This window comes from Arachis ipaensis, chromosome B5 (genome assembly GCF_059453495.1).
Source record: "Arachis ipaensis isolate K30076 ecotype BB chromosome B5, ASM5945349v1, whole genome shotgun sequence".
NCBI classification, from domain to species: Eukaryota; Viridiplantae; Streptophyta; class Magnoliopsida; order Fabales; family Fabaceae; genus Arachis; species Arachis ipaensis.
The window spans coordinates 142,578,368-142,650,456 of record NC_142440.1 but is presented as its reverse complement, the minus strand read 5'-3'; the positions used below and the strand labels follow the sequence as shown (position 1 = coordinate 142,650,456).

Below are 72,089 nucleotides of genomic sequence, written 5' to 3'. Positions count from 1 at the left end.
GTAGCCATTGACAACGGTGATCCACCAATACACAGCTTGCCATAGGAGGAACCTTGCGTGCGTGAAGAAGAAGACAGGGGGAAAGCAGAGATTCAGAAGACAAAGCATCTCCAAAACTCCAACATATTCTCTATTACTGCAGAATAAGTATTTATTTCATGCTCTTTTATTCTTCGCAATTCAAACTGATAATTATAATTGATATTCTGACTAAGAGTTACAAGATAACCATAGATTGCTTCAAGCCAACAATCTCTGTGGGATTCGACCCTTACTCACGTAAGGTATTACTTGGACGACCCAGTGTACTTGCTGGTTAGTGGTACGAGTTGTGAAAAGTGTGATTCACAATTCGTGCACCACTAGCCACTGCTTTCACCCAGGGAAACTCGTATCTCAGATAGTGGAAGTGCAACAATTCACATTTCATTCAATAAGCATATATGCAATCATACTCAGCCATAAATCAATAATGGCTCCGCCGTAATTCGGCAATAACTCAGCCATCCAACTCATAATTCAATCCATAGCCAGCCAATTCATTAACAAATACAGCCCTTCGGCTCATGGCACATAAAGCACTTCCACCGCCATCCTCCGTATCTCATACAATCATCTTTGATCATCATTGATCATTAGTTCTCCCTTTTCTTCATTCACAAGTTACCACATTTCCTAACTCATTTTCCATTGCTAGGCATATCACAATGATTTAAGACATAAGGGGTGAGATCGGAGGCTTAGAAGTCTGAAATTTGGCTTTGAAAACTCAAAATCAACATTTGGGGTGAAAATAGGGTCACGCGTGCACGTCGCCCATGCGCACGCGTGGAAAAATCAATCAAAACATACCAAAAATCAACCTAAAGCCTCCTCAACTCATACAATGACACTTTTACCAAAACCACAAACCACTATCCCATCATCTTAACCCATCTCAATCAAATAACCCAATTTCAAACACATTATCATACCATATACCCTTTCTCATCCCAATTTCCAACAACACCATTTTCAATCAAACATCAACACATACAATCAATATCATCCTCACCATTAATATGGTTTCACCCACAATTCAACCCAACCAATTATTAAGCATATACCAAAACTTGTATATCTCTCATGCATCTTACCATCAAAACATCAATATTCATAATCACATATATGACCACATCATTTATTTCAACCATTTAACAACATCAACAATTCAAATCTTATCTTAGGGCTTTTACCCTAAGTTTTCACACCACATTACATTTTAGATATAGGAAACCGAGACCATACCTTAGCCGATTTCCCCATTCAACCGGAGCACTTCCAAATCACTTCTCCACAAGTTATCAAGGCTTCAACACCTCCAAGAACAGATTTTTGACACACCGAAGCCCTTTTCCAAGCTTTCCAAAAATCTCAATTAAGCTTCAATATTCACGTACATACCACCTAAGCCACCATTGTCATATTCAAACACAACAACTCAATACCCAAACATCATAAACTCACAAATTCACTAGGGTTGAGAATCTTACCAAACCCAAGGATCAAGGAAGAAAGATTAATCTTCTCCTTCAAGAGAGTTGGGTCCTATAACATCAAAGAGCCCAAAATCTCAACATTTTTCACCCAAAAATTTGAAATTAAGGGATGAAGAACTGAGATGAAATCGTGGATTACCTCAAGAATAAAGTAGTGGGTTTTGTAGAGCTCTTCACGGTAAATGCGTGGCCACAAACGGTGCGGCAATCGAAGCTCCAGATTAAAAAGTTTTGGTGGTTTGAAGATCAAACAAGGGTAGAACTTTGGAAGAGTGTTCTTCCCCCTTTTGCTTTCATTTTCAGCGTGTATGAGTGTTTAGAGAGGAGAGAGAGTGCTGTTTTAGGGTTTTTAGGTTTAGTTAGGTTGGGCCAAGGGCCCATTATAGGTCCGGTTAGCCCGGTTTGATCCGTTCGGTCCAATCTTGGGTCGATTTCTATAAAATTGGTATCGAAATTCTCGTCTCAATCTTCTCTATCATATCAAGCCATAAAAATCACATTTTTGGCTTTCTAGGATAAATTCTCATTTATAGGTTAATTAGTCATTAATTAACCAGATTTTACAAAATGACTGCCCAAAACGGGCGTTGAATGCCCAACTTACCCCCCTTTCTCGCGTTCAACGCCCCAGAAGGACCAAGGCCAATGTTGAACGCCCAAAACTGTCATTCAACACCACTAAGGGAGCAAGGAAATAGTGTGGACACCCCCTAGTGGGTGTTCAATGCCCAATCATCCAAGTTGGATGCCAAGCTTAGCCCAAACACTCACCAAGTGGGCCCAGAAGTGGATTTTCGCATCTGTATGCTTAGTTTATCTCACTTTTGTAATTTTTAATTATTAGATTAGTATATATACGGGAAGATCACCCATGTTTAGGATCTTCAGCCTCTCAGAACTTATCACACATTATTTTCTGTAAAATATGAGCGGCTAAACCTCCTAGATTAAGGATAGGAGCTCTGCTCATTCCTATGGATTAATATTATTACTTCTTCAACTTTAATACATGTTTGATTCCATTCTATGATGTATTTTCGTTCTTTATCTTTATGAATCTAGGGTGGAACGAGAGTATGACTCCTTATTCTACATGAGCTCGTGCGAAGCCTTAGCCGGATAGCATTGAGCTACAGCTTGAGAGTGCATCACAGGTTCCAACAGAGTACCTGGGCTAATTGGGATATGTGACATGAAATCTCATTAGTCATGGGTAATTGAGGTCTCTGTGGCGTTAAGGCTAGAATACAGAGCATCATTCTTCGATCTAGAAGATCTAACCTTGTTTGTGGCATTTTGAGTAGGATTACCAGAGATTGAATTGCGTGAGCTTCACCCTCGTTCAGATTGGATGACCATTTGCACCGGCGTGTCATCTGGATTAGAGGAGATTAACGACCACTAGCCCCGGCTTTAATCACTTACAGCCTTGCCATTGAATGAATCACTCATTGTTAAAGTAGCCAGTAAGAAGTGTTAATCCAGAAGAACAAGCATCTCCAAGGCCTTAACTGATTTCCCACTATTGTTTCTGCACCAATTCAGTATTGTTTTCTTTATTGTTTTATTTTATGCGCCTACAACAACAATTACCTTTTCTATTCGCCTGATTAAGATATGCAAGATAACCATAGCTTGCTCAATCCAATAATCCTCATGGGATCGACCCTCACTCACCTGAGGTATTACTTGGACGACCCGGTGCACTTGTCGGTTCAGTTGTGTGAGTTCTAATTTTGCACACCAAATTTTTGGTGCCGTTGCCAGTGATTGCTCGAGATTGACAAACTACCGGTTGTCCTGCTCCTTAGATCAGGTACTTTTTATTGTTTTTTGTGTTTGTGTTTCTTACTAAAAGTTTTTAAAATTTTCTTTGAGTCTTTTTGAAGATCTCTCTTTCAAAAAACTATCTTTAGTCATCTTTTTCTTTTTTGTTTGAGTTTTGTGTCAATTTTTAAATTTGGTGTCCCCTTGGTTTTTGTTTCTTTTCTTGATTTTTCGAAAATTGTTTTTATCTTTCTTTCTTTGTCTTTGAATTTTTTAGAGTCATTTTCTTTTTTATTTCAAAATTTCTAAGTTTGGTATCTTTTAGTATTTTCCTTTTCAAATTTTTGAATTTAGTGTTGTTTAATTCTAAAATTTTTAAGTTTGGTGTCTGTTAAGTATTTTTCTTTCTTTCATATATATAAAACATATTTTTGAAAATTTTTAGATTTGATTTCAAAATTTTAAGTTTAGTGTCACATTGGTAAACTTTTGATTTAATTTAATTTTCTTGTTTATGTTTTTATCTTTAAATCTTTATCTTATCTCTTCCTTTAATTTTAAAATTTTGTTATCTTATCTTTCTTTTAAATTCAAATTTTAAAAGTTTAGTGCCATGATAGTTTTTCTTTCCTTAAAATTTGAATTTCAAAATCTTTCTTTGATTTCCTCTTTGTAATTTAAATTTTTTCAAAATCAAATCTCTTGTCTTAAATTTTAAATCTTATCATATCTTGTTTAACTCTTTCTTTCCAAATTTAATATTTAAATCTTTGATTGACTCTTTCCTTTTAAATTTAAAAAATTTTCAAAATCAAATCTTTTATATTATTTTCAATTCTTATTAGTTAGTTATTTGTTTTATCTTATTTCAATTTTAAAAGTTTGGTTCCTCTTTAATTTTTCTTTTTCTTTCTTTTTGAATTTTGAAAATTTCTAAACCCCTTTCTTCCTAATTTTTTTTATTTTTTTTCGAAATTGTTAATTTTTTATTTTCGAATTTGTATCCTTTTTTTATTTATTTTCAAAATTTGATTAAAAAAATGGGGGATTGATTCTTGCATTCTTGTTTCGAACCTTCTTGTAAACTGTTTTATCTTACTTTATTTCTTTTGGACATCTCACTGGGAGTCCCCTATACTGTGACATAGAGACTCCCATTTCCTTTGTCTCTTATTTGTGTATGCAGGAACACCAAAGTCACTATGGATCCGAAGGAAAATACACAACTCAGAAGAACTTTGGGATCTTATACAGCTCCCACTCCTGACTTCTATGGAAGGAGTATTAGTGTACCTCCTATTGATCCAGATGACTTTAAGGTCAACATAGACCTGATCATGCTGATGCCGCAACATTGCCAATTTCATGGATGCCCACAGGAAGATCCCAATAAATTTATCTCTGACTTCCTGCAGTTCTGTGATACTGTAGAGACCAATGGAATGGAGCCTGAAGTCTCCAGGCGAATACTCTTCCCATTGGCTCTGAATAATCAAGCAAAGCTATGGTGGATTTATGAACCCAGAGGAAGTGTGAACACTTGAGATAAGATGGTTAACAAATTCTTGAACAGGTTTTCTCCCTCGCAGACATTGACTCAGCTAATGACAGACGTTCAGACCTTCAGGCAAGATGAGAGTGAGTCCCTCTATGATACTTGGGAAAGGTACAAGCGGATGATCAAGAAATGCCCCCCTGACATGTTCGCAGATTGGCGTAGGATAAACATCTTCTATGAAGGTCTCTCTGAGATGGCCAAGAGGTTCTTGGATCACTCTACAGGTGGTTCTTTGCATCTTTGGGAAATGACATGGAAAGAGGTAGATGTGCTTATTGAGATAGTTGTCAATAACCAGTACTTATACTCATCTGAGAAGACTCCAGTTTGGATAGAAGACGCTGAGAGCATTCATGTAACGCTCAGAGGTCACAAGAGGAGATCGATGGCAAGAAATTCATCTAGTTCTTGTACAATATCCCTTTTACTGAGTTGTTTGAGGAGGTGCATCCCTATAGGGCCTTCGTAGAAAGCTTGATGCTCTCTGGGAAGGAGACATTAAAAGAAGATGGAAGGGTGATCTTTACCAAGGAGGCCCAATCTATGGAAGCGTATATGGCTGAGAAATGGAAGGACGAAAAGGCTCAAGAAGAGACTAAACAGACATTGCTACACGCCCCATTGGTGGCATAGGAGCCTGACATACCACACCCTCAAAAACCTCAAGAGGAGACCAAGGACGAGCATCACTCACAGTTCTTGGAAGTCCTTAAGAAGAAGGAAATCAATATCTCTTGTGCTCAGGTTTTAGAGCACGGGCTTCTCTCTGCTACAATCATGAAGAGCCTATCCCCTGAACAGGAGACCTTTAAGGGAGATGACACCAAAGTATTGACTGAGGTGTGCAGTGCACTAATTCAGAGTGAGCTACCAAGGAAGATACCAGACCCAGGAAGATTTCAGATTCTCTCTACTATTGGAAAGATCACTTTTGATAAAGCCCTGTGTAATCTTGGCTTAGGTTTAAGTCTGATACCTCCGTCTGTGATGAAGAAGCTGGGAAGGAGTACCCTGCAAATGGCTGACCGACCCCTGAGGAAGGCATATGGGCTACTGGAGAACGCACTAGACAAGGGTGTAGAGTTATTCCTCCCAATAGGCTATGTGATACTTGACAAGGGAGACGAAACAGAGAACTCCATTATTCTAGAAAAATCCTTCCTAGCCACTGGAAGAGCCCTGAGAGATGTTGAGAGAGAAGAAATGGCACTGAGGTTGCATGAGAACTTCATGGTTATCAAGGTTTCTAATCCTCCACTGCCCCCTAACAAGGGAGGTACTGGCATACAGCATTCAGTGTCTAAGCCTCCTCCCTTGATTGAACCCAATTCAACCCCCCTAACACCAAATGTAAGTTTGGTGTTGGGTATGCACTATCCACCAAGGAGGAAGGTCCTGAGAGGAAGATGTCTAGGGGTTGGAGAAACAACAAGATCCCTACTGAAGGCTTCTCACCTGGGATGAGAGTAATATTCACGGCAAGACCACTCCTGCCTCATTCAGTGAACAGGATCCTGTCCCTGGAGCATAGTGAGATGATCCATGAGAGCACAGGAAGGAAGCTCCCAGTAAGGGGTGAGGATTTAAGCCTCTATGACTATCTACCTTCGTAAAGGAGCTGTCCGTCAAGCTAATGACGGTAAAGAAGCACTTGTTGGGAGGCGACCCGACCATGAGTAGAATAGTATTAATTTCCTTCTTTTGTTTATTTCCATTCGATTTCATTTTAGTTTATTTCCATAGTTTTCCCTTGCTTTTTAAAGTTGGTGATCATATGCAGTACTTAGAACAGAGACAAAGACACTTGAGATGGAAAACAAAACACCCTGGGAAGAGCCCTTTGCTGGCGTTGAATGCCAGACAAAGAGGAAGCTGGGCATTTAACGCCCATGAAGGAGTGCATCACTGGTGTTGAACGCCAGACAAGGAACAGTCTCGGCATTCAACGCCCTCTATGGAGCAGCCAGGGCCAAGTTTTTGGCCCCAATAGGCATTCAATGCCCATTCTTGGGGTTGAACGCCAGGCAGGGGCAGGCAACTCAAGTTTGGAAGCTTTCTCAACCTTGATCCCCTCACCATACTTTCCCTCTTCCCCATGCACATTCACCATTCACATCCCCTTCTTTTGTTATTCTTTGCTCGAAGACGAGCAAAGTTCTTAAGTTTGGTGTTACAGAGCAAGCTATGGGTTCATAATATCATCAATAGCACCAAAGGAAGGCGAATCATCTTCATAGAAGATCAGCAGCCACTATAACTGAGGTGGTTAAGTTTCATTATCCTTTCCCTTATCTTATTTACTGTTTCTATTCTAGCTCTTACATGATCACTATTAGGATTTCCTTTGTTTTCAAGTCTAGTAGTTCAATTTTGAAAATTTTAAAATAAAATTATGGGTAGAAGATGTCTTATGCATTACTCATTAAAGGCTAAAAAGAAAATTTTTGAAAAAGAAGTAGTAAAATACATAAGATCTTGAGTTATATCATGAGTTATTCCAATTACTTTGATGTGGTGACCTTGCCTTTACTTTCTAAATGTATGAATTAACAGTGCATAATTGATATTGAAGTTGAGCATATTGGCTCTTGAAGAACAGTGAATTTAGAGAAATATTATTGATTCTCTGAAAAATAAAAATATTGATTCTTGAAGCAAGAAAAAAAATAAAATAAAATAAAAAGAAAATAAAAAGAAAGCTCAAGAGAAAAAGAAAAGAGCAAGGATCCAAGGCTTTGAGCATCAATAGTTAGGAGGGTCAGAAATTGGCCTAAAAAGCTCAAATGAGTTGCTATCCCTAACAAAATACTTGTGGTGTGAAGGTGTCAAGTAAAAAGCTTGAGACTGAGCAGTTAAAGTCGTGATCCAAAGCAATAAAAGAGTACGCTTAAGAACTTTGGGCACCACTGTCTGGGAATTTAAACAAAGCTAAATTCGAATCCAAAGGGTTCCCCCAGTTAAGTGCCTGTGGCGTTTATGTATCCGGTGGTAATACGGAAAAACAAAACGCTTAGAGTCACGGCTACGCTCAAAACGTGCAAAGCACAAAAAGAAGCTGTGTTCAAGAATCAAGAAAAGCTAAAAGAAGAGAATCAATAATATCATCTGGATTCTAGTTCCAAGGGATGTCAATATTTCTGAGTATCAAAGGAAAGTGAGATGCCAAAACTGTTCGGAAGTAAAGAGCTAATAGTCCCATTCAATATTTGGAACTGAGCTTCATTGACAACTCTGAGACCTATTGTATTTTTCTCTTCCATTTGTCCTATCTTGTTTTTGGTTGCTTGAGGACAAACAACAGTTTAAGTTTGGTGTTATGATGAGTGGATATTTTATACCCTTTTTAGTACCATTTTCTTAGTGTTTCCAGTTACATTTTATCAAGTTTTATTATGTTTTAGTAGGTTTTAGTGCAAAATTCACCTTTTGGATGCTAATTTAAGTTTTTGTATTTTTATTATGATTTTAGGTGATTTTTTGGTGAAAATGGCAAGTTTTGGCAAGTCTGATTCAGAGGCAAAGAAAGGATAGTAGATATTGTCAAATCCTGACCTCCATGCATTCAACAAGCATATCTTGAGTTACAGAGGTCCAATTGATGCATTGTTAATGGCGTTGGAAAGCTAACTTTCAGAGCTTTCTAGCAATATAAAATGCTTTATACTTTTCTTTGAAAATGAATGCCCAAAACGGGCGTTGAACGCCCAACTTACCCACTTTCTGGCATTCAACGCCCCAGAAGGACCAAGGCCAGTGTTGAACACCCAAAACTGGCGTTCAATGCCACCAAGGGAGCAAGGAAGCAGCGTGGACACTCCCTAGTGGGCGTTCAATACCCACTCATCCAAGTTGGATGCCAAGCTCAGCCTAAACACTCACCAATTGGGCCTAGAAGTGGATTTTCGCACTTATTTGCTTAGTTTATCTCATTTTTATAATTTTTAATTATTAGATTAATATATATAGGGGAAGATCACCTATGTTTAGGATCTTCAACCTCTCAGAACCTATCATACATTATTTTCTGTAAAATATGAGCAGCTAAACCTCCTAGGTTAAAGATAGGAGCTCTGCTCATTTCTATGGATTAATATTATTACTTCTACTTTAATACACGTTTGATTCCATTCTGTGATGTATTTTCATTCTTCATCTTTATGAATCTGGGGTGGAATGAGAGTATGACCCTTTATTCTACATGAGCTCGTGCGAAGCCTTAGCCAGATAGCATTGAGCTACAGCTTGAGAGTACATCACAGGTTCCAAGAGAGTACATGGGCTAATTGGGATACGTGACATGAAATCTCGTTAGTCATAGGTAATTGAGGTCTCTGCAGCATTAAGGCTAAAATACAGAGCATCATTCTCCGATCCAGAAGATCTGACCTTGTCTGTGGCGTTTTGAGTAGGATTACCAGAGATTGAATTGCGTGAGCTTCACCCTCGTTCAGATTGGATGACCATTAGCACCGGCGTGTCATCTGGATCAGAGGAGATTAATGACCACTAGCCCTGGCTTTAATCACTTACAGCCTTGTCATTGAATGAATCACTCATTGTTAAAGTAGTCAGTAAGAAATATTAATCCAGAAGAACAAACATCTCCAAGACCTTAACTGATTTTTCACCATTGTTTCTACACCAATTTAGTATTGTTTTCTTTGTTATTTGATTTTAAGTGCCCACAACAACAATTACCTTTTCTATTCACCTGACTAAGATCTGCAAGATAACCACAGCTTGCTCAATCCAACAATTCTCATGGGATCGACCCTCACTCACCTAATGTATTACTTGGACGACCCGGTGCACTTGCCGGTTCAGTTGTGCGAGTTCTAATTTCGCGCACCAAGAAGCTGGGATTATCTTTAATTCTGACTTAGGGAATCTATACGTCTTTGCCACTCTCCACCAAAATGACCGCCTCAGCTACTATAACCACCATGCGGGTTCTCGACGTGATTAGTTATGGATGTATGAGACATTTTTTACTCATTTCGGAGTTCGTCTTCCCTTTTCTGACTTTCAACAAGATATCTTAAGATGTACCAGATGTGCCCTTTCATAGCTGCATCTAAATACTTGGGCTATCATCCAAAGTTTTGAGCTTTTGTGCTCTTTCTGGGACTGGATGCCTCTTATAAGGTCTTTTTCTACTTTTTTTTTCAACTTAACAATGCCCTACATTTCTTAAGGTCGTGGGTTTATTTCCTTCCATGCTAACCTAAATAGGAGAATCTTCAACCTCTTTGAAGAATCCTATCATGGTTTCAAGGAGAGATTTTTCAAGATCGAGAGAGTAGAGAGAACAACGCTTTTTCTCATGACTTTGCAAGATGAAAAAAGGTTTAATTTGTATTGGAACTTTAATGTTTCATCTCCTAAGATCCAATTACAAGGCGTCAATGCTTCTGAGTTTGTGAGTATTCAAATGCTTTTAGAACTCTGGAATAACCAACCTCTGAGTCTTTAGACTATTCTGGCTGACAAGCATGCTGCTCGAAATGCCATTGATAAATGTTTTATATTCATGTGTGTGATTTTTGCCTTTGTTATCTTTACAACCTTACTCTTACTTTTTTTACGCAGTTGACATAATTGGAGGCTTAGATGACTAAGTCGGGTATAGCCAAACTTCCTCTTGAAGAAACTTTGCCTCGAGTTTAGAGGATGTTACTTTGATCAGCCACTTACATTAGGGATGCCGAGAAGGAGATCGCTAACTTCTTATATGAAGTTTCAGAACAAGAAGGAGGAAAAGTCAGAGGCCCAAAATTTGAATAAATTATTGACTATTCTTAGGGAAGAGAAACAAAGCCTTCAAGGCAAAGTTGAGACTCCAGAAGAGGCAAAAAACACTTCCAATGATAGCGAAGAAAAATACAAGAAACAAATTTTTGAGCTTATGAAGTAGATTGATGACCTATCCACATCAATTAAGAAAGTCGAACGGGCTGCCGTGGATGGAGTGTTCGATGTTGAGAAGAACATGCTTTACCAGATCAAACCTTTTGCTCCCGACTTGGATGTCTCCGGAGTCGGCGCTTTTAGGAAAGTGATTAACGGGAAAATAGTTTATATAATTTCATTACTTTTTGTAAGGTTTTCTAAGTTTCTTTTACTTAGTTTTCATTTTGTATCTTATGAACAAACTTCTTTTCCGTTTCTTCAGAATTTATTTGGCTACTAGAGACACTTTAGTTAGATCGTTATTTAAATCTTAAGTGCCTTTATTATGCTTTATTTCTTACCATTTTCCCGGCTTTATTTTTGAAAATGCTTTATTAGTGGCTGAGCCTTTCCGTTACACGGGTTTTTCAGCTTTTATTCGTGCGATTGAATTTCGATCATGCAATAATTGATAATTACTTTAATCATCAAACAAATTATATTATGAATGAAGTTCAATACAGAGTGTTCAAAATAAGGCCTCGTTAAAAACCTAAATTAATAGAAAAAGAGTGCCTTTTATTCTAACATAAAAAATACCTAAGGGTAGTACTTATTATAATATCAAAAACTCCTAATAGTAGTACCTCTTTAGGTGAATAGCATTCTATGTCCTCAGGATCTCAGAACCATTCAAGCTCTCTAACTTATAGGCCCCTTGCCTAGACTTTCCTTGATTCTGAAAGGTTCTTTCCATGTAGGAGCCAACTTTCCTTGAGACCCTGAAGCTCCGGCGTCAGCTTGTCTTAGCACTAGGTTGCCAACCTGGAAACTCCTAAGTTTAACCCTAGTGTTTTATCATTTTGCAATTCTTTGCTTTAACACCTACTCGGCTAACTTAGTTGTGGATCTTACCTCATCAATAAGATCTAAATCAAAGTGTTTTTCAGTATTTTCAAGGAGTAGCCTTGGGCTAGGTTCACCAATTTCTACTGGTATTACCGCTTCTTCTGCATAGGTAAGTCGGAATAGTATTTCTCCTATAAAGTATTGGGTGTAATAAGGTAAGACCATAGTACCAACCATATCTCATCAGCCCATAATCCCGGAAAGCCATCTAACCTCTTTTTCAATCCCTTGAGGATTATTTTATTTGCAGCTTCAACCCGCCTATTAGATTAGGGGTGTTCCACTAATACAAACACTTGGTGTATTCCCATTCCACTAAAAAATTTGTGAAATTTAAAATCTGCAAATTAAGTTCCATTATCTGTCACTGTTACCTCGGGAATCCCAAACCTCGTTAAGACATCCCTCTATACAAAATTTTGACATTAGAATGCTATTATTTTTTATAATGGCATAGCTTCAATCCACTTGGTGAAATAGTCAATTATCAGTATAAAAAATTTAACTTGACTAGGTCTTGGGAAAAATGTCCTAATAGGTCCATTCCCTATTTTGTAAAGGGTCTCGTCAGAATCACAAAAACAAGTTTCTAAGGTGGAACTTGGTGAACATTGTTGTGGATTTGACACTTCTGACATTTATTCACATAATCCATCGCATCTTTTATGATTATGGGCCAATAATATCAGGCTCTTATGACCTTTGTGCCAACGACTTCCCTCACATATGGTGTCCACAGCATCCTTCATGTATCTCCTGCAACACATAATTTATTTGCTAGGTCTTTAGACATTAAAGTAGGGGCTGCGAAATGCCTCTTTTATACAGTTGTCCATTAATCATGGTATATTTGGCTGATTTTAAGCATAACTTCCTGGCTTCCTTTGTATCACTAGGAAGAATACCATGTTCTAGATACATGCATATGGGATCTAACCAAGCAGCGACATTACCAAAATGTGAAATCATAATATTGGAAATGCCTACGGATGGCTCCAAAAGCATTTCTTGAATTAAACTTCGATTTCCACCTCCTGGTTTAGTACTAGCTAACGTTGATAAGACGTCAGCTCGTGTATTTTGCTCTCAGAGCACATGTTTAATACAAAATGATTTAAATTTGAAATTTCACTCTATATCTTTTTCGGGTATAACTGCAACAATGGGTGCTGTGCTTGATACTCGCCATTAACTTGAGAGGTTACAATTTGAAAATCACTGAACACTGCTAACATCGTTGCACCGACTTCATATGCTAACGTCAATCCTGTAATTAAAGCTTCAGCTTGATTGTTTGAGATCGGAAAATAAAACTTAATGGAAGCTTCAATGACCAAATCTTCTCCTTTAGTCAGGATGATTCCTGCACTCCCATACCTCGTATTTGAAGCTCCATCTATGTGGAGCTCCCAAGTCAAGATTTCAAGAGTAGGATAGGTCATTTTAGCCAAGAAATCTACCATTGTCTGAGCCTTACTAGCAAAGCATGGATTGTATTGTATATCAAATTCTAATAACTCTATCGACCAGCTCATCATCTGACTTGCCAAATCTGCCTTTTGCAAAACTTTCTTAATCGGCTGGTCGGTTCATATGATTACTAAGTAACTTTGAAAATATTGCCTTAACCGACGTGCCGATGTTAATAATGCAAAAGCAAATTTTTTTAATTTTGAGTATTTTAATTTGGGACCCTAAAGGACCATACTAATAAAATACATAGATCGTCATTTGCTTTCGGCCTCCAACATTAAAGATGAAGCTACAGACTCATCGGTTACAGATAGGTACAAATATAATGGTTTTCCAAGTTTGGGTTTAGCGAGGATAGGAGGAGATGATAATAATGTTTTAAAATGTTTGAAGACATTCTCACACTCCTCCGTCCATTAAAAAGCTACCATTTTTCTCATTAAATTAAAGAAAGGTTTTGCTTTTTCAACAGAAGCACCTAAAAACCTTGACAAGGCTAACCGACTTGTAAGTCTCTGCACCTCTTTGAGGTTCTAAGAACTTGACATATCTAAATAGCTTAACACTTTTCAGGGTTAGCCTCAATACCTCTTTGGGTCACCATGAAATCGAGAAATTTTCCTCCCCAAACTCCAAATGTACACTTAGCTGGATTCAATCTCATCTTGTGAAAGTCGGAGGTACTAGAAAGTTTCTTGCAAATCAGCAATTAAATCGGCATCTGTATTGGAATTTACCAACATATCGTCGATGTAGACCTTCATATTTTTCCAATCTGTTCTTTAAAGACTTTAGCCATCAGCCTTTGATAAGTGAGCCCTGTATTTTTTAAACCAAAAAATATTATAGTATAATAATAAATTCCTTCCGGAATAAAAGTAATGTTATCTTCATTTGGTTGATGCATCGCATTTTTTAAACCAAAAGGTATCACAGTATAATAATAAATTCCTTCCGGAGTAACAAAAATAGTTTTATCTTCATCTGGTCCATGCATCGGAATTTGGTTATACCCACTATATGCATCTAAAAAACTTAGAATCCGATAATAGATGAAGAATCAATCATATTATCAATGTTAAGTAAAGGTAAACAATCTTTAGGATAGGCTTTGTTTAAATCAGTGTAATTTATGCACATTTTCTATTTTCCGTTAAACTTTTTTACCATTACAACATTAGACAACCATATTGAATATGTAAGTTCTATAATAAAACAAACATCTAACAACCCTTGCACTTGTCTTTTGACCTCGTCAGCTCGATCTTGTGACATCTTACGACATCGTTGCGCAACGGTATGTTGCAACTCGAGTGTAGCCAAGAGTTTGGGTTAGTTGGCTTAATGTGAGAGTGAATTGTCAATCAGAGTTAGGTGGGTTGTAGGACAGTAAGAGTATATTCCTATTTGGTAATGGGCTAATGGCTTATTCATTTGGGTTGATGCGCGAAAAGCACAAGTGACTCCATGGATTGGTCGATCCCTTAGTTGATTTATTCATTTAAATAAGTGTTAGAAATTCGAATTTCATCTTATACATCTAACAATTTATTGATAAAATTAAATTTTTAAACAAAACTTAAATTTATAATAAATTAGTCTTTAATTTATCAAATTAAATGATGTTATAATATCACTCTTCACATAATTTTTTTACATTATCTTATATATAAATTTGTAAAAAAAAATGACATTATCAAAATAAAAAGACATTACCATTTTCGTATAATATATAAGTAAATAAATAGATAGATAAATTCAAATAACATTGTTTAATACAAAAGGATCGGTAATAATTTATAAAAAGATGTGTTATCTATGCATATAAAATTGAGGTTAAAAAAACATGATTAGGATAAAGATTCATAAAAAATTATTGTAAAGGGAATGTTACTCGATGATCAAAGACTTAGTATGCCATTTACATTTATAAATAAAGCTAGTGCATTGTATCTATGTTTTCAGAATATTGAAAACATAAAATTTTAATAAAAAATATAAATTAAAAATAATTCTTATTCTTTTTAAGTCCTTTATGCATTGAATGTATTAAAATAATCAAAATCCTCTACTTTTATTCTTTTAACTGTTATCCTTAAGCCTTAAAGCACCCTTTAATTAAATCTACCATTTAAATATCTCAAATTGAAGTTTTTCGTTTAAAAACATGTTTTGGCACGCTCAACAAGTACCAAACTACCAATTATCCCTATTTTTCTTTAGCATGTGTGCCATTTATTATTCTGACATTATTTGCTTTTATACCTAAATAACAGAAATCTTGCCTTAATTTGCTTGAGGCATTACACTTGGAATTAGGCATTCCAAAATGTACATAGTGCTCACAGTTTGAGCAAGCCTAGCAATCTTGCGCACCATGGAAATTATGTAATAGGAGAATTTCTCTTCAAATACATGCAGAAGTAAGCTTTTTCTGCTAATGTTTTGCATTGAGAAGAAACTAATGAACTAGGACCATCCCTAACATCTGTTTCACAATAAAGAATTGAGTACTACTATACTATACATTCTGTTTACAAGACTTAATAAGTAGTAATACAAAAATGGTAGTTCATGAATCATGACAACGGAATCCTATATTAAAGATTCTTGTACCAAAAAGAGTGTAGAATTTCTGTGCAACCTTTCCAAGCCATTGTCGGTCAAAACGAAAAACTGTCTTTGAGAAGAAGGGGGAATAGCATTGAATTAAGGCCTCTGAATGCATGAGGCCTGAGGGTTAGATCAAAATCATGATTCAAGGCTTGAACTAAGCATGGAGGACAGCAATTTTCTCCGTCATCTCAGCCACCTCATCATTGGCTTCCATAATTGGCTCCTGCGGAAAATGGAATAACGCCAACTTAACAAGGAGAGAAATAAATGCAAAAAGTTCTAGTTTGAGTAATGCTAGGGAACCAACTTTTTTCGGCCAGCATCACCCAACTTTTTTAAAATTATTGTTTATCTTAAATCGTAGACCGTAAATCCTAAATTATATAAACCTAAACCCTGAAGTCGGTTAATGTTGGCTAATTTAAAGTTGGTTGGTTCCATATACTTTTGCATCTAATTTTGAATACATACATTCATACCATTTGAGTATGGTTAAATGCAAATACACCAATCAGGCCAAAATTTCAAATGAGGGAAGGGAACATATAAAAAGCTCATTTCTTAAAGATTCAATGTTCATATATACAAATTCTGATTACCAAGATGTGTAGTATGAATGAGGAAAATCTGAATATCATACTACAATTTCACTTGGTAGAACACAAATCATGATTACGAAATCTTGGCAAGAGCCATTTTCCATTTTATCCTAAACAAGGACTAAAAAATATACAACAAAGCGTGGAAAGAGAGTTAACTACCTCTGGATCTCTATTTGCTTTGACATAAGACTTGGAAGTAATGCTAGCACTCTTCAATAAGCTCCGTGAACCTGGCGTATCTGAAGGACTCTGTTGTTCACCATCCTTGTCAGTTTCATCGTTGGAAGCAGCAACTCGCTCTCTATAAAAAAGTGAGGTTGAAATAATTAATGCATGATTCCTTATGAAAATGTGTAAAACAAAAAAGCTTGATTAAAGAATAAGATTAAAAGGTTGTTCTGTCTGTTCATGGTGCAAGTCTGCAACTCCAGCAATGGAACAAATTCAGACTTCAAAAGGTTTTAGCTATTGATCCAGAGAGTACCACTAATCAGAATCTCGGAACTATCAATTGACATGATATCTGACAAACTTTACCTAGGCAAGGAGACATTCTGTCTCTGCAACGGGGTGTTTCGTTCACCTTTGCCTTGAAGTTCCTCAAGATGCGCAAATTGTCGCTTAAACCGATCAACTCCACTGTACAGCAAGATAACAAACTTGATTAAATCACAATCATAGAACACTTTTTAAGAACGAATATTAGAATTGGGTAGCCCTAACTCCACAAAAGCCTTTATAAGAGTGCTCATCCCTTGGGATTGACTTACATGCACTTTACGGGTAGGATTTTCCCTTTCCCCATTTGACCTTTTTTTTTTTTCAATCCAAATTGTTGTACAATTGATAATTATTGGGAGAACATAAAAGTTCTTCTAAGACATGCACTTATAAACATAAAATTTTGCAGCAAATAATATCCGACGAAGTTTGGAAACATTCTAAATCAGAAAAATATATTCAAGCATGAAGAGTGTAACAAGTTCCGAAGCCAAAAAAAAGAACTTCGAAATTAGTAAATATTTAAGCAGGGAAATTATTATCTAGAGGCCAATGGCATAGGAGAATGAAACAGACAAGACTTCTCAGAAACACTGCTTTACCTTGGATACATGAAACCACTTGTTTGCTCTCCACCACGAAGATATTCTTGGAGCATCTGTGGATGATACTCTAGAATCTGATTGGTTCAAATGCATAATTAATTAGTAGAGCACACAGAAGAATAAATTCCACCAAGATTTGTTGAAATGTATGACAATACCTCTCGATAAATCAACTCTCTGACATCATCTTTGGTCAATTTCCTTCTCTCAAACTCAAACTCAAGCTTTGAAATGGGCTGAGTGGATGGTTCGCGATCTACACTTGCCAAACCATTGAAGTAAGGATCAGCTAATGCCTGCAATCACATCAAATACATGAGGAAACTGGCAAGTTTTATCCTCACAAATATTTTGAAAATGCTCAACAAAATTTCATTTCAGTAAGTATCTAGTGTAACTAGCAACCTCTTCAGCTGTTGGACGATCTTTAGGATCAAATGCAAGTAGCCGTTCCAGCAAACGAAGAGCCAGCACATCTGCATTTGGAAATTTTTTGGTGAAGGGAACTGGTTGCTTTTTCCGCATGCTACTAAGATACCTTCTAGCCTTCTCATTTCGAATCTGTGAAATCAAGTTTAAAAATTATTTCTGAGAGGGAAAGATCATTCGAAGATGAATCTTAGAAACATTAGACAGTAAGAATGTCAAGAAAAAAGGACAAATAACATTTTAGAATTAATTGTCCGTCATTAGAACATGTCACAGGCTTGACCCATTGGTATTCAAAAACTTCAAACTAGATTCAGAAAAACCAACCCTGGAAATGGATTCGGCAGGAGGAGTACCAAGCAAATCGGTCATGAGATCCAATTGATGCACCACATTTTTCCCAGGAAACAATGGCCTCCCAGTGAGCATTTCTGCAAATATGCATCCAATGCTCCAAATATCAATAGCGGGGGTATACTGCAAAAGACAAGGATTTAAACTTACGCACATACTTAAAAGTTAAGCAAATTCAATTTCTTATATCTTTCAAAACCTGTAGGTATTTGCTAATAAAGATACAGAATGCAAAGAGAGGTTCAACAATAATATAAATCACAACCCCTTTATAAAACATAATTAGGTGCAACTACCAATTCTTATGTTTTTTTTTTTTTTTATTCACTCCTATTGTATCTAGGTTTAGTTGTTTTGAAGGTTATGTTATTATCCCCAAGTTTGAAATCCCTCCTTCCCCAATCAATTTATCAATAATAAATAGCAAGGATGTTTGTGGTGGAAATACTGCATCATCTCTAAAATGAAGAAGCATTTCCATGTAAAGAATTACGCAAGATCATGCTGATGGTCATATTTGAAGATAGGACAATAGGAAACTAGATTATATCGCACAAATTAAGAAAAATGGATTTGGAGGAATAACAGCACAGGTGTATGATGCATTGATGCAAACTACATAAGTCTTAGTATGTAGGGTCCAGACAGAGTCAAAAAGGCTTACTTTTGAGAAAAAAGAACCGCATAGTTCAGGTGCACGATACCATCGAGTTGCAACATAGTCCTTAGTAAGAAGTAGGTAAAGTGAGTCAGCAAGAGGTCTAGAGTGATGATCTCTAGAATAGAAATAATGAATTGCATCTTACTACTGAAAATCTTAAAAGGAAGGACATAATTAACAAGTGCAACACATTGCCATGATCTGTGGATCAAAATACTTACAGTCCAGAAAATAGCTGACGGGGCTTCATTGAATGATACGCGAGCAAGCCCAAAATCGCATATCTTAAGTTTACAATCAGCATTAGCAAGAATATTTTTCGGCTTTAAGTCGCGATGAAAGACATTAGCTGTAAGAAAAAGTATCATTTAGTTTTAATAAAATCTCAAAAACCAAGAACTTAGTTATAAGAATACCTGAATGTATGTATTTTAGACCCCGAAGAAGTTGGTATAAGAAAAACTGGTAGTGTTCAGGCGAAAGGTCATCATTTGCTTTAATGACTTGATGAAGATCAGACTCCATCAACTCAAATACAACATAGACATCCTTGAACTCTCTCCGAGAAGGAGGAAGCATTATATGCCTAATTTCTACTATATCAGGATGTCGAAGCAACCGAAGTAGCTTTATTTCTCTTAGGATTCGTGTGGCATCCGATACATGCTCAAAAACATCATTAATTTTCTTGATTGCAACTTTTTCCCCAGTATGAGTGTCAATGGCAGCACCCACAATACCATAACTTCCTTTTCCAACAACTTCTTGAATCTCATATCGGCTTGCCTCTCCGTACTCGGTAAAAAACTTATCCTCCGGTGCACCCTGTTTGACAACCAGAAACCATTATGCAAAAATATATAAAACATGTAGAAATTATCACAATACTACCATATAATTGGAGCTTTTGTCCTTAGAATTGCTGCAAAATCTATGGTAACAATTGTAAAACACAGAGATTTGGAAAGCATCAGAAAACATTACAAAGAAAGATAAGGGACTGTCCAAAAGGACACAATCTTGCAAATTCATATACACGGACAATGCCATCAAAGTTGGCAACTCTTCATATCGTAGTCACTATTCTATGAAGAATAGCCAACATAAAAAATTGCATGAAACTTCTAAACACAAAATCAAAACACAGCTATAATATAAGTGAATAGGGGTTACATCGAAACCATGCAGATAAATGCAATCTATGATTCCCCTAAGATTAAAGAAAACGTAGCATGCAACACTTTGCATAATCCAATTTCACATCTAGTATTTCCCTATCCTTTTGCATGTTCACACACAAAAAGGGTATATTATGTGACGTCAGGCATAGCCTACGCCATGATCAAACAAACAAAGCACACATATACATGGTATATAACCCATTTGATCACACGAAAGGTAAACAATTAAAAAAAACAAAACAAAACAAAACACCCAAATAAAAAAGGTTGAAACTTGAGCATAACCCATTAAGTAAAACCACAAAACAAGCAATCAGGTATTTTGACGAACAGAAAATAAGCACCAAAAAAGAAATAATAAATAAACAAAGGAAAAGAACCTTTTTGTTACGATCCATTGAAGGAGGCGTTTTGAGGTGTGAGCGAGTAGGGACTGTGAGAACTTTCAAGAAAGAGATTTCAAAGTCTTGTTGATTGGTTTACATGGACGAGATTGTTATCACCGTTGTTAACGTTGGCAATGGAATTGCATGGGTAGAATTTGTTGTTTTTATGATCATTGTTGTCGTTTTCGTCGTGGTGGTTGTGATCAGGATCAATGTTGTGGTGGTGAGAGTTAATATCAGGAGATGGAGAAGTGAAACGATGGAAGAATTGACGAACGTCATCCACGAGTGTGCTTCCACCGTCCATATAACAATGCTTCCCCCTCTTTCTTCGCCTTTCAATCTCCTCCACTCCAATGCTTCTCCTTTCTCTCTCTCTACCATTTCCTCTCTCTCTTTTATACCTAAATTTTCCCTCTTATTATTATTATTATTTACGGATTCAGCTTGTATTTAAAAAAAATATTTTAATAATATAATAATGAAAATTTGTAAATTTTTATGTATTTAATTAATAAAATTATAAAAATTAACTTTAAAATAATTTTTATAAAAATATTTTTTACCATACTCATTTTGACAAGATCTTTTTATGCATGGGTTTTTTATAAAGTCTATTAATTAAATAGGTCAGATCATAACTTCAAAAAAATTTACAAAACTCATTGAACAAGCTCGTTAAAATAGTTTTGTTTTTAAATAAATTATTCTTAATTTAGACTTTTAACTATTCACTTGTATTAGATATAAAAGAAAACTAAAAAAATATATGATTAAGATTGGTTAAGAATATTTTTTTTTAAATTATAAATTATAAGTACAGTTATGATATGTGACTAATGATTGATATATAAATGAATTATAAATTTTTGAATGTATTTAATGTCAATTTAAAATTTTAAATTTATTGTTTTGAGTTATAATTCACGATATGATTTTTAAATAGGTTTGTGGGTTTGTCGTTATTTAAACAGATCGGATTTCAACCTTTAAAAAAAATCAGAAATAACAAATAGGCTTGAGTCATCTATTTACAATATGGATCAGACTCGATAAAACTAAAACTTGAGTTAGTTCGGTTTATTTTCACCTTTACTTTTAAAAAAAAGTTAAACAAAAAAATATAAATGACAAATAATTTTAAAAATATTTAAAAATATAATAAAAAAATAAAAGAGGATTTTGGCCATTAAGTGAGAAAAAAGAGAGTTTTATTTTAGAATTAACTGTTTCAGGAATAACGTTTTCTAAAAATTAATATTTCTTGACCGTTTTAGAAATTTATTGTAACATTAGGTATATCATTAAAAATAAAAACAGCGGTAGGAATAATTTTAATTTTCGACAAAATTTTTTATGATCAAATTAATATTTTAGCATTATTATTGTTTATGTAAAGAAATATCATATACGGTGTTATTATTCTTGTTTTGCATGTTGTTTAGCCAATCAATATTATCAACTCAATATACAATGTAAATCAAGTCAATAAAATAAAAAATCGCTAAAACATAATCATAAGCTATAAAATACGGATATTTTGTTGAGTTATCGTGTCTATGTGTCGGATACATTTTAGACATGACACTCATCGACACTCGTCTGACACACGTGTTTATTGTATTCAACTGTGTTTTAATAAAAAATAAAAAAAAAATTTGGACAAATTTAGACACACCTAAATAACATCATGTGTCAGTGTGTTCAGTTTTATTCTTAATATATATTTTTAAAATAAATTTAGATATAGTATATATTATTATTTTTTTAAAATAAAAAATATTTTAAATACTTGATATAATTAAAATAAAACATTAAAAATAATTAAAAAAATTAATTTATATTTTAATATTAATAAAATATCAAAATATTATTATGATTTATCTAAAAAATATTATATATTTATATATATACGTGTCCTTATATATTATAAAATTTTAAAATTTATGTGTCTATGTGTCCCGTATCGTATTGTATCCCATATTGTCCGTGCATAATAGGTTATTAGACTATAAGTTATAACAAGCTGATTATTTCAATAAACAAAGATGTAGCAATATAGAGTAGGAGTGTGAAAAAGGATATCTCGTCCAAAAAAAGGCAAACGGCCCACCAAAACAAACCAGCTTAAACAGATTAGTGTAGACTCCTATTTCAGTTTAAAGAGGGGAAGAAGGGTTTGTTGGGTTTTATTTTTAAAGAAGATTTTTTTTTAATAATATTTTTTAAAAAAAAAATTTATAAAAATAAAAATAATTTTATGTTTGAATATTTTATATAAAAAAAAATTTATTTATCAAATATGTTTAGATAAAATAAGATAAAAATATTTTTTTATTTATTTATTATGTGAAAAATATTTTTTTAAGAAAAAAATTTTTTTTTTTTAAAATATAAGTTGTAATTTCTCAAAAAAAAATTTTTATTTTTTTAGTATTTTTACTTTTAATATTAGAAATTTATCAAATATAATAAAAAATAAAAAAATATCTTTTTTTATCCATTTAATGGCACCCAAATAAGTACAAGGAAAAGTCTAGGGGCCAGCAACTTTTGTGTTTTCTGGCAAGTACTTAACCATCAAAACAAAAGTGAGTGATCTCCCACCATTAGATGTAATCTCACACCATTAAAAACACTATTGATGGCCAATTGATAGTTACAAAACACCAAAATTGCTGGCCCCTAACATTCCTCTAAGTACAAAATATATCTTAAAAAGTTGTGAAGAATTCACTTTTATAGAGGTATTTTAATGAATGAGTGTGGGAGGTTTTACTATCATTCCTCGTTTTAAGAACAAAACAGTAAGATCAAGAGTATCAAAATAAACAAGAAAAAGTCTAAGGGGCCAGCAACTTTGTTAAATTTTGGTCAGCATATAACCAGCAAAAAAAGTGAGCCATTGTATGAAATCTCACACCAATCTCACACCATTAAAATCATCATTGACGGCTATTTGATGGCTACAAATCACAAAAGTTGCTGGCCCCCTAACATTCCTCAATAAAACAATTTTCACTATCGCATGCGGGTGCAACACCCCTCCCACTGTCGCACCCACTCTTGTGGACGTATTTTAATGGATGAATGTAGGAGGTTTTATTATCATCTCTCGTTTTCAGAACAAAACCGTGAGATCAAAAGTGTCAAAACAAATCATATCTACCGCTGCACCCATGCCGCAACCACGGACGCAACTTCCCTCTCATCCCACCGCTGCACGCACGCAGTCCTGCCACCGCACGCACGGACGCAGCGCCCTCTCTCCATGAAAGCATGCGCGCGCATCCCGCCGCCGAGGGTCGTCGCACGCCATTGCTTTTGCCGCACACCACTACGACTCGCAACAGAACGGCTAGTGAAGAAGAAGGACGTCGTGTCCCGCCACATTCAAATGCCGTGCTTTTGTGTCCTTCTTCTTTTTTTTGGTTTTGGAGGATTCTTTTTATTAGTTTTGCATGTTTATTTCTACTAAGTTTTGAATGTCTATTTTTTTTTGGATGTTTTTTCTTTTTGGATTTTGGATAATTTTTTAATAGTCTCATATGTTTCTTGCTTATTTTCGAATTCTTTTGGATATTTTGCTTGTTAGAATTTTTAAAATAATTTTAGATATTTCTTTTTTTTGTTAGGTTTTAGATGTTTTTTTATTAAAAATTTTTATAATTAATTTTTAAAATAATTTTAGAATTTTTGCAATCAATTTTAGAATTTTTAAAATGACTTTAAAATTTTTAAAGTGATTTTAAATTTTTTTTTATTTTAGATATTTTTTCTATTAAATTTGTATATTTCTCGTGATAGTATAAATCTACGTTCCCTCCCAAAAAAAACTTCAGAAAAAAATCATTAGTTGACTACAATTAACCGTGCTCCTAATTATTTATCTAGTGGAATTGTATTCTTATACTCTTTCCTTAAAAAAAATCGACGGACCGGCCCACCCTACTAAAATTTGTATTTTGCAATTTCTTTTTATTTGGTGGGTTTTATTAGGTTCATGGATTTCTCCATTTGATATCCTTTTTGGAAAAGGCGTGTATTCCTCTATACTCTATTATAGTGGGTCTCTTTGTAGATGCAAGATTTGTGATAGACTGTTTTATTTACTAGATCAATTTAATTAGGCTTTTTTATTTTAATAAATAAAATAAATAATTTTTATCAAAATAAATAATTTTATAAGTATTTATCGATTTAAATTTTTTTGTTAAACGAGATATGACACGTCAGCGTGACACGTGTATGTAAACGAGATATCCGGAATGTCATCTCGTTTACACTGTAAACGAAATATGGCATGCCGTACCTATATATAGAAATCGTTTACAGCTTAGTTCCGGGTCCCAGTTTGACTTTGTCAACCTCTTTCTCTCATCTTTTAACCCTTTTTGACCATACTTTCGACTGAATCGGTGATGGCGCGCCAGGCAGGGAATGACAGAGACATCAATAGGCTAAACGAGACGACACATTACGCCGGGACGGCCGACTTCGATGTTAGTTTTGTTATGTTTGTTTAATTTAAGAATGTGGCCATTATTAGGGTAGTCATGAAGAACTGGAACGTAGTTATATGAATTAGGAGTTAGGTCTATAGGAGGAATTTAGAATTCTATTAGCTTGTGCTAGGTTGGAATGACATAATTATTAGTTTGGAACTCTCTTATTCTTATGCTATGTTGTTAGTATTTATAACGCTGTACTTAGGATTTGCCTATTATCGAATATTTAATGTAGAGACATGTGTAGGTTAGAAAGTTGAAATATTATATTCTTAAGGCTAATTTTTTTTTCCATTCTTCAGAGGCTTCGCCTCCTACTGCCCCGGCAAGTGAGTCATACTTTACCTCCACCGGACGCCATCGTCCCGTATCTAGCTGAGGCCGGATTCGGTGACACGGTGCCCCTCAGGGATTTTACTTTTGACAATTCCCTTATTTCGGCACTGGTGGAGCGATGGCGTCCAAAGACGCACACGTTTCATCTCCCATGGGGACATCACTATCACCCTGCAGGGCGTGGCGTACCACCTAGGACTACGCACACACGATAACCCCGTCGGGGGTGCCTCCGTGACTTTGGTAGGTGGTACCATACGAAGACGTGGGCGTTGGTGGAGCAGCTGCTCGACGCCAAGCCTCCCGTGGCAGCACATCAGGCAATGCAGAGGAGACTGCTATCTAACTGCCGACGGTCTTGAGACATGGTGGGTGTTAGACAGCTGTGCGGTCCACCAAACCTCCGAACCTCCCTAATCACAACAAAACATTTATGCTTACACTATATCTCTAACCTACATAACATATCATACAAAAGTACTCAAATTCACAATTAAATTTGAACTTACCAGTATCCGAGATTCTGACGAAGGGCCACACGGAGGCTCCATTGACACCCATTGCCGGCTTGACGGCACTACACATGGTACTTTAACCGGTCAGACTCGATCACCCGGTACTCAACACTCCTGCGAATACTGTAGTTCTTCACACCTTGAAGCACCGCCTCTCGGCTACTGAACTTGTGGCCGACCCGAAACTCTACACCGCCATCTAGGTTGTAATCTACTTCATAGATGTCAGAAACCAGGGTTCTCTCATGTATGGCATCCAGATCTAGACTGTGATAGTGACTTGGCACTGCCGATAGCGCCGGAATCGAGTGAGGTGGAGGCAGCATATGGCGCGCCACAGCCCCGGCAGGTGTACAAACTCATCCTCATCGCCACCATCGGATGACTCACTGTCCGCACTATCTGTCACGTAATCTTCGTCCGACTCCTCGTCACCCTCCACTGCCTCATGCTCCAGAATGGCGACAATAAAGGGCGGTGGTGCGAGATATACACGTTTACAGTATAAACGAGATATACACGTGTCACGCTGACGTGCCGTATCTCTTTTACACTGTAAACGAGATATGGCAAGAAAATTTAAATCGGTAAATACTCATAAAATTATTTATTTTGGTAAATATTACATTTATTTTATTTATTAAAATAAAAAATCCATTCAATTAAGTATCCTTTAAATTAGTCCTTCATTCAGCCTTTTTATTACATTAATTTAAAAAAATTAAAATAAACACATCAAAATAGATTTATTATTTTTTTAATTTAAATACAAATTTACAAAAACAGATTAACTAAAATTCAAATTCAAATTTTAAATTTAAATCTTATAAATCCTAACAAATCCCAAATAAGATCCTAAATATTTTAAATCAGATTTTCATCCCTAGTAAAATCTTCCTTCCGTAAAGATTCATAACTGCAGCGCTTCTCCCTCCTTATCTGTGACCGCTTTCGCCTTCTCCCGCGTTCCGCATCTCCTATGCGACGATCTCCTCCTTTGGCGACGCGCACCTCCCTCGCGACGCGTGCACATCCCAGCACCTCCTCCATCAATGGGCTCCTCCCGTCCCGGTCTCCTCTCTCGCACCACGCACAACCGCCTCCTCCTCTCGTGCCTCCCTTGTCTCCTCCTCCATATCGCACTTCTTTTCTATCTTTGGTAGTTCTGCTTGCAAAATTTTAAAAAAATTTGGTTGAGTTCATTCCTGACCTTTTTTTTTTCGATTAATAAAAGGTTCTATTTTTTTCCATTTATGTATAATATTGAATATGTCTGTGTTTTATTTTTTTTAAATGTATTTGTGATTATAATTTTTTTTTTACTCATATATTTGATTTGGGAGTTGTAATATTAACTTAATTTAGATGTGTTTACATTATGTTCTTATGTATATATATATATATAAGTTTTTTTACATGACTTTTGGATGTGTTGATAAAATATTTAGAGTGCATTCTTATAATATTAGATGTGTTTATGTTGTTTATTATGTTCTTATGTACATATATAAGTTTTTTTACATGAGTTTTGGATATGTTGATAAAATATTTAGAGTACATTCTTATAATTTTGGATGTGTATTTGAGTTTAATTTTGTCTGTGTTTTCAATATGTAATTTAGAACTACAATGACAATAATTTAGATGTGTTAATACATAATTTTAAATGTGTTTATGTTATTTATTAAAATTTTAGATGTGTTTTTAACATGAGTTTTGAATGTTTTGAATAAAAAAAAAATAATTGAAGTGAGTTTAATTGATTTTGAAAACTTCACTGATTTTTTTAAAATTAATACACGAAAAGTTGTTACAAATTTTATGATTTGGTTTACAAAAAATCAATGTATTGTAATTAGTTACAAATTTTACGGTGATAAGTATTAAAAATAAAAATGATTCCTTAAAAATAGGAAATTAGATTAATTAAAAAATTAAATAATAAAATATTAAATTTAAAAGCTGAATAAAGGCCTGTTGGAAATAAGTAGTATGACCACAATCCAATCAATCACGTTTCAAATAATTTGTTATTGTTATTATATTAAAATGTTAATATAATAAGGTCCTTGATTAAATTTATAGATTTATCATTGTGATAGTGATCATAATATTGAGAGATAAATCTTTTATAATTTAATTTAAATTGTTCTTGGTCAAAGGATTATTAAAAAGGACATTAATAATTCGGAAAGATCAATATATATATAATGGTCTTTATTGGATGAAGATTAATAGATCTCATTTATTAAATTATATATATAGATGGTGCATATAGAGATATGACCATTGAACTGACTCACTTTGAGAATTCCTAATGGTTATAATTACTGTATATTTGTCAATAGGATATTCTCAAGATGAACATAGTAATAGAGTTTCTTTTGACCTGCGACTGTCATAGTAATTAACAATGTATTTATTATACTTTGATTCCGGACACCTAATACCCTAGGGTGTTAGTTGAATGGATATTGGGTATGATTTAAATACTTGTAGAATTAATGATTAGTCAATAAGGAATCCGTCAACTCTCGGTAAAGAGTTTGAGCTCTGATTATAATGACTGAGATGAATAAAACCTTGGCCAAGGGGATTGAATGAATAAAGAAATGAGTTTCTTAAGTCATTCACAGTTCATTATAATAATGGTATCAAGTTAGAGTTTGACAATTAAACCATACTCTAAAGGTTAACCAAGAGTTGGAAAGATGGAAGGAATTATACTTTGTTCTTCTGAGGTTCTTAGTAAAAATATATTACTTCATACTATCGGGTCGTTGAGGAGTGTTGCTAGACGCCAACCTTGATTAGTAAAATTAGTATGACTAATTTACTACCCGCTTAGTATTGAACCTATGGGGTCACACACTAACGAGTGTTCTAATCTTTGCTATAGAATTATTTAATTATTATTTTGATTTGATCAAATAAATAATTATATTAATTCAAATGGAATATTATTATATTCTTTGCTAGCACTAAGAATATAATAATAGTATGATAATTGAGAATATTAAATGAGATTTGAGAATAATTAGTTATTCTATTTCTGAATTTGAATTATAAATTTGGATGAGATTCAAATCGATTATGTTTTAAATTGTTATGATATAATTCATAAAATTTAAAGGATTCAGATTTGGAATTTAAAGATATGATTTAAATTTGAATTGAGATTCAAATTTAAAATCAATAACAAATCTCATACTATATATATGTATGCCAATGGTAGAGGAAAACATGAGAAAGACAGAGAGAATAACAAGGGTTGTTATTCCTTTACCTCTACGCACATAAATGTATGTGAGTCTAATTCTTGGAAAAGAATTTTATGGTGTGCAAAGAGTTGCAAGAGGTTTCTCAATTTAGATCAGATGTCTATTGGTCAAGGAGTTGACAGCAAAGGTTGGTCTCGGTGTGGATACGCATAGAGTCTTCGTACAATCGAAGAATAAAGTTTTACTAAAGCGTCTAAAGGTATTTAGATCTGGTCTATATATTATTGGAATAAAATTTAAGCACAAAATAGATCTTTAAGGATTACTTTCTTGTCTTCCGCTGCGTGTTATGAACACATGGTAATCCTTCAGTGGTATCAGAGCTTTGGCTTTTTGTGTTTAAATTTTATTCCTATTTTGTTAAAATTTGTGAATTAATGGGACTAATTAAAAAAAAAAAATTTAAGCATGTGATGTAGTTATTTTCATTGAGATGATTTTTTAATAAATTAATAGTTAATTTATTTGAAATTTGATTATTTAATTGTGATTAAATTATCATTCTTTTAATATAAAAGTTATATTTATAATCAAATATTTTGTTTAATTTTATTTATATATTAAATTTTATTGTGATTTTAATCACAATAAAAGGAATAAGATGCAAAATATATTTTATTTGCTTCTTATATATATAAGTGTATATATAAAGGTCAAATTTGATTTGATAAATTTTTTAAAGCTAAATATTGGTACATGAAAAATCAAATTTTGATTTGATTTATGTGTTTTGAACACTATAATAATATTCTTGATTATAAAGAGCGGCCTGACAACCAGGAGTTTTATTTTCAAGATAATAATCAGTATATACATTTGATGTATTAGGGATTTAATTTTATATTTTGCCTAGACAATCTGGGAGTAAAAATTTAATCTCTATGAGTACTGATGAAAAATTCTCTAACAATAGAGATAAATCCTAAAAGTTAGGAGATTGCCAAACAAATAAATTTATCTCTTGTTTACAAGGAGCAACCTGACAACCAGGAAACTTGTACTCACAGATAGAATTTATTTATGCATATGATAATGTATAAAGAGAATTAATTTTATACTTGAACCTAGACAACCTAGGGGTATAAAATATAATTCAGTTAAATAAATTGTCTGACAACCAGATAATTATTTGAGAATATAATTGTATAGGATGCAATTTAATCATGTTTATTTGGAATAGGTATGAGTAACAACTTGACAACCAAGGTACTCATTCATGATTCTAAATAATTTTGTCAGAAATATAGATTTCTTATTTACTTTCATATTTTAAATTTTTAAATATGTCCATCTTTCGTATGGCATACTTGAAAGTAATAAATTGGCTATACATTGAGAATTGTTCTTATGTATGAAAGGGTTATCATGGACATGATAATTCTATTGAAATAATATTGTCCAATAAAATTAGTGATGGAATAGTCAGTACTTGTGAAGTATCTAAAATATTATTTTACTATAATATAGGTTGTTTTGACAACTATGAATTCTAATTTCAAAAGCATATACCCACTATTTATTACTGAACATCTTGAGAAGATGTATGGTGCCCAAAGTAAGATAGTATGACTATCAAAGATTTTATTTAAACTAGTGGGAGTATTGGACAATATATTTTGAATTAAACAACTTTAGAAGTTGGAATGCCATTAGGCAAATGGCTTTAGCGAGAATTGTTCTTGCAAGCATTTTTGGATATTTATTTTGTTACAAACAAAATTTTCCTTAATATGATTAAGGTTTGTGATCTTTTTAGAAAAATTTAACATGAGTATTGAGGATGCGAATCAAAATTGTTCTTAAGGGTTGGTTTGACCAATAATAAAAATATTGAGTATTTTTATTATAAGAGTTTAAAGTAAAATCTCTAATATCTAATTGATATTCTATTGAATAGAGAATGAGATTCTCTTCATGCATAAATACTAGTACTCTATGTACTCCATCATGTTTAAGAAACATGAAATTTGATTTAGTTGAATATCACTATTTGTTAAATATTTAGACTACGTTTTAGAAATATTGCTAAATTAACAAATTTTTTACCAAATCAATTTTTTATCCATATGAGATATGGAAAAGGCATAAGCTGAAACTCAAGAACATTAGAGTTTGGAGATATCTTATATGTGTTAAGAGATTGCACAACAATAGAATTGACACTAGGTCTGATAAATGAGATTTATTGGTTACCCTAAAGAAGTAATGAGATTATTTTTATCTCTTCTTATGACAAAATGTCTATGATAAGAGGTTAAACTCCTTTTTTAGAAAAGGGATTCCATCTTAAAGAAAGAGTGGAAGTACAATTACTTTTATTAGAATTGTATACTACTCAATAGAGGATATACTTTCTCTTGAAAGTATAAAATGTTTGATCGTCAAACTAACTTTTTGAAAAAGTAGCCTATTTGTATAATAATACAATTCTATAAAGATAGATCTAATGGTTACTTAGATTTTTTATAATTATGTTCAATAAGGATTGTCCTTAAAATACAATTATGCACTATTGTAGTGGGAGATTTCATGTTTTGAGAAAACGTGATATTTATTATGCACTAGATATATTTTACAAAAGGGCAAGCAAACATGCTCAAGAGCAAAGGTGTTTAAGGTCAAACGAGTTTTGATAAACACAGATGTGCATTGAAAAATTATACACATGATTGATTGGCTCTAGTGCAAGTGGGAGATTATTGTGATAATAGTATGCCCAAGATCCAATCCATCATGATTGGCTCTTGTGCAAATGGGAGATTGTTGGAAATAAGTAGTATGACCACAATCCAATCAATCACGTTTCAAATAATTTGTTATTGTTATTATATTAAAATGTTAATATAATAAGGTCCTTGATTAAATTTATAGATTTATCATTGTGATAGTGATCATAATATTGAGAGATAAATCTTTTATAATTTAATTTAAATTGTTCTTGGTCAAAGGATTATTAAAAAGGACATTAATAATTTGGAAAGATCAATATATATATAATGGTCTTTATTGGATGAAGATTAATAGATCTCATTTATTAAATTATATATATAGATGGTGCATATAGAGATATGACCATTGAACTGACTCACTTTGAGAATTCCTAATGGTTATAATTACTGTATATTTGTCAATAGGATATTCTCAAGATGAACATAGTAATAGAGTTTCCTTTGACCTGCGACTGTCATAGTAATTAACAATGTATTTATTATACTTTGATTCCGGACACCTAATACCCTAGGGTGTTAGTTGAATGGATATTGGGTATGATTTAAATACTTGTAGAATTAATGATTAGTCAATAAGGAATCCGTCAACTCTCGGTAAAGAGTTTGAGCTCTGATTATAATGACTGAGATGAATAAAACCTTGGCCAAGGGGATTGAATGAATAAAGAAATGAGTTTCTTAAGTCATTCACAGTTCATTATAATAATGGTAACAAGTTAGAGTTTGACAATTAAACCATACTCTAAAGGTTAACCAAGAGTTGGAAAGATGGAAGGAATTATACTTTGTTCTTCTGAGGTTCTTAGTAAAAATATATTACTTCATACTATCAGGTCGTTGAGGAGTGTTGCTAGACGCCAACCTTGATTAGTAAAATTAGTATGACTAATTTACTACCCGCTTAGTATTGAACCTATGGGGTCACACACTAACGAGTGTTCTAATCTTTGCTATAAAATTATTTAATTATTATTTTGATTTGATCAAATAAATAATTATATTAATTTAAATGGAATATTATTATATTCTTTGCTAGCACTAAGAATATAATAATAGTATGATAATTGAGAATATTAAATGAGATTTGAGAATAATTAGTTATTCTATTTCTGAATTTGAATTATAAATTTGGATGAGATTCAAATCGATTATGTTTTAAATTGTTATGATATAATTCATAAAATTTAAAGGATTCAGATTTGGAATTTAAAGATATGATTTAAATTTGAATTGAGATTCAAATTTAAAATCAATAACAAATCTCATACTATATATATGTATGCCAATGGTAGAGGAAAACATGAGAAAGACAGAGAGAATAACAAGGGTTGTTATTCCTTTACCTCTACGCACATAAATGTATGTGAGTTTAATTCTTGGAGAAGAATTTTATGGTGTGCAAAGAGTTGCAAGAGGTTTCTCAATTTAGATCAGATGTCTATTGGTCAAGGAGTTGACAGCAAAGGTTGGTCTCGGTGTGGATACGCATAGAGTCTTCGTACAATCGAAGAATAAAGTTTTACTAAAGCGTCTAAAGGTATTTAGATCTGGTCTATATATTATTGGAATAAAATTTAAGCACAAAATAGATTTTTAAGGATTACTTTCTTGTCTTCCGCTGCGTGTTATGAACACATGGTAATCCTTCAAGGCCGAATTTTGTTATATAAGTAGCATTTTTCTTAGACAATTAACCACATTTAACCATAAACTCTACAAAGCTAAATCTTTATATTGGAGTAATCACCTAATAATAAATAAAAATATTTGGTAATTAAAGAAAATTAGTCAAAACAATCATAATTTATCTTTTTTTACAGACAATTAATAAATACTAAATAAGACAAATTTTGACAATTTTTTTATTTTTTTAGTATTACCGATAATAAATATAATTTTTTTCTTCAAAGATTTATTTATGTGAATTGAATTACAAAACTAGCGTTTCTAAAGATAATAGCAGTTTATCATTGGAATTCCCCAGCAAAATCTAGAAAAAAAAAAAGAAAGAAAGAGATAGAGAGGATAATTTATAATATAAAAGAGGCAAATGTCTAAAGAAGAAAATAGAGTTAAAGAAAATCACAAAAATGAATTAGTTTATTCAAAATAGTCATTATTTACTTAAGCATCCCATTCATAAAAATGTTAGAATACTCTTGTATAGAAGACAAAGCTGCAAAGATGATAAATTGAGTTGGTGAGTGCTTCTACTCAAACACAATGCAAGGACACTTCTAGACGTCCAAATTCCCTATAGTAAAAAGATTGCCAAGTATTCAGTCTACGTTCCTTATTAACATCTCTTTGCAGACATTATCCGATTCCATCTACCATGCATGCAGTGAACTTGTGCCCTACGAAGAGCCCACCATTCTCTAAATCTGCAGAGACTGAGGAAACAGTGAAGCACAGTCGCAGAGTCAGTCAGATCCCATGCATGAAGGAAGAGTAACTCCCTACCATGCAGAACTGTCCACCAAATGGGGGAATAATAGCACATGACTGCAAAAATATGGCCATAAAATCATTTTGCGAAAAAATAAGATTGAAAAGCTCGTTGTAGTAATATTTCCAAACTGAAACTCCCTCGATCGAATTTAGAATATTGTAACTAAATCAAACCAACCAAGAGTTTTAATCTTAGGGATGTCCTTCAAGAAAGCGCATTGTAATTGACTATGAAAAATTAGGATTTTATGACTCTAATATATATTTATATAAGGTCTAAAATTGAATAATTTAAATGCTATGTAAATGGGTATATTTAAAATGAATACAATAATTATATGTTTATTGGATGTGCTATATTTATATAGATTATTAGATTTTAGAGTTATGCTACACATACAAGTCTTACAAGTTGCGCCAAGTCTAATAAAAACTATATTCACTCAATCGTTTCCAAAGCGCGCTCTCACTCACCATTATGGAAGATGCTTCTTCTTCACCTTCCTTCTTCTCCTCCTCCTCTTCCTTCTTCTTCTCCTTCTTCTTTGCGTTTCTCCTCCTTTTTTATTGCGTGTTTCATCTTCATCGTTATTTTTTTTATTACGGTTGTTATTGCTACATTTTTTCCTCCTCCTCTTTTTATTAATTTTGTAATATTATGTATTTTTTTGTTTGAATTTTTTTTCTAAGAAAAATTATAAGAAAACGAAATAAGAAAATGAAGAAGAAGAAGCAATAGAAGATGAGGAGGAGAAAGAAAAAGAGTTTTGAATTATGTAGAACTTATCAGAATAAAAATACACCCAAAAATTTCTAAAATACACCCAAATATTCGTGTTACACCCAAATTTGCTGCAAATAAAAAAAAATATTTTCTTTAATGCTGCATTTTTTTCTTCTTCTTTTTCTCCTTATTTCTTTCTTTCTTTTAGTTAAATGAATGTAATTTCATCCTTTTCCAAGTAATTTTGCAGCATTATATGTTTTTTCTTCTTCTTTGTTTGATTTTTTTGTTTTTATTCTTGTTAAGAGAGTAAAACAAGAAAAAACTTAAGAATATAAAATAAAAAGGAAAAGATGAATAAGAAAAAAAAAAGAAGAAGATGGTGATGACAATAGAAAAAAGAGAAAAGGACAAATAGGTCCTTGACCTTTTACCTTGCGGACATTTTCGTCCTTGACCATTGAAAAATACTTTTAAGTCCCTGACCTTCACAAAACTCGGACGGATCAGTTCCTTGGTCAATGAAAAAGGCTTGTCACGCATACGCGTGTGTCACGCGTACGCGTCGCCTGGAAAACTTTCCTCTCACGCGTACGCATCATGTGGAAAACTTCCCTCTCACACGTACGCGTCGCCATGAATTTAACAATACCTCATTTCTTCATGAATTCTCAATTTTGTATGTTTTTTTTTTTTTTCATTTCTTTCAAACCATTCTTGCCTTCAAAACTTTAAATCATTCAAACAAACATATCAAGGCATCGAATGATAGAAAAGTAAATTAAATTTAGCAATTTAGGATGTGTTTAGCTTAGCGTTTGAAGCATCAAACGTAGGTTTAGTTTTTTTTTTGTTTATATACATTTTTTACCTATTATTTTTTTGTATAGAATAATAATAGTAAAATTATAGCGTACTAAAAAAGAATATTAAGAGTATTAAAAATATCTATATAAAAATATCATAAAAAATTTTGGATTTATTTCCATCATTGTCAAGATAAATATTTTTAGTACTCTCTTTTATAATTGTAATTCTCGTGTACTATATTTTAGTGTAATTTTTTATAATATAAATTATGATCTCATTAAAAATACAAATTAAATAAAAAATTAATAATAGGTAATAATATAATCATAAACTTTGAATTCCAAAATAATATTAAGAATAAAATTATTGAGAGTACTGGAATAAGAATACGATGTAAAAGAATACTAAATTAACATTTTGATGTATAATGCAAGGCTATGATGATGCAAAAAATAAAAAAGAAAATTAAAAAAAAATCGACGAAAAATGTTACTAACAGTTTCATCATTGTAACTTTCTTTAATCATGTAGAGGCTGTATTATTCTTACTTTTCTCCCATTCGATGCCTTGATATGTTTGTTTGAGTGATTTAAAGTTTTGAAGGCAAGAATGACTTGAAAGAAATGAAAAAAAAACATGCAAAGTAGAGAATTCATGAAGAATGAGGTATTGTTAAATTCATGGCGACGCGTACGCGTGAGAAGGAAGTTTTCCACACAACGCATACACGTGACACACGTGTACGCATGAGAGGAAAGTTTTCCAGGCGACGCATATGCGTGACATGCATTTTCCGTTTACCGAGGGACTGATCCATCCGAGTTTTGTGAAGGTCATGAACTTAAAAGTATTTTTCAATGGCCAGGGACGAAAATGTCCGCGGGACAAAAGGTCAGGGACCTATTTGTCATTTTCTCTAAAAAAAGAAGAAGAAGATGGCGATGATAATAAAAAAAAGGAAGTAGTAGAAGATGAGGAGCAGGAAAAGGAAGAGTTTTGAATTATGCAGAACTTATCAGAATAAAAATACACCCAAAAATTCTTAAAAAACACCCAAATATCTTCGTGTTACACTCAAATATCTTCGTGCTACACCCAAATTTACTGCAGAAAAATGTTTCCTCTAATGTTATATTTTTTCTTATGAATTGAACAATACTTTAGCCACTTGATTGGATTCAAAATAATAATCAATTTTGTTCTGGTTCAATTGACAATTTGAACCTGAATTATTTATTATCTTCAACAATGAGATAACTGACGATGGAGAAAAAAGGAAAAAAAAAAGAGGAGAAGAAATTCCAATGAAAAAAGAAGGAGGAAGAGGAGGAGGAGGAGGAGAAAGAGGTGGTGTTGATGACAACGATAACGAGAGAAAAAATTACAAAGAAGAAGAAGAGGCACGGAGAAAGAAGAAGAAGAGGCACAGAGAAAAACGTAAAAGCGCGTGAATATAAATGACTTGTATGGGAAAACGCTTGTATGCATAGCTATCAGAACCGAACCGGTAATTGACCCGATCATATGTCTGGGTCACTGGGTCACTGGTTTAACCGGTGGGTCACTGATTTACCCAGTTGACCCGATCATAATTAAATAAAAATATAAAATTATAAAAATAAAAATAAAACTAAAAAATTAAATGCATTTTTCAAAAAATATATTTATCATTAATCAAATATCAATTCTTAGATAATATTTATGGTAAAAAAATAGATAATAAATTAGTCACTAGTATAAAATATTTTCTCAATTTAAATGAACGAGAGAAAATAAAAGATAACAAAATCAATATTAATATATCAATATGTTTGTATAATAGGTATTGTTATTTGTTTGGTATCCATGTCAATTCATGTTTAAAAGAATAAAAAAAATAAAAATTCATTTATGATTATTATATATTTAATTTTTGTGATAAGAATTATAAAGATGCTTGATGGCGTAGCGGGAGGAGCGGGGGTCTGCATACTCATTACTCCAAGTTTGAATCTTTCATGTTGCGTTTTTTGGAAATTGATGTGGACGGGAGCTCCTACTGTGGTTCACTGGCACGCATGTGTACCGTGGACCCGCACGGGTTTGATGCGGTCAAAGGCTAATACAAAAGAAGGACATTGATGGACTTTAATAAATACAAAATATCTTAGTACATAAATAAATATTTTAAATGATAATACTTTAATATATAATACTTTAAATGGCAACAAAATCTTTTATTCTTAAATAATTAAATATAAAACATAAAAATACAAAAAATATGAATATTTTTTATTTATTAAGATTAATTATTATAAAAAAAATTTATAATATTAAAAAATTATATTAAAATAATATTTAAATTATAATAAAAAATATAAATAATTAAAATTTTATTTTATATTACTTGAAAAATAATTAGATTATTATATTTAAAATTTATTAACTAACTACTTTTGTTAAAAATATTATTATATAATATAACTTTTCGTTAAATATTTTAAAAATATAATTTATTCAAAATATTATATTTAATACATGATATTAACTTTTTCATATTTTTTATTTTTTTAAAATAAAATAAATAATATAATTCTAAATACATGCCTATCACATTATATATTTACTTATATTAGTAAGACCTAAACTAATAAAATTTACACAATTAAAAATATTAAAAACGTATACAAAGTCAGGCTATCCAAATAAAAATACAAATAAATTATTATATGTAATTATACCTATATATATGAATTTGTCTAAAAAATTGAAAAAAAATTATATTATTTATTTAGTTTTTCCAAAAAAATTTGAAGAAACAAAAAAAAAATAATTAATATTTCTATGTATTATATATTATTTTTTTAAATAAATTATATTCTTACAAATAGTTTGATAAAAAATTATATTATATAATGATATATTTAACAAAGTAATTAGTTAGTAAATTTTAAATATAATAATCTATTAGTTGTCAAATAATATAAAATAAAATTTAATTATTTTATATTTTTATGTTGTAGTTTAAAATATCATTTTAATATAATTTTTTAATATTATAAAATTTTTCTTGCATAATAATTAATCCTAATGAATAAAATTACTTATATTTTTTGTATTTATCTATTTTATATTTTTTGGAATAAAAAGCTTTCACCTTTATATAATAAAATGGGTAATAATCTTCTTAATATATATATATATATATATAAAATATCTATTAATTTTTTTATATATTAAATAATGATAATAATATAATAACATTAAAATCAGATAACATATTAAATTTGTTACATTAAAACTAAAAAATATATATTTTACTCTTGAATTTAACAAAATATATTTTAATAAATTATATATGATAAAAAATATCTTGTGAAAGATATTTATATACCAATCTCATATATATATATATAAAAGTCTCGTCGAATTAGAGAATAAAAAATTTAATTAAACACATAAAAAATATTTAGGAATAATCAAATATAAAAAAATGATCTTATTAATATAATTATAAATATTATATATGTGAAACTATAAATGTTAAATTAAAAAAAAATTTAAATTATTATCTACTTAATATTATCACAGAATAAATATGAATAAGTAAGACTAGAGAAAAGAAGCTATGAGGTGGTATATATATTAAAAAGTTTAAAGAATAAAAGAATATATACCAATTTTATATCAATTACTGTTACATATACACATATAATACATATACATAGTTGATATATATTATTTAGGGTAAAATGCATATTTAAATCAAAGTGAAACCAAAATTACGCAATTCACCCAAAATAAAAAATGTTATAAGGATCTACCAAGTGAACTTTTTTATGTAATTCGAATGAGACTTATAAAATCCAATACTAATTCAAAGCAGTGCCATTCGAATTACTAGAGAAATTGTAAATAGAAGGGAGGTCATTCGAATTATGCATGGACGAAATGTACTACTAATTCGGATGAGGCTGAATCGAACTATGCATGCACGTGAATACCTCACTAATTCGAATTGCACCAATTTGAATTACACCAAATTTTGCCCATAGTCTACTAATCTTTATTAAATACACATAATAATACAATAAAAAGTACATTCAATAATAAATTAAAAAATATTAATTATAAATATTTTCTATAAATTATTAAAAAATCTCATTATAAATGTCATCTCACATTAAACTTACTAAGAGTACTAAAATATGTTATTTTTTATATAAATAAATATTAATTTTTATTATAAAAAGAATATTTACAAAGTTGTTAAATTTTTATAAGTTATTAAAATTTAATAAATATGAATATATTTTTATATGTTATTTTTATAATTCGAATGTGTCTCATTCAAATTACATAAAAAAAATTCGCTTGGTAGATTCTTGTAACGTTTTTCGTTTTGGTAGATATGTATAATATTGACCTCCAATTAGTTTGTATATACATTTTTTCCTATTATTTATTCCGTTTTTTCTAAAACAAATTGAAAAAAAATAATATTTTCATATATTATATATAATATTTTAAATAAACTATATTTTGGCAAATATTTGATAAAAAATTATATTATATAATAATATTTTTAACAAAAGTAGTTAGTTAATATAATCGTATTTTTAACAAAAATAGTTAGTTAATAAGTATTGAATATAATAATTTAATTATTTATCAAGTAATATAATATAAAATTTAATTATTTTATATTTTTATGTTATAGTTTAAAATATTATTTTAATATAATTTTTTAATATTATAGAAAATTTTCATAATAATTAATTTTAATGAATAAAAAATATTTATATTTTCTGTATTTATATATTTTATATTTTTAAGGGGTAAGTATTATTTTGGTACCTAACGTTTAGAGTCGGAATCAAATTCGTCTCCAACATTATTTTGGATTTAAAATCGTCTCCAACATTTTAAAACGTATTAAAATCGTTCTTTATAATAAAATTATTTTCTAAATGACAAAAATGCTCCTTTTCCACCTGTGCACTACTCCTCTTCTTCCATTAACAAAATTTAAAATTACAAATCCTTAAATACAATTAACAAAACTCAAGATTGTGATGAACAAAAACAAGAACAAAAATTAGAAATTAGAGATTGTGATGAACAAAATCAAATTCTCAAATCTAACAACAACAACGACAACAACAACAGATTCAAATTTAAAAAAAAAAAGAATGAAAAAAACAACAGCATCTAAAAGCAATCCAAAAACAACAACAGAACAAAATAAGAACAAAAATTATTCTTCAAATCCAACCACAACAACAACAACAGATTCAGATTAAAAAAAAAAAGAAACAGAAAATGAAAAAAGTAACAGCAATACAAAAACAAGAACATAACAAAAACAAAAACAAAGATTAGAGAAGGTGGTTGTAGTAGCAGCAACGACGTAGGGAGGGGAACAGCTCGGTGACGACCTCTTTCAGCCTCGACGAAAACCACTGTAGGGTTTGTGATGAATTTAAAAATTAGGGATTGTATTGAATTTGAAAATTAGGGATTGTGATGAATAAGAACAGGAAATAGGAACTTGAATCTTAACTTACCTGTGATGGCAGTGAATCTGAATAGCGAAAAGTAGGGAGGGAAGGGGAAGGGAGGTGCGACGGTGATGCTGGAAACACGAGGAACACGACCACCACTACCACCACCTCCCTGACGACGACGAGGAACAAGAGGCAAGGGCGAGGGCTAGGTGCAGTGAGGCAAGGCGAGGCGAGGGCGAGGGCGAGGGGGAAGACGAGGTGCGGCGAGGCGAGGTCGAGGGAGAGGGCGTCTGCGACCACAACAACGACGGCGAGACTTTCTTCTCTCCTTCTCTCTCTCTCTGAGTCTCTGCTCTGAGTTTCTGCTTCTCTCTTCTCTGAATGTGAATGAGAAGAAGTGAAGAACGAAGACTCTCTCTATGTCTTGTGATATACCCAAGGGTAAAATGGTCCAAAAGGATTATTTTAATATTAAATAAAACGTTGGGGACGATTTTAAATCCAAAATAACGTTGGGGACGAATTTGATTCCAACCCTAAACGTTAGGAACTAAAACAATACTTACCCTTATTTTTAATTACGTAAAATTGATTAATTTAGGTCTTACTAATATAAGTAAATATATAATGTGATAGGCATGTATTTAGAATTATATAATTTATTTTGTTTTTTCTAAAAAAAATAAAAAAATGAAAAATTTAATATTTTCATGCATTATATATAATATTTTAAATAAATTATATTTTCAAAATATTTTGATGAAAAATTATATTATATAATAATATCTTTAACAAAAATAGTTAGTTAATAAATTTTAAATATAATAATCTAATTATTTGTCAAATAATATAAAATAAAATTTTAATTATTTTATATTTTTATGTTATAGTTTAAAATATTATTTTAATATAATTTTTTAATATTATAAAATTTTTTAATATTATAAAATATTTTTTTACATAAATTTTTTTTATCCTACCCGATTCAGTCTTGCCCTTCCTTAACTTAGATACAACTCGCTCCACTTTTATTCGCGGAGTTCTAAACTACTGTACCGTCCCGTCCCAATCCGTCCCTATAACAATTAAATAACATTCTAAAATTTATATATTCATACATAAATTAAAATAAAAGCTTAATATTCATACATAAATTAAAATAAAAAGAGTTAAATCTCAAAGTAGTCCCTGAACTTGTACTCGAGCCTCAAAGTGATCTCTGAAGTTAATAATTACTCAAATTCGTCCCCAAACTTATACTTCGAGACTCATAGTAGTCCCTAAAATAATTTTTGTCAATCCTTACCATCGGAAGGACTGTAACGACGTTGTTTTGTATTTATATAAAAAAAACATAATCCCCAATTATCTTCACCAATTCTCTTCTTCACCCTGTTCTTCTTCTTCTTCAAATTCACAGTAACAACAACAACAATATCATTGCAAACAATAATTAAACTATCAAATTCATATTAGTTTATGTAGACATCCGATAATCATGCTCAAGTCAATAATTTGATTTAAATAACAAAAACTTTTATAAATCATAGCAGTTGCAACAATAAATATACAACAACATCACATCTATCAACAACAAAAATTAAAACATAAGCAGCCAAAAAAGAATAAATGGGGGAAGAAGAGGCAGAGCAGATCGGCGGAGCAGAAGGAAGAAGCAGGCCATCGGAGCAGAGAAAAGCAGAAGCACATGTACGAGAGGAGGCGCACGGTGGCCCAAAAACAAATTAACGAAAGGGGGCGACGACGGCAAGAGAGGTAACGCCCGCAGGAGGTTTGCCTTATGTAATTTTTTCCATCTTCCATTATCTCTCTCTGTGAATTAACAAATTATTATTTTATTTTTTCTGAGTTACTTAAACAGTTACAAAATACTATTTTTATTGACAGTGATTTAGAAAAAAAAAAGAAAAAGAAAAAGGAGAACTGGAAAAGAATTGGAAAAGGAGAAAGGGAGTGTGGAAGGAAAAGGGAGAGAAAATGTGGGGAAGAAAAAAAGGACTGTGAAAAGAAAAGGAAAAGGGAAACTAGAAATGGGGAAGGGGAAGGGAAAGGGAGTGTGGAAGGGGTAGGGAAGGGGAAGGAGAACTGAGAAAGGGTTGGAGAAAGAGAAAGGGAGTGTGAAAGGGAAAGGGAGAGAAAGGGTTGGAGAAAGAGAAAGGGAGTGTGAAAGGGAAAGGGAGAAGGGAACTGGGAATGGGGAAGGGGAGCGTAGAAGAGGAAAGGAAAGGAGAAGTGAAAAAGGGTTGGGGAAGAGAAAAGGAAAAAAGAAACTGGGGAAAGGGGGGAGGGTGTATTTTTTTTAAAATATAAAACGACGTCGTTTTAGTCCTTTCTTATAGCAAAGATGGACGGAAATTATTTTAGGGACTACTATGAGTCCCGAAGAACAATTTTGGGATGAAAAAAATTATTTTAGGGATTACTATGAGTTTCGGAGAACAATTTCAGGGATGAATTTGCGTAATTATTAACTTCAAGGATTACTTTGAGACTCGAGTGTAAATTCAGGGACTACTTTAAGATTTAACTCAAATAAAAACATAATATTCACTTTATATATTTTTTAAATTTATTAATTTTATATATTTATATTATATTATATTATTATATAATATATACCTTGGGGCAGGGTCACGGGTGGGTTCACCCCAAACCTACCCCCGCCTCGAAGAAAACCCGCCCGCCCCAGGTCAGGCTATTACCCGCTCCGACTGAGTAGGGATAGGGCAGACACACGTAGGTTTAGGTACTGCTGCCAAGCCCATTTCCAAATAGAAACGTCTCCGTGACCAACAATTTTAACAAATGTTATTTAACATTTGGTAAGCATTAAGCCTTCAATATTTTGTTACATTTGAAATTTTCTTGAATTTGTGTTAAAAAATACTAATGATGGCTAATTGATAGTTAAAAATAATAAAATATGTTAGCCTTCTAGCACTATTGTTTTCGAATTTCTTGCATTTTTCATGGTACTTGATGTGATCGGACTCCAATATTCTGTCTTCAACTCCATGACGGATGCTATAACTCTTCGCACTAAGCACAGTTATCCTGGAAGGATTGCCCAGTTTAAAACTTTGTTGGATTCTTTGTATCATGTGAATCCTAACCTCCAAATCCATATTCAAAATCCCGTTGTTGCATCATCGGTAACAAGTTTTAAGGTGAAAAAATGTGGCAGATATTGTTGTGTTTCGAAACATGATGAACTCTGCTACATGGTTGGGTTACTCCTTGTGTCATCATTACTGTTCTCACCTATCACGGTAAGCTCTTCGTTTGACTCATCATCTCGCATTACCTCTTCGATCGGACCTGGTTCTCTATCTTCTACAGAAGTAGTAATCATATGAGGAGAGTCTGCTATTGTAATCGCAAGCTTATTGAAGAAACAATTATCTCTAATAATACAAGCACCATCGTCATGATTTAAATTAGTCGCAAAAGATGGAAATGCCATCAAAGTTAGACGCGGTGCAACTACACGCATCTTTAAAGCTCCACCCAAACCAATTGATCGTGGATTCGGAGTTAATCTTCCAGAACTAGATATCCCTCAAACTTCACATACAACTCAATGTTTCTCACCTCCAAAAAATTTCTCTGACAAAGAAATAGAACTTGCATATCTTCATCGTATCTTATAAAAAATGAATAATACTTCATTGAATTTGACACCACATAAATCGGGATCTTATAAATTAATTTCTCCTCCCGCCTAATTCTAAACACTTTAAATTTCTATAATATATTAGTTTGCAGATTAACAAAAACACTTGATTGACAGACACTTGCCAGATTTTTATCAGTAAACTTTATTCTTTCTGTTTTATTTGTCTGAATCTTCTCTTTTAATGCACAAGATGTTGGAGATGATATTAAGCTGGTATCTAATGGCTCACAAAAACAAGCTGTAACTAATTATGGTTAAATAATTTTTTGATAGTATTTATTTTTGTAACTTTAGTTAGAATGGTAGAAAAGTTTGTTTTGATTAGAGGTTAAAGCTAGCAATAGTAATTACCTCATAACCATAGTTAATTTATTTACCATATTGAGTTAGGTTTTAGTAAGGTTAATTTTCTAATAGCTATAAATAGTGGATAACAATATGTACTCCGATGTACTCTGTGGTTTTTCTTTCAATTGTAGGTTTTGTATTTGTTCATATGACAAATTCACTTTCTCTGAGTCTTCTTCCTCCACTTCAATCTTATTTTCTTCAATAAAATTAGATCCAGATCACGATTTTATCATGGTGCGGTGAGCGTGGATGATCGTGAAAGAGGTGAAGCTTTTGGATACAAATAGAGCATTGAATTAGCATCAATGGCCAATACTCCTTCTGACCTAATGTCGAGGGACGGCTCACATGAGAGCTTTCAGCTTCGAAATCTAGCTCGCAATCACAATCAAGTACCAATTTACTTGCAGATCCAGCAAGTGTTTACTTCCTACACTCAGCTTTGGGCAATTTAGTTCATAATTTCAACAATAATCCAAGTAGTGTTTCTAGAGAAAGAGGACGAGGAACTAGTGGAAGTAAAGGTGGAAGGAATTCAGCACCTAAGACCTGTTCTTATTATCACAAGACAGGGCATCTTGTGGATACTTGTTACCACAAACATGGATTTTCACTTCATCTACAAAGGCAGAAATGGCTACAAGAGACTAGCAACGGAGTTATGGCTAATCATATTGCTGCTGGAATTGAAGAGAGCAGCACCCACAATGTCGCTGATGGTCAATCCCAATTTAATCAGAGTTTGAGAGATGCACTGCTTACCTTTCTTCGGTAGGAGTGTGCACAGTTTTTACAAGGAGCAACGTGAAAGATGTCAATTAATCAAATGCAGGGAGTGGAGGTATACCTTTAGAGACTTATAAACTTTGCATAAGCTCTCATATTGCACGATTTTTATCCGTAAAAAAAATTTTTCTCAAATTTTTGGGTGCTTGATATAGGAACTACTGATCATGTATCACACTCATTGGATTTTTTTTACAAATTTTAGACATATTTGACCAATTCTGGTAAAATTACCAGATGAAACACACACAACTGCAACTATAAGTGGAACTGTGATATTTTCAGCTACATTCTATCTCACGGATGTGCTGTACATACCAAGTTTTAACTTCAATCTTTTATCTATTTTCAAACTTACAGAAGGCCTGCATTACAAATGTGTTTTTACTGACAAACTTTGTGAGAGACAGAATCGGACCTCTTTGAAAATGATTGGCACAGCTAGAGCAAAACATGGATTATACATGCTAGATTTTCCTGCATTAGAGTTAGCACATAAAGATAACATAGAAAATACAACATATAATAGGAGTACTAGGATTCTAGACATGCAAGGTCATAATGACAAGATTTTACTTTCTTCTAATCTTAGGACAGCAAATTTGGTTACACAAACTTCAATTTTTTCTATTAAAAATTTATGGCATTTTAGATTGGGTCATGTACCCCAAAGTAAATTTGATATTATCAAACGAATATATCCTTGTGTGCAGTTTTCTGCATTTACTTGCTCTAAACCATGTGACTTTTGCCATTATGCGAAGCAAAAACGGTTACCATATACCCTTAGTGAAACAACAAGTTTAAACAGTTTTGATTTAATATATATAGGACCAATGTCACTCATTTCTCTACAAGGTTATAAATATTTTTTAACTACAGTAGATGATAAAACCAGATTTGTATGAATTTATTGCATGAAATTAAAGTCAGAAGCCAGTAGTTTGGTCCAGAATTTTGTTGCCTATGTGAAAACACATTTTAATTCTCAAGTAAAAATTATTCGAACTGATAATGGTCCTGAGTTTAAACTTGATATTTTTTATAATTCACAGGGTATATAGTGCATCAGATATCATGTGTTGAGACACCTCAACAAAATGGTATTATTGAGCGAAAACACCAACATATTCTTAACATTGTAAGAGCATTAATGTTTCAATCGTGCTTGCCAAAAACTTTTTGGAATTTCGCTATTGGTTTAGCTGTTCATTTAATTAATAGACTTCCAACTCCAGTTTTAAAAAATAAAACCCCTTATACTACCTTATTTGGTAAGGATGCGGACATTAGTTACCTTAAAGTGTTTGGATGCTTGGCTTTTTGCTTCAACGTTAACTCATAGAAGAAAAAAATTTGATAAACGAGAAAGAAAGAGTATTTTTCTTGGCTACCCAGCAGGCACAAAAGGATATATTCTATTTGATATTCACACTAGAGAACTATTTTTGTCTCAAAATGTGGATTTTTATGAACACTATTTTTCTTATAAATCTTTTCATAATGACATGCTCACAAAATCCATAAATGCCTCTTCTCTACCTATTGCTGATTCTAATTTTAATGGATTTGATCTTTTTACTTATGATTCCTTAAATGCATTTCATCCATCTCATGCAACTATTGATTCTTTTCATGAGCCTAGTGACCATACATCACTCACTGATTCACATGTAGCTTCTACTAGTCCACCAAATAGTGCATCATCTAATTCTCATTCAAATGATAACATGCATAATCAAGATCTTAGACGATCAATTCGTACACATAAACCACCTTCTTATCTTCAAGATTATCATTGTATGTTACTTAGAACAGAAAGCTCTAGTAACCAATCATGTTCCAAGCGGTACAGTCTATCTCATATGGTGGATTATGGGAAACTGTCCCCTGTCCATAGAGCCTTTTTCCTAGCAATAACCACAATAGTTGAGCCAAAGACTTATGAACAAGCTGTGCGACACGAATGCTGGAGAAATGCAATTAGTGCGGAATTGTTCACTCTTGAGAAGAATAAGATTTGGTCTATTACTTCTTTTCCTATTGGAAAGCACATCATTGGGCGCAAGTGGGTTTTTAAAGTGAAGTTTAATCCAGATGGTAGTGTTGAACACCACAAAGCACATCTGGTGGCTCAAGATTTTCGTCAACGAGTTGGCTACGATTACTTTGATACATTCAGTCCAGTTGTAAAAATCACCACTTTACGACTAATTCTTACTCTTGCTGCTGTCCATGGCTGAAAACTTTACCAATTAGACGTTAATACAACATTCTTGCATGGTGAGTTGCAATAAGAGGTTCATATGAAACCTCCCCAAAGTCTCGATGTTTCAAATGGTGCTGTTTGTAAGTTGAATCGTTCTTTATATGGCTTGAAACAGGCAGGCCGTCAATAGAATTTAAGGTCAAGTGGTTTTCTTCAACAACATGGTTTTATCAAGTCTCCTCATGATCATTTTCTGTTCATCAAGCACACTAAGCTTGGCTTGGCTATTATTATTGTTTATGTTGATGATCTTATTTTATTTGGAGATGATCTATTTGAAATCGAAGCTATTAAAAGGGCTCTTGATGCTGAATTTAGTATTAAAGACTTAGGCCAGTTGAAATACTTTCTTGAAATGGAAGTCGCTCGTAGTTCCAAAGGAATTGCTTTGTATCAACGTAAGTACACTCTTGATTTGTTTGAGGAATATGGTATGTTGAAAGCTAAACCTGCTTCAGTTCCTATGCTATATAATAGGAAACTTTCTAAGGAGAGTGGCACAAGATTACGAGATCCATTAATTATAATATAGAAGACTGCTCGGACGACTCCTATATCTCACCAATACTCGTTCGGACATTGCTTTTGCAGTTGGGAAGCTCAGCCAATTTTTGGATTGTGCAACTGATAACCATTACAAGGCAGCACTACATGTTCTTCGATACATCAAGAAATCTCCTTCTAAGGGCATTTTCTTCTCTTTAAATAATGATCTCAAATTGGCTGGTTATGTTGATTCGGATTGGGCAACTTGTTCCAATACTCGTCAATCAATAACTAGGTATTGTTTTTTCCTAGGTTTTTCATTAGTGTCTTGAAAGAGTAAGAAGCAAACAACTGTAGCATGTTCTTCCTCAGAAGCTGAATATCGTGCCATGGCACAAGCAACTCGGAAAGGTCAATGGCTTCTTTATCTTCTTAATGACTGTCATGTATCTCATCCTCACCCAATCAATCTCTATTGTGACAATCAATCTGCGCTGTATATTGCAGCTAATCCGATTTTTCACAAAAGAACCAAGCACATTGAAGTAGATTGTCACATTGTTCGTGAAAAGTTTCAAACAAGGGTGCTGAAATTGCTACCTATTAAATCGGCTCATCAAACGGCTGATTTACTTACCTATTAAAGTATTATCATCGGGTGTCTTTGAACCTTTACTTTTCAAGTTGGGCATGCTTGACTTACACGTCCCACTTGAGAGAGGATATTCTGTGGATGATAAAAGGTTAAAGGTTTTAACAAGTCTTAATTCAAGGGAGGATGATAATAATGTTGCTGAACTTGCAACTAATTCAACCAGTTTTAACTTGAGGCAGGATGTTAGAGATGATATTAAACTAGTATCTAATAGCTCACAAAAGCAAGTAACTGATTATGGTTGAATAATTTTTTGATAGTATTTGTTTTTGTAACTTTAGTTAGAATGATAGAAAAATTTGTTTTGATTAAAGAGTAAAGCTAGCAATAGTAATTACTTTATAACCATAATTAATTTATTTACCATATATTGAGTTAGATTTTAGTAAGGTTAATTTTCTAATAGCTATAAATAATGGATAACAATATGTACTCTGATGTATTCTAATTTTTCTTTCAATTTTAAATTTTGTATTTGTTCATATGATAAATTCACTTTCTTTGAGTCTTCTTCTTCCACTTCAATCTTATTTTTTCAATAAAATTAGATCCAGATCACGATTTTATCACAAGAACTAAAAAAATCTTTATCATTAGACATTATATTTAGCTAGTCTACAACATACTCAAATTCAAATTGTATTTATGCACTAATATATCTTCACTAGTCTACAACATATTCAAATTTAAATTGTATTTATACACTAATATTTTTTCACAGTTCACTACTAACGACCTTTTTTTTTCTTTCATAATTTGTTGTGGAGGCCTGGGACTGGGAATTATTCTTCTCAATAAATTACTGCTGCTTCCAATAGATTACCATGAGCCACATTGTCTTCATAATTTGTTGTACCCTCCAATAGATTGTGTTTACATGGACGTCATTAAATCAATAAAAAAATATTTTTTAATAATTTTTTTTATTTTTTAGTATGTTTGATAAATTTATAATAATAAAAATAAAAAGACTAAAAAAAATATTTTTTTTGAGAAGATACAATTTATATCTTTTTTAAATTTTTTTTTTAAAAAAAATATTTTTTACATAATAAATAACCAAAAAAAGTATTGTTATCTTATTTTATCTAAATATAATTGATAGATAAATAATTTTTTTTATATGAGATATCCAAATATAAAATCATTTTTACTTTTGTAAAAGATCTTTTAAAAAAGAGTTATGCTACGAGTACAATAAAATCAGCCACCAAAGTCAGCCACAAATATAAAATATATGTTAGAATATAAATACACTTGAAAATAAATTAAACTATACATGTATTTATACACAAATATATTGATGACTAATTTTAGTAGCCAATTTTAATATACAAATAATATTACTCTTTAAAAGAATATCATTTAAGAAAGATGTCTTTTTTTTTTTTTTTTAAATAGCCCCAAACTTTAACCTCTAATAAACTATGTGTATTTATGTAATTCGTTTTAACTTCCAACCGATTACATAGAATTTATTTAGGATTGAAATGTAACATTTTTTCAATTAGAAAAGTTGGATAATTTAAGTGTGTTTGGATTACAGTTTGTAAATAGAAGTTTGTATAGAATTGATTTTGCAAACTTGATTTTGATGAAAAGTAAGTTTGTGCTAACGTAATTTATGTTTGGCAATCTTTATGTCAAAATGGATTATAGTAAAATAAATGTTTGGATTATACTATTCAAAATCACTTTTAGATGAAAAATTACTAAAAGAGACATCAATTAAAATAATTTTGAATATTATTCTATTATTTTACTTTAGATATTTGAATAAATCTTATTAATTCATTTTATAATAAAGTTAATATTTACTTACTAAATTAAAGTAACATATAAAAATTGATAAAATATATTTTAATACATAAAAACACTAATAAATATTAAATTAAAAGATAAAACACTAATAAAATACATAAAAAATAATATCTTATACAAAATTAGTACATAAGAACACTATTATTTCTACTACACGTGAATATGTGATTAATAATTTGATAAAGTATAATAAAATATAAAGGATAATAAAATATAAAACGAGAACTCACGTAAATAAAAAATGATAAAAATTTTATAAAACCAATAATATATGTGATATGAATAACAGAAATATAATAAAAGATAAAAAAAAATTATATGAACTATATCAAATAAAAAAAATAAAATAAACTTCGTATAAGATATAAATATAGTGCATAAAAAAGAAAAAAATAGAATTCATGTGAACAAGAAATAATAAGAATATCATAAAAAATTAATAACATACCTGAGAGATTAGAACACTAAAAAAAATATAAAAAAAAAGTCAATGATAAAAATAAATAAAAAATAAAAAAGAACAAAGTCAAATAAAAATAAAAAAGACATTTTACATATTAAACATAAAGAATAGTAAATAATAAAACATTTCATATGAACTAAAAAAAATAAGAAATAAAAATATAAAAGGGAGTACTATACATTTTATAATATTAAACAAAAAAATATTTTATAATTTATTTTAGTGTCATTAGTACTTTTTAATTTAGTATCATTTTGGACTATAAATTTTTATTATTTATTACTCTTTTGTTACTTATAATTAGTATATAATAAAAACAAAAATAAAGTACAGTAAGAAGTGCAATAAAAATAAAAAAAAATTCATACAAACATAGTATATAATAATCACAACCAACAAGATATAACATATATTATATGAATAAAAAAATTATAATAAAAAATAAATAAAATTTATATAAATAAAATCAAATAAAAAATAAAAAATTTTATACACAACATAAATATAATACAATAAAGGATATAAAAAAATAATTTATATAAACAAAAAATAATAAAAATTTCATAAAAATTAATAAAAAAAATTTATATCGATAATAGTTGTCATATAAATAAAAAAATATAATAAAAATATAACAATAGAAAATTAAAAAAATAACATCAGAATACTAAAAAATTGATATGAAAAATATTTATCATATAAATAAAAAATACAGTAAAAAACATAAAAATTAAAATATAAAAGAAAGAACTAAAAATAATAAAAAAATTAACATCTTTACCTTGATAGTGATGAAAATAAATCTGAAAAAAAAAATTGTAACCAAGAACATACATATAGAAAAGAATATACACATAACTACTGTGAAATTATGTAGTTATGTGTATCTTTTTTATAGAAGAGATGAAAGGTACAGTTGGTAGATATGGAATAAATTTTTTACTTAATTCCTTCCTCCAACTATAATTAATCTTCCCAACGTAAACGCAGAAGCTTGAAATTTTAGCTTCACGTGAACGTACGTTCAGAGGTAAAAATACTTTTAGGTTAGGGATTCCAAAAAGTTGCCAAACATGACAATGAGACGTTTAAGCTATGAAACACGGATTCTCCTATGGTGCCGGCATATCCGTGTCGGACACGAATCCGACACCGACACTCGACGGATACTTCAAACGAGCGTATCGGTGGCGTGTCTTCTTGCGGTGCAGAATTTTGGTGAAGTTGTCACGAATCCGAACGAGTACGACCTGATTTTGTGGTTTTATGGCCCAATTAACCGATTTTTTTTAATTTTAAAATATTTTAAAATAAAAACAAATCAAAATTTAAATTTAAAAATAAAATAATTAATAGAAACAGAGTTGATGACAATAGTCCAGATCTGAGTGAGGTTTCATATTTATCTTTAGATGAACCAAACATAGAAGCTGTGGTATTTGCGGATGATGGACTTGGAGGAGAAGAAATTGATACATTTTCTGTTAGCGAGATGGCAAGAGTAGATTAAAATTTTTTATTTTTTTAATAATTGCATAATTTTTAGACTTTTTTATGCAACTATATTTCTTCTTATATTTACAATATGATATTTTATTAATTTAATATATTATTTAAATTTTAATTCACAACGTATCCTAAACGTGTCGTATCCAATATTTTATAAAAAGAAAGTCTCGACGTATCCGTGTCGTGTCCTGTCCGTATCGCGTGTCGTATCGGTGCTTCCTAGCGTTTAAGACGCTCAAATGGGCTTTTCTATTCCCCAACGTAAACCCAAAGACACCCTTAGTTTGTAAAAAAATTAATTAAGTAATTTGTCCTATTTATTACTATTAATTGTCCTTTAATTTTTTTTTTTTCAATTGCACTAGCTACATGTATTATTTCTAATTAGACATTATATTGATTTACAATTAGTTTAGAAGTTGTAATATTGTATTATTCATATAGGGGTACTATTTATGCATTAGGCTGTTGAGACCAAAATTTTGGCCTGTTATTATTATCTTTTTTTTAAAGATAGTAAACTTCATTAATTGAATAATGTAGAGACATGTGTCCACTTTATTATTATCACTAGATGAAAAGCTGAAAATAATAAGAAAATAAAAAAACATTATCTACAAAATTTAATATGAATGAGCCTATTATTATTATTGGCTATATTTTTAAGTATTTAACTCTATAGTCACAATGGATCTATCTTGATATATAAGATTTTTTATTGAAATAAAATAAATTATTTCTTTAAATTCACTTTTTTCACTTTAATTTTATAATATGAGTTTTTATTTTTTTGATATTTAAGGCAAATTCGCTGCAACTCCGTCAAATTTCTATGTTTTAATAGAATTCGCCTTATCTTCGACAAATTTCAATATTCTTTTTCATAAATATTAGATTGGGTGAAGAAAAAATAGTTAACAAATTAACAATGACAACCATTATCATAGTCTTTAGAGTACATAAGAGTACATATTAATAAGTTGTATTTTTTTTTAAGAATAGTAATTTTTTTAATTTATAATTAAAAAAATCCTGATTAAATATAACTTATTCCTATATACTTCTGTATTTTTGAAATAAAGATAATAATTGTCATTAACGCCACGACAAAATTATTCTAATGTATTTTTTGTAATTTACCAAAACCCAAAATTTAATAATTTCATAATATATTTCAAAAACTAAAATAGATGCTAAAACATGTTTACCTTGTGTGGTCCATTCTATTTGTAGTACTACACTAACAGTCTTACTAGTTACTAGTGAACAAATATTGAACGCTCTTATGTTTTTCAAAATGGCGGGATCTCAAAATTTGAATAATTTTTATTTTGGCGAACCAAACAGTTTCAATATTTCAGGTGATAGGGATTGTGAGGTTCAGGTTTCTTGTCTCACGTTACCCCTTTGGACTAATGAGTAATGACTACTTAGTACTTAGTAATCACATTTTTTTTATTCAAGCATTTTAAAATTTACATCCCCCAACTGCATAAACAACTCTTAAACAATGGCTATTCCCTAAATTTTAGACGGTTACCTTTGATTTGGTTAAACAATAGTATTATCTAAGTTTATATCAAAACATCTAAAGTTTTATTTTAAAAATTTAGGTTACCCTTATATATACATATGGCAAATTTTACAGTGTCTATAATTTTAGTGTCGAATTTGTCAAACTTATCTTGTATGATATATATATATATATATATATATATTTTGAAAATATTTTCTCAATGCAAATTGCAAACCAGACTTAGCTAAGGTGTGCTTTTGAAAATATTAAAATTTAAATTTTTATTTAACTTTTTATAATATCTTCTAAGAGTGCCTTAACAAGTGTTTTGACCAAATTTATTTATTTAACAACAAACTTATTGGTCACATATGAATGTAATTTCTTTTATAAATTTGATTAAAAATATATGTTGAGGAAGAAAAAAGAAAAGTTTTTTATTAAAAATTTATGTTTTATATTTTTAATACATTTTTAAATATTAAATAGATGAAGAAACATAAAAAAACTATTATTTTTAGTATTTTTAACAAATACTACTTAAATAAATCGGAATGAATATTGGAGTAAATACATTATAAAAATGGGAATCACATTATTATTTTCCTAAATTCATATGTTACCTAATTTTTCCCAAAATCGGTTTATTTTCTCAATGCAAATTTTATGATTTATCACTGTGATCAACCACTTAATGAAAATTTAAATCATTGAAAGCCAAAAACATTCAGGTAATCATGCTAGTGCTACACTAGGAAAAAGAGCTTGAAGTCTCATCTTCTCATTAAGATGCAGGAAGCAATTAAGTAGAAACAAGTGTCTACCCATAAATGCCGAAAGTTGAAAATGCAAAGACACAACAAAGGAAAAAGAAGAAGAAGAAGAAGAAGCCAAATTGAAAAGAAAGGGGCGAAAGTGCAAACCCCGGACTGCAAATCCGGAGAACAGAGCAATCGATGGGGGAAATAATTGAAATTTGGAAGAAAAATAAAAAAAGAGAGAGAAAATATGATGAGATGAGATGAGATGAGGAAAACGACAGATTTGGCCCACGTCAGGTATCTAATCCTAAGCAAAGAGGGGGGAAAAGAGATAAGCGTTTAGGATAGTAATCAACGGGTAGGATGAGTTCCCAATGGAAATAATAAATCATCGGCAATAAATCAGAACCGTCCAAATTACACAGATCGAAATAAACTTAAAATAAAAACCCTTGATTTTGCTCCCTAATTTGTTTTTGTTACTTTCTTCTTCAGCCTCCTTCTCCATCTTCTCCATTTCTCAATTCCCAATTTCCACCCCCACACACACTCCATTTTACAACAAAACCACCTACCCTTCACTCTCTCTCTGTAATAAAAATCTCATTTTCTCTCTCTTTCTCTCTCTACAATTTTTTTCTTTCTTTTTTCTCTCTCTGCCGTAAATCCACCCCTTCCATCTCCAATTTTCGAATCTACCCCTCCCTTTCTCTCTCCATGGACCCATCCTCGATCCCTCCACCAGCAGGTCCGGCCACCAACACCCTCCCCATGCCAACCATCCCCGCCACCGTGCCCTTCCTCCAGGAGCCGAACAACCACTCTCCTCCGCCGCCGGCCACCACCGGAACGAACGCTGCTCCCAGCCACCCTCCCTACGCCGAGGTCAGCTGAATTTCGCTAATTCCTCAAAGCAAAACCCTGGGTCCGGTCCTCTAACGGTTTTGATATTGTTATTGTTGTTGTTGCAGATGATATACACGGCAATCGAAGCGCTGAAGGAGAAAGAGGGTTCGAGCAAGAGAGCGATAGCGAAGTACATAGAGCAAGTGTACAAGGAGCAGTTACCACCAACTCACTCGACTTTGCTCACTCACCACCTCAACCGACTCAAGAACAACGGCATGCTTCAAATGGTCAAGAAATCATATAAGCTTCCTAGATCTGCTGACGCTACCGACCCTAACCCCTCTCCTTCTGGGTCCTCCAGGCCCAGGGGCCGCCCTCGTAAGGCCCAGATTCAGCCCCAGCCCCAATCACAGCTCCCCCAGCTTGAGGCACAGCCTCAGCCACAGCTGGCTGGGAATGTTAATGTTAATGTCCCTCAGCAGCAGCAGAATGCTGAGCCTGTGTGGGCCGCGCTAGGGCTTGCAGATGAGCCTGCGGTGCAGCCTGGCTCGGAGCTGAAGAAGAGGCCAGGTCGTCCGAAGAAGAATGAGGTTGCACCAGGTGCTGCGGAGACGCCAAATCCAAGCCTGGCTGTTGCTACGCCGGGTCGGAGAGGGCGTCCTCCGGGCTCGAAGAACTCGAAGAGGAAGCCTGGTCGTCCTCCGAAGGCTTCGCCTGCTGGTGGTCCAGCTGCTGCTGCTGTGGCGGATGCTGCGGCTTCTGGCGGGCCTAAGAGGCGTCCGGGCCGACCGGCCAAGAATCAGCAAGTGGCGACTCCTGTTACGTTTGCTGCTGTTTCTGATCCAGACGCCGCTGTGACTGCATTGCCGCCGGCTCCCGTGGTTGTGCCTGCCGGTGGTGTTCCTGTTGGGTCTCCCAGGGCCAGGGGACGCCCGAAGAGGATTCTTGGTGATGCTGTCACGGGGGCTATAATTCCTGTTGCTGTCGGTGCCACTGGCCGCGAAAGGGGCCGCGGACGTGGACGCGGACGCGGTCACGGCTTCGGTACCTTCGGACGTGGACGTGGTCGCGGGCGTGGAAGGCCAGTTGGCCGCCCGAGGAAGGTGATGTGTTTTTCTTGCTGTGTTGACATGAATCCTTTTTAGTCTCTGTGATTTTTCTGTTTTTTTGCATTGTTTGAGTAGTTAAGGCATTGTGTTTGTGTTAAATTTATGAGCTATATTTGGAGTAAAGTTTGGATTTTTAGGATATTTATGCTTTAAATTCTGTACTGGATTGGTTGCGTAAATAGTATTTAGTACAATATCTTCTTTGACTTTTATAAATGTCTTATGTTTCAATTTTGGGGGATGTTTTGAGGGGATTTTTACCTGGAATTGAAAATGATTTATTTTCTGGTTTTTCTAACTAGTGAAGTTTGGAGAAAAAGAAAAATAAAGATTTGTAAATTTCTTGGTTACAAGTTATATTTTGTTATTAATTGTGTACAGCTTACTATTGTTTGTTTTAATTTCGTTTATTTATCATTAGAACTTTATTTAGAAAAAAGAAAATTGTAAATGATTTTTAGAAGACATGCATAATTTCATTCCTTTGAAATTATGCGGTCTGAAATTTGGAATGAAATTATGCATAATTTCAGTCTAAAAAGAACGCAAAAGTTCTATATGAAACTTTGTTGATTTAAAATTGTTTTTTTTTTCCAAGATGGTTTATATTCGATCTTTTGATTTGAAATGTTTTGGTTATTTATATGTTTTTCTCTGTATTTTATATTTTAAACTTCAGCTGTATGAGCTGCAAAGTTTGTGTTTTTTAGGGATGAGTAAAATATTTGTTCCGGACTTTGTTTTACAATAAGCACTTATTTCCTAATTCTCAATGATTAAAGCTAAAACATTTGTTTTCCTAATTCCAAAAGGAACTACAAGTCAATCAGATATATTAATTCTCAATGAGTTTTGAATTCTGTTTTTCTTTTTGGGGGACTTGCATGGAATTGAAGTAGAGAATGATATTTCCTCATAATCATGATCCTAATTCAAAATAAAGTTAAATATTTTGAAAACGTAAAAGCCAGTCATTTATTTATTGCCTATTTTTTGTGTTTTTTGTGTTTATACTTTTAGTCAATTGTTTACAACTATTTTGTTATTAAAAACATTCTGGTTTTAGTACCAAGATACATTTTTGAATATACTCCTGCATTCCTGCAGTTTTACTTTATTTCTTTCATTCTTTGGTGATGTTCACTTTGAAGGTGATTTTGGCCAAAAGTGTTGTGGTAATATGTCTGTGTAAAAGATTTGAATTTTTTTTTAACTTACAAGTTTAATGTCTATAACTATTGTCAAGTTAATTTAACATGACCGAATTATGCAGTTTGAATTAAGGAACTTTTTTTTATACATAAGTTTTACTGGTTGTGTTGAGTTGAATTGTTTTAATTACTTTATTTATTCATTTTTGTTATACATTTTTCTCTGCTCCTTTCTTTTTGAGTTTGTGGAAATTGTTTGTAATCGTATTTTTCACACTTTCTGTTTCATCATTTTCGTGGATAGGGAACAATCTTTTTATAGTTGCTAATGTTTTTCTTTCTCAGTTCAAGCAATTGTTCTAAGATATGCTAAATTTAACGAATTTATTTCTTGTGAATTTGTGTTTTGGATAATTTAAAATAAATCAGTATCAGACTCATTCTGTGAGTAATATTTGTTTTTTTCTCTAAATCAGTCTAATTAGTATTTGACTTTAATGTTTCTTTTGGAGAAATAATTACCTAGAATTACAAAATGGACAGGGAGGGTTAATCCCCCCCTCCCCCCCCCCCCCTTATTTTTTTTTTTTTCAAGACTCAATTTGAAACAAATAAAATTGCTTTCTCAATTTATGGATTTAGCTCTCTTTTCCCTCACTTTTTTGTTTTTTCCTTTCTTGTTTCTTTTCACTGAATTATGTTGACTGATAAAATTAATATTACATTCCAAAATCAGTTTTCATTCTTTTTATATAAGACATGCTGTAGTTTTATTTTTGGTTGGTAAACTTTCATTTGAAGGTTATCGTTACCGCAAGGTATATCTGTTAAAAAATGCTTGTTGACCTGCATAATTTCATTAATTTGATAGAAAATTCTGCTGTTTGGAAAAAGAAATGAATGGTTAATAGAAAAGTATGTTGAAGGTTGATGTTTGAAATTACTTTTATTCTCTATATAATTGGGAAAAAAAAATTTCTGTTATATGTGCTGAAATGTTTAATTTACCTTATTGTTACTTTTATACTTTTCATTTTTAGGTTTATGATGCTTATTCAGTTTTTGTTTGCATATTATGTTGCATTGCCAATATACTTTTTATTGTTAAGAGTTATTATATCTGTGTTATGATTTATGAGTTAAAAACATGAAATGCGTGAATTATCAATTTACTTAATTATTCTTGCTTGTTCTAACTTTTCTGTGTTTCTGTGTTTCTTTTTTTTTTTTTTTTAGGGTGGAGGGAATTAGGATGTTGTGGAGATTATTCTTGTTTGCATATTATGCTTTCCAAAGTTATTACTTTTCTGTTGAATTGAAATACTTGAGTTAAAGAAATTGTTCTTAATTTTGTATTTATTGTATCAGTTTATTGCCAATATACATACTTAAGTTTTTAGTGTTATAAAGTTGAAATGTTTGATTTGCTTTGTTTTTGTTAGCTGTCCTTTTAGTTTTGGGTTTCTGATTTTGTAAATCTTGGCCTTGTGAAAATTTCTATTGCATTATTTTTTGTGCTAGTATTATTTCTATTGCTTCTGTGTCATGAATTGGAATGTTTGAATTGCCTTGTTGTTATTACCCTCTCTCTCTCTCTCTCTCTCTCTCTCTCTCTCTCTCTCTCTCTCCCCCTCTCCCTCTCCCTCCCTCTCTCTCTCTCTCTCTCTCTCTCTCTCTCTCTCTCAGGTTTATTTATTTTTATAAATTGTTCTTGTCTGCATAATACACCTATATTGGATAATTTTTTATTGACAATATACTTAAGTTATTATTTCTGTGTTATGAGTTGAGATACTAGAATTACTTTATTATTGATACTTGTCCTAGATGTTTCATATTATATTGTATAAGTTATATTGCTAATACAGTTATCAAATAGTTTCTTTGTTATACTTGTTGGGCGTTTATTTCTTGTTACAGTTTTTATTTCTGTCCATACTAATACAAATTTGAATTAATTATTATCTGACCTACTTTCTTTTCTGGTTTTCTGAATTTGTAGAAACTTTTCTTGTTGTATATGCATAATTTTTTATTGCCAATATACTTTCCAAAGTGACTGTGTTTTGACTTGAAATGTTTGATTTATTTTGCTCGGTTTTCTAAATTTATAAAAAATGTTGTTGCATATATAAGCCAACTTTTTTTTGAAACTTCCCTTTTATCCTAAATTGAAATCCTAAATGCTAATCATCAAATTTTAACCCTAAAAAAATACATTTACAATAAAAAATTGATTAAGTTTTGCTAACTAAAAGTTGATTTTCTATACTTATTCATTGTGATATTATTGTTACGTTTCCCCTTATTTCATTGTGATATAAAGTAATTATTTCTTGTTTTCATATGTTGAGAATCAATTTTACAGCCAATATACTTTCTTTCGAAAGTTATTATTTGTTTCACGTTGAAATACTTATGCTTTATTGTTGGCTGGGAAATGGTTGGTCTTCCAAGGTTTTTTTTCTTCTCCTTTTTCTGTTTGTAGAAATTGCTCTTGCGACATATTCATTGCAATATGCTTACTGCCAAGTTCTTTAAGTTATTATTTCTGTATTGTAACATGAAATGCTTGAATTATTTTGTTGGTATTGCCTGCTCTTCCTTTCTTCCTTCTTCCCCCTTCCCCCTTCCCCCTTCCCCCTCCTTATTTAATATTTACGGAAATTGTTCTTGTTTATATATTACAGTGCATTAGTTTTATTGACAATATAGTTGTTAAAATTATGTTTGTGTTGTATTTGTTGGAGTTTTTATTTCTGTGTAGAAATGTATGGATTACTTTTATTGTTTTCTGTCCAACCTTTTCTCGTTTTCTAAATTTATGGAAATTGTTCTTGTTGCTAATCACGTTTTTCTTCTTTTTCATTATTTTTATTACCAACAAAAAACTTATTTGTGTGATGAGTTGAACTACGTGAATTACCTTATTATTGTTGTTTATGGGCAATTATGTCAGTTTTTATTTCTGTGTGATACTTGGTAAATATTTTATTTTGGTAAATATTTTATTTCTGTTGTATAAGTGCAAATTTTGAATTACTTCAGTGGGTGTTAAAATTATTACTATCATCCTCTCAATTATTACGTTTCTTGTCAAATAGATTTTTCTTTAATTGATATTGTGGGTATTTTAGAAATTAAAAATTTATACTCAATAATATGTATAAAAAAAAAAAAAATCATATTTGTAATTTATTACTGTGTATTAAAAAAAGTTCCAATCATCTTTTGTACTAAATAGGCAAGCTTTGTGTAATATTTAGGTATAACATTTCAGAGAATATAATTTCTTGAAGAGTAATGCTAAGGAATTAACTTTTTTAAATCAATATCATCTAATTTTTTTAAAAATTACTTCGCTAATTTTAAATTTCTGACACTAAATCATAAACTTTTGGCAGTAAATTCTAAATTCTAAATTCTTAAAAGAATAAGAATTTTTAGAATTAAAATAGAAAATTGACTAATATTGACTAATTAAAAATTAGTTCCGAGGACTTTTTCTTTTTCGAAACATGTTTTTTTTAACTTTGAAACAAGCGCACCATTGCTTACTGTTTACCAGCCTTTACCTTTGTTATTTTTGGTTTTATTTTTTATTTTATTTTTTTTGTTGTTGGGGGGGGGGGTGGGGTGGGGGGTTTTGATGCATATGTATAGATTGGTTCTTTCATATGCGTTGCAGCATTTTTATTACCAAATAGCTTCTAGTTTTACTTTTTAATTATTACTATAGTTGAAATAGTTGAATTACTTTATTATTGACTTATTGTTATGTGTCCTATGCTTTTTTTTTATTTTTATTTTTTTTTATTTTTGGTTACTTTTAACATTAACTCAAAAACATTAGCTAAAAGACCAAAACTTTTTTTTCTTGTCCAATTAGTTTATTATTGTTACCTGGCCTAGGCCTTATGTTTTTGCCATTTCTAAAATTTGAATTTAAAGACTAAAATACTTATCATTTTGATAACTTTTTTTTTCTTGTACAATTAGTTTATTATGATGTCGATAAAAGTAGATTACTAGACACGTTAGTACTTATTAAAGGTTGTGTGTACATGTATCATAGTGCATCATGTTTTGGCAGGCAAGTTTTTTATACCTTAATTTCTATTGCCAATATAGTTATTCAAGTATGAGTTAAAATCCGAATTACCTTGTTATTCTTACGCTGCCATACTTTTTTCTTTCTTTCCACCCCCGGATCATTTTTATTGCCAATATAGTCCCCCCCCCTCTTTTTTTTTTTTTTTTTTTTCCTCTTACCCCCCCTCTCTCTCTCTCTCTCTCTCTCTGGTGTTTTTGTAGTTAACGAAATTGTTTGTTTCCATACTTTTTACTGGATAATTTTTGTTGCAAATATGCTTTCTTAATTACATATTTTATTTGCTTTTTGTTTTTGTTTTATCCTTTTTTGGGGTTAAGTTTCTATATATTTTTCTTATTTGCATATATTCATTTGCATTACTTTTGGTGGGATAGGATATAATATTGGCGGGTACTTCACAAAATGTTCAAAATGAAGATCTCCGGAGGAAGCTTGAACACTTCGTAAGTTTGAGCATTCCTTGTCTTTTTATTTATTTATTGTTTAGGCTGCGTACATTATATCCTTTGGGTGTGGCCTTTCCTGGAATCTTGCGTGCGTTAGCGCACGATGCTTGTGTATTGCAGGCTGTCCTTTTATTTATTTATTATTTTAAAAAAAACTACATTTTCACATTTATGATGGTTCATTCTCCCTTGAATAATTTTGCAGCAAGCAAAAGTGAAGGAATCTCTGGCAGTGCTTAGGCCTTACTTCAACCATGAAAGTCCAGTGACTGCACTTGCAGCACTCCAAGAATTGGATGTACTGGGAACTATGGACCTCAATGCACCCCTAAGGGATGAAACTATTCCTCAACAACCACAGCAGCAGCTGCCTCTGCAGCAGCAGCCGCCACCAATGCAGCCGTCGCCATCACCACCGCCGCCTCAACAGCAGCATCAACAGCACCAGCAGCTGCCACAACCACAGCTCATGTTCCCACAGCAATTCCACCAGTTTAACCTGCCGCAGTTCCAGCAGCCACCGCAGTATCAGCACCAACACCAGCCCCCACCCCAGCAGCAACTGTTCCATCCATAGGGATTCCGGCAGAAGCTAGGAACAATGACGTGATCCTAGACCTAAATTTGATTGTGAAACAACTTGTACAAGTGTTTGTTTAACAAGGCATATTATGAGGGTAATAGATTCGTAAATCAAGTAGGGAACTTAGTAGTACTGATTTTTGTGTTTGTTGTTGTGCATCTTTCTAGATTGACCATCCTCTTCAAGTAATATTTTAGATTTTAGAGTACTGATGATTCTGTTATTCAAGTAATATTTGTTTGACTTTGACACCTTACTGGAGTTACATTATTCTCATGCTTATGTTGGGTACCATTTTAAAGCTCTTAGTCTGATCTCTATCCCTCCCACTTTCTTCTTTTTCTATGCTCTTTTCTATTATTATTTAGTAGTAGTGGTGGTATTTCTTTCATATGATATAGTTTTATAATCGTAGTTTCAAAATTAAAATATAAGTTGAAAACAATTAATTATTCCAATTTATTTTATGGCATGGGTAAATATAAACTTAAGCTATATTTCATTGAACCTTATTAAAATTCAGTGTGTTTATTATGTCATAATAGATTTATTTTTCTTACTGTTAGTTAAAATTAAACAAGTTCTAAAAATCGAATTTGAGACTTGCTTGGTACCTTCAAATATTGAAGCTCGTTGGGAAGGGTTTATTGACAAGATTGATGGATTCGATCGGATTAACTCATCGAAGAGGGTTAACAAGTGAAGATAGCTGGTAATAGTTATAGGATCATCCAAAAATGTGAGAATAGTTATCACAGAATTTTCACACATGGAAAGTATGTTGAAGTTTGATTGGTCGAGAACTCTTATAAATAGTTGAAGAATGGAAAGAATAAGGGTTTGGAATTCATTTTCAGAAAATACTCTCGCACACTCATATCCCAACGATTTTTTGAGTCTGCAAAGAATTTTCTTTTCTATAAGATTCCTTCCATGTTTTTTAAATTTCTTTTAAGTTTCTTGTAATCTTTTTCTTTCTACAAATTTACTTTTCTTTACAAAGTCTTTGTTTTTCTTCCTTAACATTTTCGTATTGTCTTTCAAATTCAAAGTCCTTTGACCTGTGTTGAAGGCATTTTATTGCTTTGATTTAATTTCAAGTTATTTACCTTGCTTCTGTAATTATGATTTCAAGTAAATTCCTTTTACATTTCAAATTTTTCCTTTGTCATTCCGATCAAGTGATAGAATCTTTGGTGCACATTCGAAAACTGGTACTCATAAGAGAAGTAGGTTTCACTCCAAGATCATTAGATATTGAACCAGCCTAGATTTGCTAAAAATATGCATAACAAATTGGCACGCCCGGTAGGACAGTTTGAAAAGTGTGTCAAAGGTTTTTCATAATGATTTAGTTTATGCAACTTAGAAGTGGAAGGATAATACATATGGCGGACGAAATTTTTAATACCAATGGTGAGTCATCCATAAATGATAGTGTTCCTATAGTTGTACAAATTTCTACAGAATTAACATCACATATGGGAGGTAGTGTGTTGGGGAAAAATGCGATGGTTAGCAATCCCCCTGCTTGGAATAGTGGACGAAATCCACGCCCGCAGATCGCTCCCGTTTGGCCTCCTTTTGACCTTTCTCCAGGTTATACTTCACTAATTGGTGGTTACGGGCCTCCAATTTGATTTGGAAGTACATTAGGGCAGCTAATAATCAACTATCTTTGTAGCATCCTGAGTTTGCCCATGATTATCAGGTGGGTTCAACGTCGAATGGCATGAGTTCGATGGCGGCGTTTCAACAGCATGTCGATGAAAGTCACCATGATTTGGTAAATTTATTGACTCAACAGATGACTACAACAGTTGGAGAGTGCTTTCCATTCCCAATTTTATAGAGGAAAATTGAATGTAACAATCACCGATTTAGTAGCTTTGAAGTGCGATGATGAGGAATCGATTGATGACTTTATGATTCGTTTTAAGAATGCTCGAAGTCGATGTTATGTGTCACTTCCTGAAAGTGAAGTAATGAAAATAGCAACTATAGGATTAGGATTTTATATGCGTCGAAAGTTGCTTAATGTGCATATACATGATTTAGCTCATTTAGCTGAAAAAGTTCGTGAGGTAGAAATTCTTCGAAAAGAAAAAGAAAACTTTAAAAGTGAGAAAAAGTTAAAAATTAAAACTTTGCTCGAAAGGAAAATGTTTCGTATGTTGAAATGGAGTTTTCGAGTGAGAAATCTAATGTTGAATTTCCTAAAGTTGATTTGGCTGAGTTGAAAAAAGGTCCACCTTATGTTTGTTCTTTGCTAAAGAAAATCACAAGTGTTGATAAAACTAATGATATGAAATATAAGAGTGGAAAAAAGTATAGTTTCAATATTTCAGAATCAGATAAAATATTTGATGTGTTACTTAGAGATAAACAATTGGCTTTGCCGGAAGCAAGACATTGCTTTCGATAAAAGATTTAAACGGGAAACCTTATTGTAAGTTTATCAAGCAATTAGCCATTAGACTAATAATTGTGTCCGTTTTAGGGACTTGATCTAAGAAGCAATTATGGAAGGAAAATTGAAGTTCGATGATGGCAAAAAGGATATGAAAGTTAATACTGATCATTTCGATGCTGGAGCAACTTTTGCTGAGCCTATTTTCTTAGGGATCATCATGGCTGGCTGATGCGTGAGCATCTTTCCTATCTTTTCCTAGTGAATTTGCATCTAAATTATTGAGTTTAATAAAGAATTAATTATATTTTAGCCAATATGGATGCTACTTTGAGTCTTGTGCAATTCTGTTTATTTTAGGTAGCATTCAGCTGGATTTGATGGAGTTTCTGCAGAAGAAGAGATGAAGGCGAATGATGCTGTCAACCATGACCTCTCTGCACTCAAACCTAAATAACTCGAGCTACAGAGATCCAATGGATGTGATTCTAGTGGCGTTGGAAAGCTAACTTTCAGAGCTTTCCAACGATATATAATAGTTCATACTTCTTCTCTGAACTCGCTGCCAAGACTGCGCCTAACTTGAGATTTCTCAAGTTAGGCGCAAGACACAACAACAATACGCGAGATTGGTCCTGCCCACTTCAAGTTAGGCGCACTAAAACCCAAGTTAGGCGCAACTTCACTCAACTAAACTCCAATTCTGCCAAGCCCAAGTTAGGCGTAGATCCTAGTGAAGCCAAGTGGTCCCCATCCATCAATTGAAGATTTGCTGATTGCTATAATTAATTCTTACTCAAATTCAAATTTTAAAAATAGGAAAAGATATTATTTTAGTTTTAAAGATAGATTTTAAATTAATTAGGATTAGATATAAATAGGGGATACCACCTCAACATTAATCAATCCCAGACTACCAAAATACATTTTATTAGAATCCTTATTTTCTACTCTGAACCATGAGCAACTAATCCTCCATTGTTAAGGTTAGGAGCTCTGTCTATTTGTATGGATTGATTTTATTGCTTTTCCTATTTTAATTCATGTTTGGATTTATAATTTAAGAATTTTTTTCGCTCTTAATCTTATGAATTTGGGTGGAACGGAAGTATGGCCCTCTTTCTATTTGAGTTCTTGTAAAACTTGGAAAAGCTCTTTAATTGAACAACAGCTTGAAAACATATTCTCCTAAATTTTAATTATTTGGATTTAACGGGATACGTGACATATAATCCTTTTATTTTTGGTTAATTAGAATTTTTGTGGTATATAAACTGAAATTTGATCATGTAGCTTCTCATTGGAATTAATTTACCAAGAAATTGGCAGTTAATGAATTTTAGAGGAGACTAGAAAGGTCTAAGGAATTAGGGTCTAGTCACATATAATTTGCCATAAATTAAATCCTACATAATTAAAATAGTTAATAAGAAAAGTTAATCCGAAAAAATAGATAAAAGTCTTAACTATTTCTCCATATATATTTCACAGCTCATTTACTGCTTGCTTTCTGAAATTCTTAATTACTTTTTAATGCTTTTGAACTTCCAAACGTTATTTTCTGATTGTCTAACTAATCCTATCAAACACTATTATTGCTTAATCCATCAATCCTCGTGGGATCGACCCTTACTCACGTAAGGTATTACTTGGTACGACCCGGTGCACTTGCCAGTAAGTATGTAGTTAGAAAACCCGCACAAAGTTTTTGGCGCCATTGCCAGGGATTGATAGTGATTAATAACTATTAGTTGTTTGATTGCTTAGATTAGGCGTTTTAGTTTTATCTTAGAATTGTTAATTTTTATTTTTTATTTTTTTATTTTTATTTTTTCTTTTATTTTTAATTATTTTATTTTTTTTCCTTTATTTTTTTTCCTGCTTTTCGCTTACGCAGCTTTTTTTTTTCTTTTACGTTTCTTTCGGTTTTTTTCTTTAGTACCCCCGCCCCTGTTTTCTTCTTTCTTTTTTTACTTCCTTTTTAATTTCGATTTTTTTTATTTGTTCTTTCATCCGTGTTTGTTTTTATTTTTATTTTTATTTTTATTTTATTTTATGTTATTTTTATTTTATTTTATTTTTGTTTTTGTTTCTTTCCGTTATATTTTTTTTATATTTTATTCGTTTTATTTTATTTTTATCTTTAATTTTTAAAAAAAATTTAGTATTAATATTTTTTTCCTTAATTTTTGAAATTAAGTTTGGTGTTACCCAGTTGATTTTATTTTAATTTTTCTATTTATTTTTTCTTTTAATTTTCGACATTTTTTATTTATTTAATTTTAGTTATTAATTTCAAATTTTTTTTATTTAGTATTGTTATTTTATTATTTTACACAGGTTACCTCACGGAGACTTCTCTGCACTCTGACGTAGAGAGTCCCATCTTTTCTTATTTTCTGTTTGTTTATGCGCAAGAACAGAGACAAAGAACATCTCTTAGACTTTGATCCTGAACCTGAAAGAACTTTCAGGCGGCGTTTACAACAAGCAAGACTTTACAAGACTGCAGAAACTATAGATCCTAATAATAATGCTGTTAATGCCAATGTGGCAAATCTGAATGGGGATGATCAACAAAGGAGAGTGCTTGGCTCTTACTCTGCTCCTACTGCAGATCTTTATGGAAAAAGCATTGTGGTACCTCCTATAGCTGCGAACAACTTTGAGTTGAAGCCACAACTGGTCACCCTGGTGCAACAACACTGCCAGTATCACGGACTTCCTCATGAAGATCCAAATCAGTTTATATCTAATTTTCTACAGATATGTGATACTGTGAAGACAAATGGAGTGAACCCAGAGATGTACAAACTCATGCTCTTCCCGTTTGCTCTGAGGGATAAAGCAAAGCTGTGGTTAGATTCCCAACCAAAGGAGAGTTTGAATACATGAGAAAAAGGTTGTTACTGAGTTTCTCACTAAATTTTTCCCACCAAAGAAGCTGACTAAGCTTAGGTTGGAAGTTCAAACCTTCAGGCAAAAGGAGGGTGAAACTCTTTATGAGGCTTGGGAGAGGTATAAGCTGCTGACTAGGCAATGCCCTCCGGATATGTTCTCCAAGTGGACCCAACTAGATATTTTTTATGAAGGCTTGGGTGAGATGTCCAAGATGAGCTTAGATACCTCTGCAGGTGGTTCACTATACAAGAAGAAGACACCAGATGAGACTATTGAGCTGATTGAATTAGTTGCAAGCAACCAATATTTATACTCATCTAACAGGAATCCTGTGAACTCTGAGACCCCTCAAAAGAGAGGCGTGTTGAAAGTAGAAGCTGTTAATGCTCTTCTTGCTCAGAACAAGCTGATGTCTCAGCAAATAAATCTACTTACTCAACAGATGGGTGGCATGCAAGTCTCAGCTATCAACACCCAAAATCTACCACAGAAAGTCTCCTATGACATGGCAGGTAACTTTATGCAAAATGATAATTATGATTATGCTCAATCTTCTTCTGAACAGGTCAATTACATGGGTGTGGTCCTAGAAATTCCAACAATGATCCATATTCTAAGAGATACAATCAGGGGTGGAGGAATCACCCAAATTTTGGATGGAGAGATCAACCTCAGAGACCTCAGAACTTCAACAATAGTTCTCAGGGCGGTTTCCAGCAGAACAATGATTTGGAAGCAATATTGACAGGTTTTAGATAGGAAACCAGAGCATTCATCAAGAACCTGGAGATTCAAATGGGTCAATTAGCCACAAAAGTTAATGAAATTGATCAGAAGACCACTAATAGCCTTCCTGGTAACACAATTCCAAATCCAAGAGAGGAATGCAAGGCTATCACCGTAATAAGTGAACAAGTGGTAAGTACAGAAGCACAAGTTATGCAGAAAACCAGAGCCTCCATTAGAAACTTAGAGGTGTTAGTGGGCCAACTGAGCAAGCAAATACTTGAGATGTCTGCAAGTACATGTCAAGGTAATATAGTGGTGAACCCAGGAGAAGATTGCAAGGTTATTCAATTGAGAAGTGGTAAAGTAGCTGGCTCTGAGACCAAGGCCAATGAAGAGCTAGTTGAAAAGGAAGTTCCAGAGGAGAAGAAGGAAGAAGTAGAGCACGCCCCTCCAAAGCGTGCAGACAACCCATTCCCAGACTCTCTTGACACTTATCCTACATTGCCAAAGGCTCCTGAGTACAAACCAAAAATGCCATATCCTCAGAGACTTCAAAAGGAGACCAAGGACAAGCAGTTTTCAAAGTTCTTGGAAGTCTTCAGAAAGTTGCAAATCAATATTCCTTTTGTTGAGGTTTTGGAACAAATGCCTCTCTATGCCAAGTTTATGAAGGAGCTGTTGTCAAAGAAGAAGTCTTTAAAGGGAAATGAGACAGTGGTCCTGACTAAAGAATGCAGTGCCATCATTCAGAATAACTTACCAAAGAAGATGCTAGATCCAGGGAGCTTTTAAATTCCATGCACCATTGGGAGCACAACCTTTGAGAAAGCGTTATGTGATCTGGGAGCAAGCATCAATTTAATGCCCTTGTCTGTGATGAAGAAGCTGCAGATCCAAGAGGCACAACCCACAAAGATAGCATTACAGATGGCAGACAAATCTATGAAGCCTGCATACAAATTAGTGGAGAATGTCTTGGTCAAAGTGGGTAAGTTCTTCCTCCCAGTAGATTTTGTAATTCTTGATACAGACGAGGATGAGAATGCCTCTATAATTCTAGGAAGACCATTCCTAGCCACTGGAAGAGCTCTAATTGATGTAGAAGTGGGTGAATTAGTGCTTAGAGTGCATAATGAGCAACTGGTCTTTCATGTCTTCAAAGATATACATTCAACAGGTGAAGAAGAGAGGTGCATGCAGGCTGAGCTTATTGATCCAAACCTTCAAGAACCCCCTGATGATGCACAGCAGAGTCTGCAACTCAAACCTCCTTTGGTGACAATCAAAAAAATTCTTCCTGACATCAAACCTAAGTTTGGTGTTGGGAATGCATCATCCACCAAGGAGGAGGTTCCCAAAAAGAAGAAAATACCCAGGGGATGGAGAAACAAAAAGATCCCCACTGAAGGTTTCTCCCCAGGAATGAAGGTGGTGTTAACTAAGACTCCAGTATGGATTTATACAGTAAACAAAATCCTCTCTCTGGAACATATTGAGCTAATTTATGGAGACACAGAAAAGAAGTTCAAAGTAAGGGGTGAAGAGCTGAGCCCCTATGATCCCCCTCCTTAGAGGAGCTGACCGTCAAGCTAGTGACGTTAAATAAGCGCTTGTCGGGAGGCAACCCGATAATTTCGTATCCTTAGTTATTCTTCGTAGTAGTAGCCTTCTTACTTATTTGATTTTTATTGAGTTTTTATTATTTTTCTGATCATGCAGCTATTTTAGAACAGGAACCGGAGATTCCTCTTACTATTTGTTTTTATTTTCAGTTCTTCTTTGCTTGAGGATAAGCATACCTTTAAGTTTGGTGTTGACGCTTCGCTTAATGGTTTTCTGTTTATTTTTATTGCACTAAGGGAGGTGAATCATCTTCACAAAGGAGCATAACCTGAAGAATAAAACGACCGCTCGGATAACTAAGGTGGTTGAGTTCCTTTCATTTTTTATTCCTTCCTGCTTTTATTATGTTATGTTTCGGTTTCCTGCTATTTTGCTTTGTTTGTTGGATGATCCTTTATTAGTTAGAATCCTAGGTCTAGTTTAGTTTTCTCTTAATTGCTTTAATTCCGAAAAGATGTCTCATGTATTACTCACTGAGTTTGAAATTCGAATAAAAAAAAATACAAAAGTGATGTATTGCATGAGAAAGTGAGTTTATATTGAAGAATAG

General features: G+C 32.4%; 2 protein-coding genes across 3 annotated transcripts; one reads left to right on the top strand and one right to left on the bottom strand.

Annotated features, from left to right (window-relative positions):
- Positions 1 to 15,523: 15,523 nt before the first annotated feature.
- LOC107642090 (mitogen-activated protein kinase 9) lies at positions 15,524 to 20,848 on the bottom strand. Of its 2 annotated transcripts, XM_088488661.1 has the most exons (12): positions 20,587 to 20,815; positions 20,464 to 20,549; positions 19,319 to 19,727; positions 19,124 to 19,251; positions 18,906 to 18,965; positions 18,215 to 18,364; positions 17,864 to 18,019; positions 17,617 to 17,754; positions 17,456 to 17,532; positions 16,890 to 16,991; positions 16,512 to 16,653; positions 15,762 to 15,973 (listed from the first exon to the last, which is right to left on the bottom strand). In XM_088488661.1, exons 1-12 carry the CDS (start codon positions 20,774 to 20,776, stop codon positions 15,905 to 15,907), a joined length of 1,707 nt encoding a protein of 568 aa, XP_088344787.1. In that variant the 5' UTR covers positions 20,777 to 20,815; the 3' UTR covers positions 15,762 to 15,904. The 2 variants fall into 2 exon arrangements, with proteins under 2 accessions (XP_016200894.2, XP_088344787.1); XM_016345408.3 differs by having other exon boundaries at positions 15,524 to 15,973; positions 20,464 to 20,848.
- Positions 20,849 to 55,552: 34,704 nt separating this feature from the next.
- On the top strand, positions 55,553 to 64,177 carry LOC107644220 (uncharacterized). Its single transcript, XM_088487079.1, has 4 exons — positions 55,553 to 56,509; positions 56,596 to 57,576; positions 63,222 to 63,290; positions 63,499 to 64,177. The coding sequence occupies exons 1-4, from the start codon at positions 56,342 to 56,344 to the stop codon at positions 63,868 to 63,870; spliced, it is 1,590 nt and encodes a 529-aa protein (XP_088343205.1). The 5' UTR covers positions 55,553 to 56,341; the 3' UTR covers positions 63,871 to 64,177.
- Positions 64,178 to 72,089: the final 7,912 nt, after the last annotated feature.

What these genes read in the sequence shown, in the direction of transcription:
- LOC107642090 (XM_088488661.1), bottom strand. Translation starts at nt 20,776, where the DNA reads ATGGACGGTGGAAGCACACTCGTGGATGACGTTCGTCAATTCTTCCAT. An exon ending in GCGGTTCTTTTTTCTCAAAA is followed by an intron (nt 18,365 to 18,905) that starts GTAAGCCTTTTT and finishes TGTCTTTTGCAG; the next exon opens with TATACCCCCGCTATTGATAT. An exon ending in AGTGGTTTCATGTATCCAAG is followed by an intron (nt 16,992 to 17,455) that starts GTAAAGCAGTGT and finishes CTTGCTGTACAG; the next exon opens with TGGAGTTGATCGGTTTAAGC.
- LOC107644220 (XM_088487079.1), top strand. Translation starts at nt 56,342, where the DNA reads ATGGACCCATCCTCGATCCCTCCACCAGCAGGTCCGGCCACCAACACC. An exon ending in CAGTTGGCCGCCCGAGGAAG is followed by an intron (nt 57,577 to 63,221) that starts GTGATGTGTTTT and finishes TTGGTGGGATAG; the next exon opens with GATATAATATTGGCGGGTAC. An exon ending in GGAGGAAGCTTGAACACTTC is followed by an intron (nt 63,291 to 63,498) that starts GTAAGTTTGAGC and finishes ATAATTTTGCAG; the next exon opens with CAAGCAAAAGTGAAGGAATC.